The sequence below is a fragment of the Peromyscus eremicus genome, chromosome 11 (assembly GCF_949786415.1).
Source record: "Peromyscus eremicus chromosome 11, PerEre_H2_v1, whole genome shotgun sequence".
Taxonomy (NCBI): domain Eukaryota; kingdom Metazoa; phylum Chordata; class Mammalia; order Rodentia; family Cricetidae; genus Peromyscus; species Peromyscus eremicus.
In genome coordinates this window covers 29,931,266-30,003,354 of record NC_081427.1, presented here as the reverse complement: position 1 = coordinate 30,003,354, position 72,089 = coordinate 29,931,266, and the positions used below count along the sequence as shown (strand labels likewise).

General features: G+C 43.3%; 1 long non-coding RNA gene across 1 annotated transcript; it reads left to right on the top strand.

Moving 5' to 3' along the window:
* The first annotated feature begins 52,586 nt into the window (after positions 1 to 52,586).
* On the top strand, positions 52,587 to 63,616 carry LOC131921927 (uncharacterized). Its single transcript, XR_009382149.1, has 2 exons — positions 52,587 to 52,792; positions 63,165 to 63,616. It is a non-coding gene; the product is annotated as an uncharacterized LOC131921927 (long non-coding RNA).
* Positions 63,617 to 72,089: the final 8,473 nt, after the last annotated feature.

Genomic DNA, 72,089 nt, shown 5'->3' with positions numbered 1-72,089 from the left:
CTCAGTTATTCAGTAGCTGACTGCCCAGCTTTTGAATTATCCAAAACCTCCTTGGGTTGTTTTTTCTCACTCATTAGGATATCTCCCAAGAAGGTAAGCTTGTAAAATTCAACTTCAGCTTGTTCTGGAAGTTTGGTAGAACAGGCATTGGTAACTCTTGGGGTTTGGAGGGTGAGGGAAGACAAAAAATTAGTTTATTGTAAATTGTGATTCTTTTTAATTAAAAATGGATTCAGCTTATAACAAGCAATCAAATGATTCCCTAAAGCATCAAACAATCCCAACTCCAGTATTCAAAACACATTTTATCCTCACTGTGTCTTCCTCTTCCCCCCACTTTCTCCCTTTATCAAAATGTGTTTCTTCCCTTTCAAAACAGACATACTGACATCAGCCAAGTCCATGTCTCTTCCTCAGAACTGAGAAAGTACAAATGCTCATATGCCTTCTCTGAGACGATCTTCACGGGGAGGTCAGAACCCCAATTGATAAGGAAATTAAGCATCAGAGAAGCTAAGGCAGTAGTTCTCAATCTATGGGTCGTGACCCCTTAGGAGGCATCACATATCAGATATCCCGCATATCAGATGTTTACATTATGAGCCATAACACAGCTACAAGTGTGAAGTAGCAACGAAATAATTTTATGGTTGGTGGGGGGGGTCACCACAACATGAGGAACTGTATTAAAGGGTGGCAGCATTAGGGAGGTTGAGAACTGCTGAGGTAAGGAGTATGTTCAAGGTCACACACCTAGCTAATAAAGAGCAGACCAAATAGATATTCAAATGCAGGTTTCTGACCCAGATTGTCAGCTTCAGTGTAGCAGACTTGCTGTACCTAAAATGGAATATCCCTCAGTGTTGGTTGCTAGCTAACGGTGAGAGGCCAGCTGAGGCTTGTGTTGAGTGAGCGCTTTCTGTCATAAAAGCAGCTTGGCCTACAAACGATGGCCATTCTGTAGCCATCATCTTTGGTGGAGACTCAGGAGTAGACTCAGCAGTGTGGAACAGAGACAGAAAGGCCAACCTGATCCATAGCACCAGGCAGAGAGAAAGAAAGCTAACTGGGAGTGGTGTGGGCTTTTGAAATCTCAGAGCTCACCCTCAGTGATACACCTTCACCAACAAGGCTGTATCTTTTAATCTTTCCAAACAGTTCTACCAGCAGGGGACCAAGTGTTCAAATGTATGAGCCTATGGGGGCCATTCCCATACACACCACCATACTCTATACTGTCATCATCTTAGTAAATGGTTCTCTTTCCATCCAGGCAGACGAGTCAAAAGATAAGAGCATCCTTTTCCTCACAACTTCCTACAGCAATGCCACAGGCAAATCCTGCCAACGCATTCCTATATGTCAACTCATAGCCTAAATCTATGTGCTTTTCTTTATTTGCAACACTACAACTTTTGTCCAAAGCATCATAAATTATTTCCTAAAATGTTCCTGCAGGTCTCCCAGAGTCCATGTTTATCTCTAAAGCCATTCTTCACAGACCTGTGAGAGTTACCTTCTGAAAGCATGAGTAGTTGATCTGGGTGTAGTGACTCCATCTTTATAATCCCAGGACTCAGGAAGCAGAAGCAAGTGAGTTTGGATCCAGTCCTTCCTACATAACAACTTCCAGGCCAACCAGGGCTTTGTAGGGAGACCCAACAAATAAACAAAACAAAACCTAGAACAAATGTCAAAAAGCAGAAGCATGAGTAGCATCATGATTTCCCTCATCTTAAAACTGCTCAACAAACTAGATACATAGGACTCATGCCTGTAATCCCAACACTCAGAAGTCTACCGCAGGAGGATGATGAGTTGGAAGATAAGCTCTATCATTTAGCAAGATGCTGTCTCCAAAATGGCAACAACAACAACAACAAGAAAGTAACCTTCAATAACAACAAAAACCCAAAAGGTTGTTGTTAAATTTAGATTAAAACCTAATCTAATCTATTGTGTAGTCAGATCTATTGTGGAAAACCACTACATGGGCATAAATGAAAAACTCCTATGCTCTTGCAGCTTACAAATAATCGTGTCTCCAAATAAACTAGCGTCTCAAGGCTGACAGAGCAAGACTTCATCTTAGAGTCGAGCCCTAGGTGGCCCAGCTTCCTCAACATTCCTGAAGCAGAATGGTTGCTTCGTGTCACAGCTGTGCTTCCTCCTGACATGGTGACCATTGTGAATACCAGGAGGTAGAGTAGCAGGTGAGGCAGCTGGAAACCATACTCTTTTACGACCTAGTCTTGGACATCATGAAGTAGCATTTTCCCCAAACTCTGTGGACCAGAGCAGCCACAAGTTTCTCTTGTGTCTGGTGGTTTGAATGAGAATGTCCTCCATAGACTCTGGCACTTAAATTATTGTTTCCCAGTTGGTGGTGCTGTTTGGACCCGGTTGGTGCAGCCTTGTTGGAGGATGTATGCCACCAGATGCAGGTTTTGGGAGTTTAAAGACTTGTCCCATTTCATTTTTGCTATTTTTACTTCCTGTTTGCAGTTCAGGATGTGAGTTCTCACCTTCTGGTCTAGCTTCCATGCCTCTGCTCAGCCATCATACACTCTAACCCTTTGGAATCATAAGCCCAAATAGACTCTTTCTTCTATAAGTTGTTTTGTTCATGGAATTTTATGACAATAATAGAAAAGTAACTAGTACTAATATAGAGGCACATTATTTGAATATGTAGGGTGAAGTCTATGTGGTTCAGACCAATAATATCTGCTGCTTGGAAGGCAGAGTCAAGAAGATCTCAAGTCAAGAGACAGTCTAGGCTACTGAGTGAATTCAGGTCAACCTGGGCAACTAAGTGAGACCCTGTAACACCTGCCTTAAAATATAAAGTAAAGTGATGGCTGGGACTATAGCTTGATGATGGAGCACCTGCCCAACATGTGTGAGACTTTGTATCTAACCTCTAGTATTGCAAAAATATCAACAACAACAACAACAAAATGTATGGGATTGGACACAATGAGTATGACCACCTGTGGAACAGTCTGCCATTCCTGTAGTGAGTCTATGATTCTATATTGTATAGTCAAGTTTTGTTCTAGTAAATCTATTCATTGATCATTTTCCAGAGGTAGGTAGAAAATCCCATAGGGTGTGTCATTCCACGAAGATTCCTAGGTAGGTACCTCCCAAGCAGGTTTAAGAATCATTGATCTTGCCTGTCTCATTTTGAAGTTGATGAACCAAAACACAAAAGTAATGATCCCCGATATGATTAAAAAAAAGGAAATAATTTTATCACTAACCAATGATGTTGATTTATCTAGAAGATATTCTAAAGCAGGAGAAATTTGAAACTATTTCTAATGGGTAGAGGTAGAGTTGCTGGCTGTGGTGACATGTGAAGCAGGCTGTGAGAAAGTCTCACACACTTGGATTTCTCATGAAGAGTTATGGCAGGAGGTGGGGACTGGATAGAGTTAACATGAGCAAGAAGGACACAGAAAATGGAAAAGCATGAGATAGGCAGAGACTCTCAAGGTGCCAGTGATGGGACGTCTGTGTTCAGAATTACTCTTGTGTCAATCTCAAATGCAGGTTCCTGGGTCCCATCCCTTCTGAATCATAGTCTCTGGGGGTGGAGTCCCATAGTTTATCAGGCTTCCAGTGGGTTCCTGTTCACTCTAATATTTGAAGATTATCTAACAGCACAATAAAATTCTGGTTTATATAAGTTGTTAATCAAAAATGCAAAATTGACAGAAGGGTCCCAGTTATCTGTGTTATAGCCACTTAGACAAAACTCATCAAATAAGTGGAAAGGCCGTCTAACAATTAATGACAATGAGGCTGAATGTGTCTCTTAAAATAAGAGCACAATTTGACAGTGACTAATTATATCTCCAAGGCTTCGGGCTTTTTACTCTTAAAACACTATTCAGCAACATCTTAGAGCCCACTGTCATAATCTTCAGTATGGGACTCTTACCAAACAAAAGGTTGTTGTTTCACTTCAAATCATCCCTCTGCTGAGTACTTCCTATAATGTAACGGGAAGGGAGCACGTCTTTCTGTGAAATCCAGCTGATTTGCACATGTAAGAAAGAGTCAGAAGCACAGGTTTCCACAGAAGCTTAAAGATGAAAAGCCAGAGCACTGTTTGTGTTGGGGCCACTCAATCCCACATCCCATCTATGGTTTCCATTAATATCTTCTTTGCCTCGTCTCTGAAATTCTTCATCATCAATGGATCATTGTTCAGAACTCTCTTCCTCAGCTTCAGGCCATCTTTGACAGACAGTTCTATATTCTCCAACTCCCAACCAACACCCTTTGCTTCTGCCAGACCACTGAAGATTTAACTTCCTGATGCTGGGGGGCAGCCATTTCAGGATGTTAAGAGTCTAGCTACACCAACAAAACTCTCAGAATCTTCAGAGACTGGTAACACATCCTCATCTGCCTCACAGTCCCCAAAATGTTAGAGACTCCCAGAGCTTGCTGCTGACAGGTAACGGTCTCCATGGTAACAGCCATCCATCTGCCTATCACTTTCAGATATCAGTCTTCTCTCCCTGGGGAGTGCTGACGGCTGGTGTCTATATTATTAGGTCACACTGTGCTCTTATCCCAAGTATGTTAAACAAAGACTTTCTTTAGCTTTGTTTCTGAATGTGAAAGTGCTGCTATGTATTGGGGTGTCACGGCCAGCTCTCCCACCCCATCCTGTCCCCTATGCCCTACTGATTTTGGTGGGCTGCACATTGGCGGGCTATTAAACAACTTTAACACAATTGCACTTTGTTTGGCCCCTATCTATGTCTTTGGCTGTCTGAGAGCGGGTATTGTGCTAGGCTGGACTGTTTGATTGGAGAACCATTTAGACTTTGGGGAGCAGAATACTTAAATACGATGTTTCATGGAGTTGAAAATTCAAAGGCAACTAGAAAGCATCGTTCATGCACAGGCGAGCACACACACACACACACACACACACACACACACACACACAGAGGCAAAAAATTGGCATGGATAGGGAACTTGGTTCATTCTAAAGTGAGATTCAGCTCAGATCTTCATCTCAGCTTCATCGCATTGGAATTTTAACTTTGAAATGGAATCCAACCAGTAAACACTTCAGTATATAAAGAGGAGGAATCAGAAAAATGAAAATTCTTGGAAATACTCATGAGGGGCTTCTTAAAGTCCCAGCATCTTCTCTTCATAAAGGTTCTTTCTGGTTCTCTTCATGTGGTTTCCCCCACGGAAAGGTGCTTCTCTTTCTCAATGTTCTATGTGCCTATGGCAATTGGGGTTAAGATAGCACCTAAGAATGATGCCTCAGTGAAGCTCATTCTAGCAGGACAGAGAGGTCGGAGGAGCTCAGTCCTTGCTGGAGGCAGGGTGAGGCAATATCGTCTACTGAAATAAATACTTCCCTGGGAACTAGGAGATCACAGTTCTGAGCTTGGCTCTTCCATAGTCTAAAAGATCTGCAACCAGCCTTTTAATTCATCATCTAAATATCTTTTTTTCATAACTAAATAAGTTGGATTCAAGTACTCATTTGGGACTAAAGTCAGATTTTACTACCATTTTTATATCTAATATTTCGTTTTCATTTCCAATTCATCTTGTAGAGGAGACTAAATGTGTTTTCCTACCTCATGGGTACTACAGGAAATCGTTTTCTGATGAATTGAAAAATGTTTTCTCATTTCATTTTCGCTTGCTGTTAAGTCCGTGCTCCCCCTGCCCTGCTTCGCAGTGAGATGGTTTAACTACATGTCTGGTGGCTTCTTTTCATTTGGTCTCTTCCCCATATGCCATGTCTTCAAGCACTCTACAGAATTATTAGAAGGAATTGAATTGCAGAAGTTCAGGCCCAGAAGAGAGAAATGAGGTTAGGGACACAGAAGGAGCAACTGATATGGAATGGGGCTTCTCCTCCAACATTTTTGTGTATCTGCTGACATAAAATGAAGCTTGCCCTCCACTGTAGAATACTGTGGGATAAAACCCCCATCTGCTCATGCTTTGGATGTGATAAAAAAGACTTCTTCTCTTTGCTATCTGATACTCTTTGAGTTTAAACAACTAAGGCAAAAAAAAAAAAAAACCCAGAGTTTGAAGTTCTGCATTTTCGGATGGCTGCACTGAGCGTTAACAAAGAATTTAAGCTCAGAAACCTGGGTAGCATTTAAGTTTCTAAATATTAAACCAGAATGGTTCAGAGTAAAGCTGGTAGGTCAGGAAAATGAGTTTCTGTCAGAAAATCTCTTGCCTTACACCAGAGGTACACCAGCCATTGAAACCTTGCCTTTCAATTCAGTTAGTAATTATGACAGTGTTGGATACACCGTGAACAGATGTTAAGATAGCATGGTAAACTCTTGAACACAAGCTTACCTGTGATGCTCTGGATACCTTCCTCCCTTAGACACACATCTGGAGGAAGATGACAGTACTTCATCCAATGACTTATTCTCATTAGCTCTTAAAACCATTAATAAATATGTCATTGAGTTTTGTGTGGGAGAGTACAAGCTAGTGTTATTATATGTGTGTAAACAACTGATGTGCACATGTATGTGCATGTGTGTATCAACCTTGGGTATCATTTCTCAGACACCATCTATCTGCGTTTTCGTTGTTGTTGTTTCATTTTGTTTTTGATACAGAGTCTCTCATTTGTCTGGAGCTTCCTTATTAGGCTAGACTGGCTGGCCAGCCATCCCCAGGAATCCACCTGTCTCTGCCTTCCCAGGTGCTGGGATTGCAAGTGTGTACCACCCTACCCAGCTTTTTTACATTAGTTTTAGCAGCTAAACTCAGATTCTTTTGCTGGCAGAGTGAGCATTTTATAGACTGAGCTATCTCCCTTAAGTTATAATGCAATTATATGAAACTATCATCTTTATAACAATGTAAAACAGTTGACGGTGTGTTTGTGGTATATAGCTGTGTTAACATCTCCTTTTACAACACACTGAGCCCTTGTCGTCAAAAGAAAACACGTGTTACCTTCTCTGGCCATGAAGAACTGAATGCTCCGATGAGGTCCTAACCACTGGCGGATAGGATCAGAGGTGAATCCTTTGGAAGGTAAGGAGGTCATGAGATTGAGGTTCTCATGGGTGGGATTTGTGTCCTCAGGAGAAAAGTGAAGGGAAAGCTAGCTGGCTTCCTTTCTCTGCCCTCCAGCCTTCTAGGAAATAAGAAAATGGACTTCTAGAAACAAGGGAAAGGCCCCACAAAGAACCTAATTTTACTGTTATTTTGGTCATTGAATTGTGAATAAAAAAAAATTTCTATTACTTAAGCCATTTAGTTGATGGTAATTAGCTATAGTAACTGAACTCACTAAGATGATGATAACAAAGGCAACAGGAAATTGAAGTTCATTGGAAGAAATGGCATCATTTAACCCATAAAATCCTTTCATCTTTCTAAAGTCCTGCTATGTGTTAACCCTGTGGATGCCTTAAAATATATCATCCACTGTATGACCTTCAGCTGCCAGGAGAATCCTTCCTCATACAGTTGTTCTCAACAGGGCATGAGATTGTGACCATCTTCAAGGCCTCTTGCCCCATTCTCATGTAAGAACCTTGTCTCTTCACACCATGAATTCAAAGGCATACTCCATCTCCAAGTGCATACACATGTTACAGTCTTCATGGAAAGTACACATGTGGTCCTTCACGTGTGGAGCAGTGTGCTGGCTAATATTCCAAAAGAAGACTGTGGGCTTGACACACACTAGATGCTTAATGTGCATTTTCCATTTCTGATGGTGGTAAGAGTGGCACCTCAGACCCTCGTGTAGTTTCTTCATTAGTTACCTACTGTCATTTCCAGTGTGGCTGCTACTTGGCTCTATCTTTGCTGGCCACCTACACTTTAGAACCGTAGTTCTCAATCTTCCTAATACTGTGACCCTTTAATTATTTTTGTTGCTACTTCATAACTGTAATTTTGCTACTGTGGTGAATCATAACGTAAATATCTGACATGAGGGATAGCTTATACACAGCTCCTGTGAAATGGTCGTTAAAACCCTCAAAGGGGTCACAACTCACAGATTGAGAACCATTACTTCAGAGTAATCTGTGGCTCATCTTTAAAATGAACATTAAGTCTTTAATCTAGCACAATGCAAAATATTCTCCAATTTGTAAAACAGGGGTATCCAATGTCTATATGCAGTTAAAGTTTGTCAAAATGATCAAAGAACCATTTCACACATATTCTCTGCGCTATAATCTGGAAGTAGAATCCCAAGTATACTGACTGAAAATGAGATGGAGGGGAATAAATGGGAGGAGACTACCAGTTACACTTGCTATTAAAGTAAGTTCCATTCTTGTCTTTTTCATATGTTGTGGATTTTTGCATTGAATTAACAAAATGAAGCTATAGCAAACATCTTTCATTTACCCTTGGTCATGGGCCTACAGTGCTGGTAGGAGGTAGTAGAACCCCTAAGAGGTAGGACCTAGTGAGAGGAAGTTAGGTCCTTAAAGACATGTCCTTGAGTAGATCAGGATCCCAGCCCTGTAAGTATGAGTTGTGAGATCTCTCTCTCTCTCTCTCTCTCTCTCTCTCTCTCTCTCTCTCTCTCTCTCTCTCTCTCTCTCTCATCTGCTGTATACTACCATTATGATGTTCCCAACAAAACCTGGCATTTTGCTGTGGTGACTGAAAGCTAACCAACATAAACTTGAGGCTCACACCAATCCTGAGTCTGGGTATGCCTGACAATCAAACTTGTGTCAAAGTGAAGCAACTATGTTTTCTCTCTTCTTTCTTCTTTCCCCTTCAGTCTTCCTTCCCAGCATGCTTTTTGAACACTTGCTGTTTTAGCTTCTGTTTTAAAGGAATGTCCAGGGCTAAGCCTTTCCCTAAACCCCATTTCAAAATGTATCTCTCTTAGGCCCAGTAACTTACCTTCCAGGGAAGAGAACTCTATATTTATGATTTCCAGTCATTTATTGTACCCACTTTCTGAATTCAAATGCCTTGTGCATGGGCATTTCAATAAGGGCCTTTGGAATCACCACCCAAGGTGATGAGCAGGAATGGAATTTTAATGTGGTCACGGAGCAGATATTTGGGAGTTAGAATGATTCTAACTATAACTGGAGTAACAGCAAGGTAGACTGGATTGCCACCATGTCACTGAAAAAGAGCCACATCCCTCTCTTGTCCTCTCCATTGTTGCCTAGGTACCTTAGACATAGCTGACCTCTGACACGCACCACTTCCTACTCTCCATACCACAGAGTGATGCCATCCTGAGGCAACATAGTGATGCTGCTGCTCCAGAGCAAGGATCTAAGCTCCTTGTATTCTTATGACTCTAGAGCTTTTATCTTAGGGATGTTTTATTCAATAAGATGGGGTAGGTGATGCTTCAATAGCAAGTAGTCCTACATCTCAGTGACTTTTCAATAAGTATATTGAGTGAGTGTTCATGCTCCACAAGGTTTGATAGTTATTCTATTTTTTTTTTCTGTTGCTCTGATGAAAAGCAGCTAAGGGAAGAAATGGCATACAGTTCAGGTTACAGTCCATCACTGATGGGCAGTCAAGGCAGGAGGTCCAGCAGTTAATCACAGCACATCCAAGGCCAAGAACAAAGACAAACGTATCTTTACTTGCTTCCTAGCCAGCTAGCTTCCTCTACTCTCACAGAATTTCAGGGCCCAGCCCATGAAATCATGTTGTTCATAATGGGCTTGGTCTTCCTACAACAATGAACAATCCAGGCAGTCCCCTGACAGACACACCTACAGACCACCCAGATCTAGGTTATGGCAAGTCAACATTTAAAACTAACCACCCCAGTATTTGCACGTTGTCCATGCTCTGAGGCCCAGCAGAGGGGCACCCACTTTCTAGAACGTTTCTGGTTATTATAGTTGAGGGGAAAAATGCATGCAGAGAAGGTGGAATATGTGCATGGTCTCTTAAAGTTGAATCAGAAGCCACACATATCACATTCTCCAACAATGCACTGACAAAACTAAGTCCTATGGCCATACCTACCTACCGTTCAACCATGTTCCTGCAAGGGAAGAATGTAAGTATTTATGAAAAATCCATAAGGTTAATGCAGAGCATTGAACACTATGGTTTTAGTAAAACTCCAAACATGGAGCTTGGCATTTAGCAAAAGCCAGTATTAATATCTACGTTATTCTCATCATTATCGTCATTGAGTGATAACCTGAAATCACACAGCTAATAGGAAACAGACAAGAGAATGATACTTACTGCATCCAGAATCAGAACTCTTTTCTCCATCCTCCTTTTACTGCATAGGAAAGACATGAGCAACCTTAGCTATTATTATACCTCTGCCTTCAACTCCATGACCCCAGGGAGTTTTGTTTTGTTTTCCTGCTGGGTTACTCTGATGACTTACCCTTCAAACCAATCCAGGAGACACCTGTGGGTGTGTCTGTGAAGGCATTTCCAGAGAGGGTGGGGAGGAAAGACCCACTCAGAATGTGAGCAGGCTTATTCCGTGAACTGGGATCTTGGGCTGAACAGTAAGGCCAAAAGGAGAAGACAGGAACCGGACACTGGCGTTCCTCTCTTTCTGCATCTGGAACACAGATGCACTGTGACCAGCTCCCTCACACTTCTGCCACTGTGCCTTCCTGCCTGCATCCTTTCTTAAAACCTGAACCCCAGTAAACCCTTCCCCTTGAGGAACCTCAATTTGGTGGTTTTCTCACAACAATGAGATAAGTAACTAATGCAGTGAACTTCCAAATCAGGACTCAGCAAACTCTGCTGAAGGGCCAGTTAGCAAACATTGTAGGTTTTCTAGACCATAGGGTTCCTGTCCCAGCCACTCAACTGTAGCACAAAAGCAGCTACAAAGAAAACTTGAGCAACTGGGTACAGCTGTACCCATTACACATTCCCTTACAGAAACACAATGGCATGGGTCTGATGAGAGAGCCGACACCCATTCAACAGCATGTGCTGGGGAAAGACTGATTAATGGATAATCTGAGAAGTATCCAGCAAAGAATCTGGTGACTCAGTTTCCACTGTAAAAGCCTGCTTTCTAGGGCTATAGTGAGGACTAATCAGGCTGCTACAGGAGTGCCCAGCCCACAGCAAACCCTGCATTCCCCTCCCAGGGGTTTATTGTCTCCTCTCAGGGTCAACCAGGGTCCCTATTCTCTAGGGACTGATTTTTTTTCTGATCCACTGAGTCGAAGAAAGAACCCGGTATCAGAAAGTGATAAGCACTATAAAGGAAAGGAAAGCAGGAAGGAGGAGGTGGAGGGGGACAGGCTGAAGGAGAAAGCAAGCCGTGCAGATAAAGGGAGAGGAGGGCAAAGTCTCAGAGATGTGGCAGGAGGAAGGGTGGGTTGTCAGGACTAGTGGGAGATAAGTGGAGAGTCTGGGCGGGCGTGTGTGAAAGGCAGGTTAGGGCTCATCGAGAGTCGTCTGCATCTAATTCTGTATGAGAAGGAAAGATTTTGAACTTCGATTAGTTTTTATTTATGTACCACCATGCCTGTGTAGAGGTCAGAGGGGGCCTGTCCTCTCCTTCCACCATGGGGGTTCTGGGGATGGAACCCAGGATATCCGGTTTGGTGGCAAATATCCTTAACGACCGAGCTCTAGAATATCACCACTATTTAGAGCTGTTGGGATTGCCTCTCTCTCTCTCTCTCTCTCTCTCTCTCTCTCTCTCTCTCTCTCTCTCTCTCTCTGTTTTGCTTACCTTTTCTTCTCTACTCTTCTTTCTTCCTCCTCCCCACCCTCCCTCTCCTGCCTATAGTCCTCCCTATTCTGCTCCAACAGAGTCCCCCCACTCCTCTGCAGACCTTCCTTGAGCTGACACTTGGTTCTATCGGAGGCACCCAAATCTCAGGTTGTTCTCCAGCTCCAAGGGCCGGTTGGCCCAGCTCAGCTTTCCAGTAGGACTTAACCTAATTCCTCAGACACAGAGCATCAGACAGAGAAGGGCTTAGTGAGACTATGATGAGAATTACAGCGGAGGCCATCCAGACTATTTTGTTGTTATTTAATAAACAGGATGCTGAGGCGTGGTAAGACATATACCAGCTGTTCTGCATTGCTGTGGGTGTTGCAGAGAATACATGGATTTGGAATCACTTTCTGCCATGCTTTCCCCAGCCTGAGTTTATGAGTGACTGTGTGTGTGTGTGTATCCCAGGATTGGGATGATAATCAAGTCCTGATTACAGGGCTAATGGATGGTCATAAAGATTCCAAGCAGCTGGAAGATCGAAGAGTGATTTTTGCAGACACATTTTTAAGGTAACTTATTGTCCTGATTGCACAAATGTTATGCATGTGGATGGTGGTGGTTCTTTGGGTGCACAAATCATATAGAGAGGAAGAACGAGAGACGAGAAGAAGAACTAACGGGTTTGAGAGAGGAAGAAAGCAGATGTGGGAAGAGGAAGAATGCACACGTGACTGCCAAGTGTGCACAGTGTGGCCATCAACACTCAGGGTCTCTGTGTAAAGTGCAGATTAGTGCATCGTTTACCCTCAAATGCCGGAGGCCTGAAATTCTATTCTGCTCAGAAGAAAACCACTCAAACACCCCTAAAAAGGTCATTGACTGGGTTGATGCTGTACAGCATGGCTAGGAGGCTTACTCAGTGGGCTCAGCTGAAAGTTTGTCCAGTTGGTAACCACCCAGGCCACCCCTCCTTCAGCCAGGAAACCACCATCCACTGATTCCATGAACTTGGCTGTAAGTGGAAGCATTTTAAACAATTTACCAGCAGTGACTCTTTTGTGCTTCTCAGATTCGAATATGATACCAATCACCTGGGGGTAGGATTCAAATGCAGATTCTGACCCAGTGGATCAGGAGCAGGTCCTGAAATTCTGCATTTCTAAAGAGCTCCAATAATTTTTCACTTAACAGTAAGCCCAGACACTTTAGTTACATTAAATATCTATCTATTTTATTACCCTGGATGGCAACATGTATAATAACATTTTAATTTTTAAAGAAAGGTTTTCTGTAGCTTAGGCTGAGCTCACACTCTCTATGTAGCTGAGGATGACCTTGGGTGTCTGGTCCTCATAGATGCTGAGCGGACAGGGGAGCACCACCATACCTGCTTTACTTTGTAGTTCTGAGGAACGAACACAGGGTTTCCTCCTCGCCCTATGCAAGTTCTCTACCAACTGAGCCACATCCCCAACCCATGCTTCTTGACAAAAGGTGGGAATGATCTGAAGACCTCTGAATTTTATAAGAGAATTTAGTCTTAAGTTTTCTGGGTGAGTTCACCTGATTTGGAAAAGTGTCTGGAAAAAATTTAGCGTTGACTTATGGGTCCCGGTGCCTAAAACTCAAGTGGGTACTGAGGTCTTAGGTCTTCTAACTTGGAACCCCTGGTCTGAGCGAGCAGAAGGCCTGTTTATCACAATATTTGGGCTGAGTCGGGATTGGACGCAGCAGCTTGATAGCGCTTGTTGGCTTTGATCGCCATCTGGTGGCAAAACTGTTCATTAAAAAACTGTGTGTGTGTGTGTGTGTGTGTGTGTGTGTGTGTGTGTGTGTGTGTGTGTGTGTTATACACGTAAGTGTGTGGCTGTGTGCCCACATGTGCCTTTGCAGAGGCCAAAATGTTGGGTATCTTCTGTCCTCTGTGTTAGTGTTTTAAGAGAGGGTCTCACTGACCTGGAACTTGCCAGTTGAGTTAGACTGGCTGGCCAGCCCTCTCTGTGGGTCTGCCTATCTCTAGCCCACTACACTGAAGTTGCAGGTGCATGCAGACATGCCCAGCTCTTTCCATGGATGCTAGGTATTGGAGTTCATGTCCTCGTGCTTGCAGGACAATGACTCTGGCCTGTGGAGCCATCTCCCAGTCCTTCTTTTTTTCAACAAAGAAACAAGTATAGCTAACAAGTATAGCTTTCAACTATGCCTAATGCTATTATGTTATTCTAATTAAGAATGATTATGTTAAAGTATTTATTTATATAATGTGCAGGTTGGAATTCAAGATAAACTCAGTTCCCACTTTCTTCTGTAACTGCACATATAGATGATATAGATATAGATATAGATTATAGATATAGATCCCCCAAACCCTGGCTTAATTCAGTGCTCTTTTTTCAGGAAATAGCCTGTCCATCATCACTGGTGGTGTTGTTAGTGGCACTGGAGATCATGAATTCAGGATTATGCACATGCTAGGAAGCACTCTAGCCTGAGCTACATCTTCAGCCCTTAGCTTCTGAGTTAGGATCATGCTGTGTAGGCCAGGTTATTCCAGACCTTACTATATGGCCTAGGATGGTCTCACCTTCTAGTCACTCCTTCCCTGATTGCAGCTGTGCACTATCATACCACCTGTGGCCAGGTCACTTGATCTTAGATGACCCTGAACTCTGAATGTGTGAGATAACAATTACCCCCTTCAGAAGGTAGTAGTGCTAAGGTGCTTGGCCTCAAGGTCAAGTATGTTAGCCAGGATTCTTTAGAGAAACAAAACCCATAGAAATCGTTTTGTTTTGTTTTTTTGAGACAGGGTTTCTCTGTATAGCTTTGCGCGTTTCCTGGAACTCACGCTGTAGACCAGGCTGGCCTCGAACTCACAAAGATCCGCCTGGCTCTGCTTCCCGAGTGCTGGGACTAAAGGCATGCACCACCACCACCTGGCACTCATAGAAATCTTAAATCAGCTTATGCAATGTGGTCAAAGCAGTCCAACTTAACCGCCTCACACCATAGAAGCTGAGAACCCACTATTCTCTCTGTCGATGAGGCTGGATGCCTCTGCTGTCCCAGTCTGTAGCCACCACCCTGGAGGGTTCCTGGAGAGCTGCTGGTCCACAGTCCACATAGAAAAGCTGGTTCTAATATCAGCGAAGGAATCAACAGCAGCAAACAGTAGATTAGCACAGCAGCCCTAGGGAAAGTCAAGCCAGCAGAGGAGAAAGGATCTTCCTCTTTTATAATGAGCTAACCCACATTTGGGGTGGGGTTTCCCACATCTATAAAGCAATGAAGACAGTCCCCCACAGCCACCACAGGTCAGCCTGATATAGACAATTCCTGAACTGAGGATCCCTATGCAAGTTACTGGCTGTGACAAGTTGACATTTAATATCGACTATCGTACATGGGGTGGGGGAGGGAGTTCAACACCAAGAGGGGAAACATGGTAGCAATGTTATTTAGCTATAGTATGAAAATAATAACTAGCAGAAACACCCATGGCACTTTACTAGTTTCAAGTTAAGAATTACAAAGATGAGGTCCAGAAGTGAAGGTTACCCAGTAAGGAATCTAAGGTCGGGTCTAGACAAGTAGAAGTTTTCTAACTTTCAGCTACGAATTTTTCGAATTGTAGCTGTCTTCACTCTGCTTATTAGCCCAACAAACCAAAGAAAAATATACTGGCAGTCAGTTTTCACTAGATCCGATGCAGTAACAAGCATCCCCAGAGTCTCAGTGTGGTGCTCAACACAAAGGCTTGTTTCTTGTTCCTGTTACTCTGCCTTTGTAAGTTGTCTGAGCTGTGGCAAGTCCCATCAGCCACGGCAGTGCAGCATGAAGAGTCGTATGTTGGTGGGTGGAATCCGTTGCTTCTTTGTTGTTGTCTATGAAGTTATGAGTTGAGGTCAAGAGGAAACATTGCGGAGGTGAGAGACGAGCTAGCAGAGTGGCTTACGAGGAGGATGCAGGAGGACTGTTCATGTCCAGAGCCCATTTGAGTTCTTTAGCTGTGATCTAACGTGGACTTGGCTTAATCCACTGTGTGGTTCCCCTCAAGAACACTAAGCCTGCGTGGCTTCGGGTGTGAAGTTAGGGCAAGTTTGGGTTAAGGTCTTATTAGGCAAATATAACCATTGAAGAGAGGGATAAAAGCAAAAAAAAAAAAAAAAAAAAAAAAAAGGAGATAAGAATGTTCTTAGTTGTTTGGGTCAAAACTTAACCCCTTCAGAGCTGGGTGTGATGGCACAGGGTTATAATCCCAGCACTTTATAGACCGAGGCACAAGGATCATTAGTTCCAGGCCAGTCTCAGCCACATAGCAACTTTTTGGTGAGCTTAGGCTACATAGAACCCCTAAGCCTTTCTCAGTCTGGGGTGATCGGGTGAAGTCAGATTGCTCACCCCGACCTTCTTCACCACTATTCCACAGAAAAACAGAGGCTCAAAGTATAGAGAAGTGGCCTCAAGATTATATAAGGAGACGGTGCCTTGGAGACTGACCCCTTGAGAGAAGCAAGGAGTGTTCACCCTGTTACCTGGATACCCGTGCCTGCTTTCCCTGTGACTGCTTTTTCATCTCATTCATGGCCTCAGCCTCAAGAGGGCACCCATGCAGCCTGTTTGCCACATGGAAGGTTTTATGCAAGGATGCCGAGACATGGCTTTGAACTCCGTCCAGGTTCAGGAGCTCAGACTACGCTAAGATGTCCGACCAGTTCTTCACTCCTTCTTATAGTCGCATCCTTTATGATGTGACTTTCTATCTCTCATTTTTCTGATCCTTTACTTTGGCTTGGCCATGTGTCTTCTTTGCCAATGAACATAGAAGACATGACCAAAGCCTTGAACCATGCCTTTTGTCTTCTCTCAGAAAAGAATGCTGTACTGGCTAGTTTTATGTCAGCTTGACACAAGCTAGGGTCATCAGAGATGAGGGAACCTCAATGAAGAAATATTCTGTAAGGCAAGATCAGGCTGCAGGCAAGCCTGTAGGACATTTTCTTAATTAGCAATTGACGGGAAAGGGCCCATCCTACTGTGGGTGGTACCATCCCTGGGCTGGTGGTTCTGGGTTCTATAAGAAAATAGTTTGAGCATGCCATGGGGAGCAAGCCCGTAACAGCACCCTCGATGGCCTCTGCATCAGCTCCTGATCCAGGTCTCTACTGTGTTTGAGCTTCTATACCAACTTCCTTCAATGAACAGTGATATGAAAATGTAAGCCAAAGAAACCTTTTTCTCCCCAAGTTTCTTTGGTCATGGTTTTTTGCCACAGCAATAGCAACCCTAACTAAGACAAATGGGCTCCAAGAATCCCTCCTACTTACAAAGGGATTTTAAGAAAAAGGACTCATGGACTAGAACTAGTTTTCTTGGTAGAGCCCCGCCGGCTCAGCTTCAGTCAGCTAAAACTGACCCAAAACTCTGTAACCAAAATAAATGGCCATGCCACTGAGTTTGCAGCTGTTATTCTGTGGCAATCACATGCTACAAAGTTATAATACTCGTTTCTTTTCATTTAATTTGTTTTAAAGAGAGAGCATTGTAAGACATGTGGATAATTGATGAGTGCCACGAAAGCTTGGCTGAGGCACATCTCCATTTCCAACCCAAACCATGCTGGGTGATGAGAAGATTTTGCATGTAGATACAGTCTAACTCATGGGGAGAAGTGGAAGAAATTCATTCTTGACTAGAGTTTTGGCCTACTGTTTTCTATCATATCATAAAGCAAGATGAAAGGAAAAGAAGCAGAAAACCAAGAGAGGATGAGGAAGGAGAAGGAAAGGAGGGAGGGAAGAGGAGAAAGGAGACAAGGAAGCAAAGCGGGTGTTGAGAAAGTGCAGTGAGGAGGTGGAGAATGAGTCCCTGTCAGCAAGGAAAGGAGGGAGCTCACTAGGAAGTCCAGGGAGATGTAATGGGGAGACCAGTCTCTATCCATGGAACTCACAGCTCTCTCTCTCTCTCTCTCTCTCTCTCTCTCTCTCTCTCTCTCTCTCTCTCTCTCTCACACACACACACACACACACACACACACACACACACACACACACACGCTCCTTCCCCACTCCAGTCCCCTCCACCTGTTTTGAGAAACAAATGTCTGATACTGCTCATAATTTATACCACAGATTCTGGGCTACTGTGTTCACAAAGGTCACTCTATTATAGTCCCTGCCCTCTAGAATGTTATGGTGGAACTTGTTAATTATCACATGGGAGCTGTTAGTAGTTTTCTCATCACTAACATGGCCGATACTGCGGCTACTCAGATGAAAGGAAATGACATAGAACTCATAGAATGGGAGGCGGGGAAAGAGAAAAACGTTTGGGGAGATATGAGAGCCAGAATAGTCACCAAAAACAGGGCCTGCCGCTGTCCTTCAGCATCCTCCTTACCCTCCACCCCTGCCCCCAGCCTCTCCAGCTCTATAACTGGGATGGACTCGCTCTAAGCCTGGGGCTGGGCACTCAACCCAGAGTTTGCAGAGCTGGAGGGCTGACTAGTGACACTCTTCTTCCTAGCATGTCCGGACTTTGTGTACCTGATCTTGGTTGACCCAGCCAATCAATCATCCCACTGTCTTTTCCTTTTATTTTTCTGTCAAGAAATACCCCAAATCCTGAGGTAGAGCCATAGGCAAGATAATGTCCCCAGCTATCAGTAGTGAGCGTGAGAGGAGCAGACATCAAAGGCTGCTTTGAAGCCTTCTCCAGGTGCTTTCTCTTTAAGATAGCCCATTAAGGTCATCCAGACCCATGTTCTCCAAAGTAGTACAGCTCTGAGATGATGTCTCCTTCATTCACTTAATTTCCAATGTGAAGAGTAAAGGAAATGTGTTCACGTCAAGGGTAGGTGTTATCTACAGGCAAACCTAAGCACACGTGGGTGTTGTCTCAAATAAATCTAATGTAACCCCAAAATATTAGAACAATATTACTAATACGTCTTCTGTTTCTCGGCATGCTACATTCAAAACCTTCCAGATACTATGTGCCCGACTCTGGAAGTTCTTGGGACAAAGGGAGCCCATGCTGATAGCTCAAGCCTTTAACCTCTTCTTCTGTCTGACAAATTTCTTATCTGTTGCATGTTTTTGAGGTCATGCCTAGCTATCAGTGTCCTTGACTAAGGTAATGGCTTGCTTTGTGAGGCTCCTCTTCCTGACCTTCCCTCAACTCCTCTGCTAGTGAGGCTGCTGACCACTGAATATTATTAGTGCGCCACTGTCTAGCTCTTTGGTATTGGGAAACTGCAGCTGTCTCTCTGTCTCCATACCCTTGAAACAAGGCAGAACACAGTGCCTACTTCAAAGGTGACTTCAATAGTTCAGTGACAAATTAAATGTATGAAGTAATTCCCAAGGACAGTATTGTTCAGTGAGTATTGACTCCTGTTCATTCATGGAGCTAGAAAAACAAATCTGGTAATGATAACAATAACAGTAATAACTATCTTTGATTGAGGGCTCACTATAGAAGTATTTTGCCCACATTTAGGGAGGTAAGACAGGTGGTGACTAAGACAAGCCAAGTTTCTAGAGTCAAAAACAATCTAAGGGGGTGTGTGGATAAGACCAAATAAACAGACTTAATGTGTTAAACTTTGTATGAACATGTGATTTTTTAAAACTAGACAGGAAGAAATTACTTCCTACTGGCAGAATTCAGCAAATCAATAACAATGTGGCACAGGGAACTACATTTATGCCTGGACCTTACCAGTAGCCTTCAAATAACACCACATATAGATAGCCACAGAACAATGACTTTTTACCAAGTATAAGATGGGCTAGCTGGGGCTATATATGTAGGTGTTTGGAGACAAATACTGAATAGTGAGGGAATGAATCTCCCTCTAAATTATGGCGCATATGTTGCTATTAGTCTCCCAGCTTGAGTGTGGGGGTGGGGTGGAGTGTCTGCTTCCATAACAGCAGCAATTCCTGCCACATGGGGGAAAAGCCAAGTAGAAATCAGATGGAGAAATGTAATAACTCTAGCCCTGCCTGGGTTGCATTCAATTTGTGTCTGCAGCATTTCAGTTTTAAGCCACTAAACGTTGGTCAGAATCTCAGGAGAACAAGACAGTACAATTCCGAAAAGCAATCAAAAAGTGACTGCCAAGTTATTGGGAGGTTCCACAGCGCGTTTCTAAGCCAGTGCTAATCTAATAAATGTACATGCAATGAACTGTGAAATTGAGAACATGACTGTCCACATCTTCCAAGCCAAAGGGATAGAACAGCCATTTCTCCCTCAATTTCATATGAAAGGGGAATCACACGGATAATCTGTTATTTCATACCTTTACAAAAGATTTGCAAAAGTCTGCATTTCTCACACTGTGTGTTAGGACTGAGAAAAGACCGAGGGAACCACAATGCTTGGCTGGCCAGAACACCAGATCAGGTGAAAGAGAAGGAAGAATACAGGACTTGGGAACTTGAGGGTCAAGATTGGTAGCCTGAAGTTCTGTCTTTCAGTACTCAGGGAAGTTTTTTGGATTGTTAGTGTGAGTTTTACATGCCATAATATGTGTGAATACATTTCAGTAAATTAGAAGGCACCATTTAACACGGTAGGAAATGGAGTATGTAAATGTTTTCATATTATTTTAACAAATGTTCACTCACAAGATTTTTTTTTTTCAAACAGGTTTAATCATTTCTATTCCACAGCATAACAAGCAGTAGAACTATTGGAAACTTCAAACACTCTTTGTCCACAGGCCAACCATTTGGATCATTCATTCAAATCAGCTATTTGCCTAGAATCTTATAGTGCTGACCTAGTGGATATGAGGTTAAGATTCTGCGATTGTTACCAATATACTTAAAATCTAACCGAAGTTAGGTGGGCTAAACTAAGTGACTTTATGGGAAATGAGTTTAAATTTGTTAAATAAATGCAAATAATTGAGAGATTTCATCTGGATGGGAGATAAGACTTCACTTGGGAGAAGGTATTCTTCAAGGCATTCCAGCACTGAAGAGGGAGCCATCATTGTTCAGGAAATCGAGAAAATAGATACCAACCTAAATATTTCTAGCACAGAAGATTTAATTCAGGGAAGTAGTTACATCAATCCTAAATAGTTAAAGGAAGGAAAGGCAGGAAGTCAAACAAATCAGTCTGTCTGTTGGAGGGAGATCTTCCCATAGGTAAAGAAACGAAGAGAAGAAGGTGGTTTTGCCCAGAGGCAGGAGCTCATCTGTGGCACCACTGTACTAGGTTGCCATTGAGTTTTTTGAAACCACCAAAGTGTTATTGAAACCATCCTGGAAGCACAGACGAAGGGCTCCACAGCATGGGGACATTCTGGTGGGAAGTTCTGCATGACATTTAGTGGTTTGCTTAGGGGTTGAGGGCTGTGTGGCTAGTGTTATGACTACTGAGGGGACATTGAAATCCAGGCTTGGGACAAGGATAGGTCTTCCATGCTGCACCTGATGAGGGACATCAGAAGCATGTCCATTACCATCTACCAGGGAGATGTCATCAGTACCTAGGAGCAAACAAGCATCCTTCATCTGAACATCTAGTTTTTTGTTTTTTTTTCTAACGGATGGTCAGTATTCCCAGTGGCGTAAGCCAATCCAAAGTCATCTGGCAAGGGAGTCTGTGAATGGTGTTTAGAGTCACAGATCTTTTACACTTGGAAGAATGGGCACCCAAAACCAACAAATACATCAAAGGAAGGAAAGAAGCCAAAGAGAAAAAAAGTAGATTTTCAAGTCAGGCACTCATGTATTTGAAAACTTAGTCCCCAGCTAGTAGAACTGTTTGGGAAGGATTAGAAGGTATGGCCTTGTCAAAAGAGCTGTGTCACAGGGGGTGGGTTTTGAGGTTTCAAAAACCTATTGTAGTGGGGAAATTTCCTGTGTCCTACCTGGTCTGTGGTCAGGACACATCTCTCACCTGCAGTCCCGCAGCCTTTTATAAAATAAGCACATAGAGGCTTATATTAATTGCAAACTGTATGGCCATGGCCTATGGCTCAATTTTCTTGCTAGCTAGATCTTATAATTAACTCAGCCCATTTCTATTAATCTATATGTCGCCACATGTTCCATGGCTTTACCTGTGTGCCATTATATGCTGCTCTCTGGACAGTGGGATGGTGTCTTCTCTGCCTCTGCCTTTCTTCTTCCTGCCTCTCTCTTAGATTTTCTGCCTGCCTCTAAGCTGCCTTGCCATAGGCCAGAGTAGCTTATTTATTAACCAATGAGAACAACATATATTCACAGCATACAGAAAGACATCCCCCAGCAACCTATGTCATTATCGGTTAGTCCCCTTCTTCGCTCTCTCTCTGCCTCCTATCTGCTGATAAAGATGTAATCTCTCAGCTACCGCTGTAGCCCCATGGCTACTTGCCTGCTGCCATGCTCCCTTCCATGATAGTCATGGACTCACCTTCTGAAACTGCATGTCCCAGTAAACTCCTCCCTTGTAGCATGAATCTTAACAGGTCTTTTTAATAAAAACAAACCTGGAGCCAGGTATTGGGGTGAACACTGAAAGATGTGAGAAGCAGAACAAGCCACAGCTACCTCACCTTGCCAATTCTTTAGCTGATCCTGTTTCCTCAGACTGGATGCCTCTGAGTCCTTATCCAGAATAATCTCAGTTGAACTGCTGCTCAAAAGCCTAGAAGCTTAACCAGCTCTAGTTCTTGGTCCTCACACCTTAAATACCTTTCTGCCATCACTTCCTGGGATTAAAGGCTCTTGTTACCATGCCTGGCTGTTTCCAGTGTGACCTTGAACTCACAGAGATTCAGGCGGATCTCTGCTTCTGGAATGCTAGGATTAAAGGTGTGAGTGCCTCCATTTTCTGGCCTCTATGTCTGTCTAGTGGCTGTTCTGTTCTCTGACCCCAGATAAATTTATTAGAGTGCATGATATATTGGGTAACACAATACCACCACACTCCCTCTTTAAGTTGCCTTGGTCATGATGTCTCTTCACAGCAATGGAAAAGTGACTACAACCCTTAGTTAGATAAGCATCAGGATAGAAAGGTGCAGTTCCAGGCTTCTTACTGAAAAGATGCTAAACCTTTGAAGAACATTAGGGAAAGGGAAAGCTTGGAAATGCAAGCCCAGAAAATAGGAATAGAAAGGATGGACATTCAAACATACAGTCAAAGCTTTCACCATGGGAACAGGATGGTCGGCATGCCACAGGAATGGCATAGTCTCACACTTACTACCCGTGGACCCTAGCCAAAGGTACTTTGAATGACATCAACCTTCCCCTGTCTTTGTGGCTTAAAATCTGCAAAACTGTCATGAGCTGATCTCAAGACAGGTGTGTGCTCTCTTTTTCCAAGAAGTGTCGAACAGCCCCCACTTGGGTTTCTGCAGGGAGAATCAAATCCATGCCTCCCAATGGAAAGTTTCATCAAAAAGATGGCCTCTCCCTGCTGAGTTTTCCCTCCAATGTCAAAAATACTTGTTATATTTTAGCCTTTGGCGAAACATGTCTGACAGTGGTTTTATTTCATTATTCTCTATTTGTAGAACATGCCTGAGGCCATTGATTGGACAGAACACTTTGTGTAATTAGCCCCTTGGATCTTGCTGAACATTTTAACTTGGCTGCTGCTGAGCCTCACTAACACAGCTGACGGGCCTCAGATTCCAAGGGGGCACTGTTCTGAATTATAGAGCAATCATTCTACTTGAACACCCATCTCCCCCAATATTAATGATCTAGAAATAGTTATGTGCATACCTTAATGACAAGAGATCAAGATAGAGAATGAATTTAAACTCATATTGTCCCAGCATTCAGGAGGCATAGGTAGGAAGATCAGGACTCAGAGGCTAACTTCTGCTCCATAACAATATCTTGTCTCAAACAAAGAAACAGATAAACAAACAAACACAAAAGCATTGTACAGGCAGACATATACCTAGAGAATAGCATGATATTTTAAAATTAAAAGAGCACGATAAATTCATATCTCAATGATATCCACATGTTAGACAATTAATCTATACTCACAATCCAGATGTACAAAATTCTATTTGGGAAAGAATACAGAGAAGCTTGTTGGGAAATCAAGTCTATAGGTTCCATGTTCCTGCTATCTGAATGAAGAAGACCAGTGAGAACAGAGCTTTGCCCTTGGCTTCCAACAATGCACATGCTTCTGATTTCCCACTATTGTGCTAATCTCTTCAACCCTCACAATTCCTGTACAATATCTAAGTAGCAAAATACTCATCCAAAGGGCTGTTTTCTGCACTTCTTCCATGCTGGGTATGTTTCCATTTCTACTTACAGGAAATGTCATTTTGCAGGATTGGTGTGGGCGGGGGAGAGGTGTTCTGTTCTGTTTTGTTTTGAGACAGAATCTTACTAGGTAACTCTGGCTGGCCTGCCACTCAATCTGCAGCCCAAACTGGCCTCGAATTCATGGCAGTTCCTCTTCCTCAAACCACTAAGTACTGGGATTAGAGCTGTGCACTACCAAGCTTGTCTCAGTTTCATTTTGGTTTGGTTTGGTTTGGTTTTTCGAGACAGTGTTTCTCTGTGTAGTTTTGGTGCCTGTCCTGGATCTCGCTCTGTAGACCAGGCTGGCCTAGAATTCACAGAGATCCACCTGCCTCTGCCTCCTAAGTGCTGGGATTAAAGGCATGCGCCACCACCGCCCAGCTCAGTTTCTTTTTCTGCTAATAAAACAACTGGATAAGGAAAGGCTTACACTGGTTCACAGCTCCAGAGTGCAGGTCTGTCACAGAGACCAGAAATGGAGTCATGGCTCCCGGAGCCAGAGACAGCTGGCTACATTGTAACCACAGTCAAGAAGCAGAAAGCAAGGAGCACGAGCTGCTGCTCAGTTCCCAGTCTCCATTTAATACACTCCAAGATCCCATCCAGGGAATGGTGCTGCCCACAGTAGGCAGCTCTTCCCAGTTGATTAATATAATCAAGATATCATCTCCCGAGCATGCCCAGAAGCCAGTTTCCCAAACAATTCATGATTCTGACAAGTTGACAGTTATACTTTTTAATCACAATGCTTATGTCAAGTTTACTCAAGCTAAATAGAAGTGTATCTCCCAGGGAAGACAAATCACTAGCCTTTCCACCATAGAACGCGTTCAGTGTGATCAACCTGGACAGGTGTGGGGTTGCCACCTTCAGGGTTGACATTCATAGCCTCCATGACTGCTATGCTGACTGTAGTGATAAATCTTCATTGTCAACTTGATGGGATGGAGACACCCTATGATGTTAGTAAAGCACATCCCTGGGTATGACTGAGGGAGCTCACAGAGACCGTTGACTAAGGACAGAAAACTCATATTGAATATTGGCTTTATTATGCTATAGGCTAGAGGCCCAGATGGAATAATGGAAAGATGGAAAAGTGTTCCAGTACTGACATCCTCTCTCTCTTCTTCTTGGATGTCCCTGTGTGAACCACTCTGCTCACACTCTCCCTGCCAAGATGGACTGACACCTTCTAAACCATGTGCCTAAATAAATCTTTCCTTTATTTAAGTTATTTTTCTTGGGTATTTGTTACAGCAATGATAAAATGTGAGGAAAGGAAAGGGTAAAATGATATAATTATATTATAATCTCAAAAAAATAAAAGCGTTTCAAAGGTTGACTAATGACCTGGGGAGATGGCTTAGTGAGTGGGTAAAAATGCTCTGTGCAAACTTGAAAACCTAAGTTGAGATTCCCAGAACCCATATAATTCTGACACAGAGTGTAAGAATCTGCTATTGCATATTCCCCTAGGGAGACATGGACCAGCTGGAGGTCAGGTGGAACCTCTCAGCTTTCTAACACAAAGGGTCAGGGAACTTGACTTATGCATGGTAATTTGAGTTTCTGAGAGAGGTGGCCCTACAGCAAATCCAGCAGAAGACCACACAGGCCCTTAGAGTTTTAAGCAAAGCTACAGTCTTTTCACCAAATAAGTGCTCTCCAAGTCAGCTCAAAAGTGATTCTTGGCAGTCCAGCACAGATAGAATGTTCATCATATCCAAAATCTAGACATCTGTCTTTGGTACAAGGTGAAAGGGGTATGTCCATTTGCCTTACTTGGAAAACAAAGGCTGACATGCCCCAGACCACTGACCTCTCAATGGAATTTCAACATGGAAAGCCTGATAGTTGAAGAAATTTATTTTTATTCTCTTATCTAAGCTCTAGAATGCTTACTTATTTCTATTATCTAGGTGTTATAATCTTAACCCTGTGCATTGTTAAATGTGGGTTATAGGTATTAATGCTTGAGGAATAGAGGCTAACATTTGTTAAGTGACTAATATTTCTTTATACATACTGACCTATTTAATTATCATAGTAGCTCTATGAGATATGTACTATTATTACCCTCATTTTGGAAATCCAATATACCTGCACCTTTCAAATATGATCAATCAGTATGAAAATCTTCTTCCTGCTCTTACAGATGCTAAATTATGTTCGTTCTCTTGCTTTGTTTGTTTGTTTGCTTGTTTGTTTATACAGGGTGGGCATATTGTGGTAGAGTTTTCCAAACATCATCTTTGGGGTCTTCCTACCATGAAATATCATGTTCTATGGGTGACAAGATTCTCCTATCAAAATACTAATTTTAACTATACACCTAAAGGATTGTGAAATAACCAGGATATACTCACCAGGTTGTATTTGAGATTTGGGGCCAACTATCACCCACCCATGCCCCGTAAGCCCCAGTTCAAAGTATAAGAATTCATTAGCTTAGCGTCATTATCATAATGGTGGTTTTCCCCAGAATTCAGTTATTTTGAAGACCCTGCTAAATAATCTTTAGTTACTTTGGAAAGCTTGGAGGAGTTCTTGCACAGTTCTGCCTCAGACGCATTCAACTCATTCTAGGACAGCACATGGTTCTACTATCCCTCTCTGCCTCAGTAATGTGGCTTAGACACATGGCCACAGGTTATAAATCATAATTAAATTATTAAGTAGTTTATTAAATTGTCCTGGCTTCCTTAGATGATGAACAGTGATGAGGGAGCATCTTTCCTCTCCAAATTGCTTTGGTCACAGTGTTTCATCACAGCAATAGTAACCTTAATTAAAACAACATCATATCACATAAAGCATGTTATTAATTTTCAGGTTATAGGAGACGCCAGAACCTAAGAGTTTTAATTTAGTTGATTAAAAATGCTTGAGTCTGAGAATTTTTGCTTTGCCACCAAATTTCTACAGGACGAACTTTTCTGTATTAGTTTGTGTGTAAGAGCAATGTGCCAAACAGACTACTTCATTCAGCACTTAGCTCATGGAAGGGTCATCCATGGCCAAGTGCCTTTGGTTTCCTGTTTTGTTAGTACTGAAGAGACCTCCAAGACTGTGGTCTGAGTTCTTTAGATATAACTCATAATTCTTTAACCTTTTAAGGATCAAACAGAGAACAAACCCTTTCAAGATTCAAATCCTTTCTATTTGAAAGTAACATCATTACTCTACACCAAATAGGTAAATTGTGACTCACTGGGATATGCTATCCCCTCCGTGTTTATAAATGTAAATTCTTCTATCAATGAAATTATAGAATTATAAAATCCATAAAAATGAGCCCAGGTAGTTCTTATGCCAGTTAAACTAAGCTTTTCTATTCGCCATTGTCATAGCTGTCACTTCTATCCCTGCCAATAACTTCAACATGTTGGCTTTGCTGAAGTATGATCTGGGTCCAATATGGGCAGATGCCTTTCTGATGCGTAATTAACTTCCTGGGTGAAAGTTTGCACTCCTTCAGTCCACAAGGCCACTGATGTTTTCATGGGAAACAGGTTGAGAGGGAAGCAGGTGTTTTAATATTCTTGCTTTCTAGTCATGCATCTATACCATAAAATTATTTTTAGATCATCAATCTCTCACCCTGTGTGCTGGCTGGTCTTATGTCAACTTGATACAAGTTAGAATTATCTGAAAAGAGGGAACTTCAATTAAGAAAATTTCTCCATAAGATCCAGCTGTAAGGCATTTTCTTAGTTAGTGATTGATGGGGGAGGGCCCAGCCCATTGTGTGTAGGGCCACTCCTGGGCTGGTAGCCCTGGGTTCTGTAAGAAAGAAGGCTGAGCAAGCCATAGGGAGCAAGCCAGTAAGCAGCACCCCTCCATGGCCTCGGCATCAGCTCCTGCCTCTAGTTCCTGCCCTGCTTGAATTCTTGCCCTGACTTCCTTTGATGATGAAATGTGGAAATGTAAGTCAAATAACCCTTTCCTCCCCAACTTGCATTTTGGTCATGGTGTTTCATTGCAGCCATGGAAATCCTAACTAAGATACCCCTGAAAGTTAATTTTAGTTATACAAAGCAAATAGGATCCTAGTGGATCACTCACGACCCACAGAACTCTAGGATCAGTGGGTTTCAAACAAAAATCCTTATGAAGTAATTCCCATCACCAAGTCAACATACCCCACTCCTTGTTTCTGCTGAGTAAGTGCTTCTCCTTTTGGTTCCTGCTATGACCTTGAATTCACATTAGAAACATGGAGTAAGAGACATATTGTATTCCTAAGGAATTATTGCCGAATTCTGTCTCAGTGGGACCTAACTTCTAGTACTGCCCATGGCTCTCTTGCTCCTTTCTGCCTCGACAGCCATTTCAAAGGCCATACTTTTACATAGTCCTGAAACACTGTTCAGAGGTTAGAGGTCTTCCCGCCAATGGTATTTCCAAAGGCCACAGTGAAAGCCTTTCTGAGTCCTCTCTAGAAACTTGAAAATCAGATGCTGGTCAAGCATTCAGAATCTACACCAGCATCCCCATCTCTCAAGGTCCCCTAACTTCTTGGTCTATTTCATGCTAAGGAGTTTCTCTCATCCACTGTCTATCAGTAGCTTCAGCCTATAAGCCAAGCCAACAACTAGGATCAGTTTCTGATGCCTGATCTAAAGGTACTACTGTACTTATATTGATAGGTTCTGTCTAGGACAAAGTTATTCCATTTCCCCTTGGCCAAGAAACATGAAAATGTATTCTCATGTGAGTTTTAGATTTTTTTTGCAGATAAAACTATATAAATGTCACATTGATTCTGTCTTGCTATATTAGCTTGTACATAGATTTGTCTGCCTAGGTGAGCCCCAAGGGTATTGCTGGTTTGGGGAGGTAGGGGGTCTCACCATCTGCTGTTGGGTTTCTTGCTCCTACCTCTGTGAATGATTCCTCCAGTAGGATCTCTTGAATTCATCACTTTGGAATATTTTAGCTGACACCACATCACTTCATAATACAGAATATAAGGCAGATGTTTTGATGGCCTGTGTCTGGGTCATCTGTATCCACAAAAAGATCTGTGGCATGGGGAAAAGGACTGTGTGCCTCTTCAGTGTGAAGCCATACCTGCTCCACACCAAAACCCTCACCCAAGGATCTCTCCAAACAGAAAGGATGTTACAATCAGTAATTGTCATAGTTTGGATGACATTTCCCCTACAGGCTCATGTGTATGAACACTTGGTCCCCAGCTGGTGGTACTGTGCTGGGGACTTGTGGCATCCTTCAGAGTAGAAACTCAACCAGAGGCTGTGAATCTCTGTGGAGGAGATCTAAGGGTTACAGGCTGACTTCTATTCCAGCCTGGACTCTCAGCTTTCTGAATTCTTAGGTTATGTAACCACACATCTCATCATTTTATTTCTAGCACTAAATCTTTCCTTCCGTGATGGTCTGTTGGGCATTTTGGTACAGCAACAAGAAAAATTAACATAAAATAATAAAGAGAAAAAAGTAAAAGTATCCATTATGTTGTAGGATTATCAGGTAGTTCTTGAACATGAAGAGGATCTGTGTAAGGAGTAGAAGGAAATTAGTCTATAAAAGTAGGTGTGGGTTTTATTCATTGAAAAGAACTTTGTTCTTTTCACACGCCATTGTGTGACTTTTCCTGGAGAGATGTGAAAAAGCATTTTTTCACTCCAGATAGGGTACTGATGAAGACCAATAAAACAATTCAAGCCATCCGAACCAATCAGTTTACTGGGGACACTTACACTTACATGAGCATATAGGCAGCACAAAGGGGACTACATCACTGAAAAGCCCACCCAAGCTTTGGTGGCCATTCATGAAAACTGTGTCCCTGAAAGTCCCTGCACGACTTGCAAACACTTTGGCAGGCTGGAGATTCTCTTCTCTCTAGCAATGATTGCTCATCTAACCTTGACGTTGGGAAGGGCCTTGTGAATCTTTTGACTTTCTGAACTTCCCGGGCCTCTTGAGTTTCCTCAGCATCCTAGATTTTATGAGTATTCCATCTCACTCTAGGAGGGTGTACTGGCTGGTTTTGTGTGTCAACTTGACATAAGCTAGAGTCATCAGAGAGGAGGAAATGCCTCCATAAGATCCAGCTGTAAGGCATTTTATCAATTAGTGATTGCTGGTGGAGGGCCCAGCCCCCTGGTAGGTGGTGCCACCCCTGGGCTGGTGGTCCTGGGTTCTATAAGTAAGTAGGCTGAGCAAGCCAGAGGAAGCAAGCCAGCAAGCAGCACTCCTCCTTGGCCTCTGCAATAACTCCTCCCCCCTGGATCCTGCCCTGTTTGAGTTCCTGACTTCCTTCAGTGATGAACAGCAATGTGGAATTGTAAGCTGAATAAACCCTTTCCTCCTCAACTTGCTTTTGGTCATGATGTTTCATTGCAGCAATGGAAATCTTGACAGAGGGAATGTTTCAAGTCAAAGGAAATAGTTATACAACAGGCAGAAAAAAAGAACATCTATGTCATGGATTTGGACATGGATAGCCATTGAGAGTCTTGAGTGGAAAATGACATGTGGGGTGTGTGTGTGTGTGTGTGTGTGTGTGTGTGTGTGTGTGAGATACACCAGAGAGAAGAGTGAAAGTGATCACCAGGAGGAGACACTAATTTTCTGTTGTTTTGTAGCTTTATGAAAGTAAAGCCCTTTGGACTTGTTTAATATGAATAATGGCTGTCCAGAGCCTGTCAAATGATAAGCATATGATCCATACCTGTGATTGACAAATATTTATTAATTGTTACTGTTGATTAATGAATGATTATTTCCAGCTAAGACTTGAGTGTCCGTATTCATTCAGGTAATGCATAATGGAGCTGGGATTTGAACTCATGTCTCACTAGTCCTTGTTCACTGCACGGTGATGTGGTGGTGAAGATGGGTAGGGTAAAAAGGGGACAGATGTAAGAGTTGCTGGTGAATAACTAGGTCTGGGGACAGAAGAGAAGCATGTGGTAGTCTTGAAGATTCTGAGGTTTTGAGCTGGAATCACACAAACGGCCACCTCTGCCCTTGCTGTCTGGGGTCCTGAGGGATAACTGGATATAATTAGCTACACCAAGTCCTGGAGAGTCCAACCTGAGTCCCAGAGCAGGGGCAGCAGTGGAGAGGTGGATTAGCAAGAGCACCATATTAAGGCATCGAATTTGCTAGCAGATAGGCCAGTATGTTTTGAGTCAGACAACTGGTGTGTGTCGGGGGGGGGGGGGGGGGTAGCTTCTGCCCCCTTTAAACGACTATTAACACTCCTTCAATATTGCTTTTTTTTTAATTATCATTATTTCGGATAAGCCTTTCCAGAGAAACTTACAAGGAACCAGACACATTTACAATGTCTCTCTATTCACTGTTTTGGGTGACCTAGACTAAACTTCTAACACTGTCTTACCTGCTGGGAGGAGTTTCTCCCTGCCGAGTTTTAAACTCATGATATAAGAACACGAACTGAGCATGCTCAGGAGTGTGCCACCTCTACATGATGATGAGCCTTTTCTACATGAATTGTATGGGTATATAATGTGAACTATCAATATGACTCATTTAATATGTATTTCCCCAGTTTAAAAAGCCACCGTTTCCTCTAGAGAGACATGCTTTGTGAATCAGCTCAGGAGCTTTCCCTGCCTGTGCAGGCATGAACTCTTTGCTCTTTTTCATCTGTTCCTTGTGTTCCTCGGCTTTGTCCTCACCAGGGGCTGAACCCACCATGTTCAATCACACATTGAAACAGGGAGCATGGATGACAAAGTTACGCTAGTTCTGGATGTGGACATAGCCTGATTAATTTAGAAAGCATTTCAGCCTCACGTGAGTTATAAATGACCCCAAATGTGCTTCTGCATCTGTTTGAGATGATAGTTCTTGTGTATTTAGCACTGCGTGGCAATTTCCATGACAATAAACACGTAGACATGTCAGACAGCTGGACACACAGGGATAGATCAGCAAGCGGTCCTGGAAGTGGGTCTGCATTTCTAAGTCCTCACATCAGCAGTTCTTATAATTTCCACATTTGTATAAGTAGAATGTGCTGGCAGGGTGTGAAACATTGCACACACTCTCTCGTGGTGAACGATTTGCTGTTGCTGTGATTTATGTCCTGTATGTACCCAACTTCCTCTACTCCAGGAAGAGGATTCTAAACAGCACGTTAAGGTCTACAAAGGCGAGTGATTCTATCCAGGAGTGGAAACCCCACCAAACTCCAGGGCCCAAATCTCCCCAGGTCATCTACTCGCTACATGAGGCTTTGGCTGGGGAACCCTGTGGGGACAGCTTCCAGGGTTGGATCTGGAGCTGTGTTTTCTTCTCCCTTCCTGTCCCACTCCACAGGAAGAGGGAATAGTCAACATGTTGAGGGATCCTCATGTTCAGCACTCAAAATCCAAGCACCCCAGGCTCCTGAAGTGTTATTCCTTTGGCCAAGCCATGTTATAACTAAGTCAGAGATGGCCACCTTCGTCTTCCTACATCAGAGCAAAGAAAATGGCATCGCATTTATAGATAATTCAAAACGGCTGAATCTGAAGTATCTTCTTGCACGCAATGTCCAACAGTGGAAGAACATACCCTGATTAATTTAGAAAGCATTTTCATCCTAACTTAGTTATGGACGACCAGAATGTGACTCTGCATCTGTTTGAGATGATAGTTCTTTGGGAATCTAGCGCTGCATAGCAAATTCCGTGACAATAAACACATAGACTTGCTATTTGATCGTTGCGTAACTGTGGTTTTCCTCTGCTTGGTCCCGGAGGTGAAGAGCTGCCTGCACGCTTTCTGTCCCTCATCTCACCAAGAGGAGGTGAGGGGAAAACAACCGAATGCAAACCACAGCAAACCAGGGGGGAGAGAAATAGTTAATATGCCACCACGTGCCAACTGCCTGCGTGCCTGTCACTTTCTCTGAATTGTCTTTGCCTAGAGGGGTTCAGCTCAGTGTGCCCTGAGTGGCAATGCTCACGAATGACCAGCAGAGGACAGCCACGGCCTCCTAATACGCTGGGAAGGCTCTTCCTGCCATCCGTAAAATAAGAAGAAATGCAGCCTTGCTTGCATCTGTAACTTCAGCCGTTCCTCCCTACCACTGGAGAAGTCACTCCACAGTGGGAATAGCTCAGCTTGTGCTCTGGAGGACGACCTGGTTGAAGCTCAGCTCTGCCGTGTCCTAGCTGTGGCCTGGCGGCACTTAGTAGACCTCAAAGGGAGGTATTAATAACATCCACTTTATATATAGGCTTATTGTGAACGTGTAACAAATTAGTATACACTGTACCTTGGGAACAGAGCCCAGCACACTGATCTATTGTATGTGCTGTTGTGGCTACGGTATTACATCAGTCCTCTTTGTTTACGTTTCAGAGTCCCGGATGAAGTATCCAAGAAGGAAGCATCACAACTCAAGACACAACTCAAGAAGGAAGAAGTTAAGGCCTGGATGGATCGCAGACCAGGCCAGGAATCTCTTAAGATGGGCATTGATGTGGTAAGGAGGAAGGAAGACAGGGAAGTGTCTCTAAGGAAGGAGGAAGAAGCAGAAGCAGCCTTGAGTTAGTTCCTTTCTTCCCTGAAGTAGTCGGATAGACCTGAGCTTGGACCACTGAGGGGGTCAGCATGTGTCTGGCACAAGAAGAACCCCAGGTCAGCAGAGACCTGCTCTTCCCACTTACGTTCAAGCATGATGCTATTAGGATTAGCTGTAGTCAGGGGACGGGGGTTGCGGGGAGCATCCTGAACCATGCCACCTGGGCTCCTCACCTCTCAGTCTAGGGGAAGGACAGAAAGAGGACACGAGCTCTTGGTTACCACAGAGCCAGCACGGCAGTGGCTGAGACAGCAACTGGTACTCTGGCTCCGGAGCAAAGGCATGAATGTGGTAGAATGGAGTGGCGTCCAGCAGATGGGGTAGGGTGGGGTCCACAGCAGGAAGGGAAACTCTCTCCTAGAGATGCTTCAGAGACCTCTGGCTAGGAGTCTGAGGTAAGCTCTAGTAAGTTACTTATGGGCAGGAATCATATCTTATCTACCCTTGCATGATAGCATGGCACGTCCTTGCGTACCTGAAATACAAGTCAGTACACACTCCGTGTTGTGTTTCTCCTCTGACCCGGTAGCTGATGGCTGCCCATATTCTTGTGCTCTTATATGGTTATAGTAAGTGGAATGCTGCCCACCCTCCCCAGCACAGTCTGGCCTGTAGACAGGTAGTGTGAGGAAGAAGCACCACTTTAATCCATTGAGTGTTGGGGCTGTGTTGTTACTGCAGCATAACTCAATCTGTACCGTCTCACCTCTGTGTAGCCCTTTCCTACACTCAGTGTCCCTTGCCATATCTCTCAAGATACTCTGGCAAGGACTATGACAGGGATGCATCATCTCAGTGTCCAGGCAGTGAAACTGGGATTCCCCAAAGCTTAACTATTCGAGGTCCCAGATCAAAGTGACAGAGATGGTTTAAAAAAAAAAAAAGTGACAAAGTTGGGACTCGACTTCAAGCCCCAGGACTTCAAATCCTATGCTGTTCTTCCCACTTCCTCTCCCTAGCCTGGAATAACATCCAGTACCCATCTGCACTGAAATGATACCCTGAAGCTGGCATACCCAGCCATGGCCCGAAGCAGTGTCATGTTTGTCCCTGGAATGATAGACATGCAGGTAAAAATGAGTGCTCTCATAGGTACCAAGGTCAGTGAAAGATGATGTACTTGGTGTCTCATGGCCTGCCACTGCCTGAGACTCTCTCTTACTACAGTTCAGAAGCCAACATTAGGCACATGTCACATGTTTTTGCCCAGTGTTCAGGCTAAGGTCTCCATGACTCCAGTTCACCTATCTGTCACGCCCTATCTACCATGTCCCTAACCACAACCATCCTAACCTTGAGGAATTCTCCCCATCTTTACACCCCAAATCTCCTCCTGTCACATTTTCCTGGCCTCAAGCCTCAGTCACTTGGGACTGTGTTTTCCCATGTCAGCGAGGGATTCCAGCTAGCCCGTGGCAAGGCTAGAGTCTGCTCTTGACCCTGGATGCCATGCTTGAATTTTGACCTAGCTTTCTGCAGGTTGTGTGGGGCAGGGAGACTTCAGAGGGACTCACAGCTGGAGGACAGGGATCTCAGTGCTGATGACTTTGTTACACTGCCCATCATACCCTGCAACTGGCAGCCAGTTCCACCAGCCAAGGATGGCTTTCTGCATCTACCCATCCTCCACTGCCCACTTTGAAGGGATCAAAGAGCCCCGTGTGTTTTTCTAATCTCCCTAATCCTCGTCACTATTCCAGCGAGGACACAGGTATCATCACTGCCATTTTTCAGATGAAACGAAGGCCCAGACACTTTTAGTGACAGACCCAAGGTCACCCCCACCGGCTGGTGGCAGAGATGGGAATGGAACTCAGGCGCTGCCCTCCCAGGCCGTCAGCCCCCATTAGACCCTGCTGTCCCGCCAGACTCCCCCTGCCGTTTTAATTGAATATCAGGTTCTTCTTCACTTCCTGCCCGAAACACAGCAACAGCTGCCACTTGCCCTCCTGAGCCGGCTGGCTGTACTTCAGTGGTGGGTGAAGCTATGCTGGGATAGAAAGTGGGCGAAGCCTTTCAGGATAAAGGGGCCATCAACACGGAAGGTATAAAAGAGATGGCCTAACTGTACTGCTTTTCCTGACTTGCAAATGACATCATGGCCATGACGGGGACCAGGCTAAGAGGGAAAACGGCTTGGGGGGGGGTGAGTATGAGAGTTGAGAGGAGGTAACATGTGGGAGAGGGGGCGGGGGGGGGGGGGAGAAGGGAAGGCAAGATGTGCTTGCCATTTGGATAAAAACTTCCTGGTTAAGAAAAAGGGCCGTGGGGGACAATATTAGTAGTGTGAGCCCGAGATATGACATGGGTGGCCTAGGTTGAGATTCCTTCCTTAGGAAGAGTTATAGAGCAGAGGACAAAGATTATCTTCCTCCTATTTAGTCTATTGCTTAGCTCCTGTCACTGTGGCTCTAAAACTCTGGGGTACACAGAATTATCTGGGGGACCTGGTGAAAATAACGGTTCCCAAGCCTTCTCCTAGGAAGCTGGGGACCAGGACAAATAATGATTGACATGTAGGGCCCACACAGGAGAGGTGATGAGTGGCGGCCATCCAGGGTCAAGAATTTCTGTGCCTGTCCCCAAGCACACTACAGAAAGGCCCTTTCATGTGCAGAATCAACGGTATGGGCCCAGGAGGAGCAGCCTATGTGTACAGCATCTGGAGGTCCTGACTCTTTGGCTGCTTTTGTGGAAGGCAGCACCAGAGCACTTCCTGAGGCCCATCTGCAGTCTGAGTGGGGTTCCTCCTGAGGTTTCAGTGCCCGGAGGAGAAGGGACTCTCCCGTCCTTGGAAATCTGAGCAGTTTAGTCTAGGCCAGGAGGAAATTGAAAAACTTCCCAACCAAAACGTTGACTTCCCGAAGAGATAAAAAGAAGCCCAGGGCCATAAATCTGGGCCAGCACCCAGGACCTAGAGGTCAGGCCAGAGGCCAGAGGGGAGTCAGCACATCCAAGGGAGGAGAAGGCAAGGCACAGGCCCCTGGCTATCAGCTTCCCTCACTGTCAGACCCTGGGAGCCAATAGTCATACAGCAGATTCTCAGTGCTCAGGGCTGGAGTGTTTGTACCACCTACACACAGAGGCCTGGAGGAGTGTTCAACCCAGACTCCTGGGCCCACTGTCTGCCTCTCCTGCAAAGTGTCATTCTCCCTGGAAACTGGCTTAGGCAAGTTCACCTAAAAAGATTTCACATCATGAGAGAAGACAGTACAAGAACTGGTGGCTTGTGGGGACCCCAATGGAAGCAGGATGCCTAGTAGGAACTACGGTTGCCCACATGCACCCCATATTGTGCAAGTTTTTGAGGAGATGGCAATAATCACCTCCCAGGAACCTATCAAGTATTTGGGAAGTCCTGACTCTCCAGCAATCCTGAATTATTATGCCTCAGGACCCCTTCAGCTGCCATTGGAAGGGTTTCTCATTTTGCTGTGGTGGGTAACATTCCCTAGGCTTCCTCTTATCATTCACCTAAACTTAGGAAAACACATAGAAAGTATCCTGGACCTCGTGGCTATCACCTCAGCTACTCTGTTGAGGCAGGAGGATCACAGGTTCAAGATCTGTCTGAGCTACAGAGAATTCACAACTTGCCTGGTAACTTAGCGAGACACTGTCTTGAAATACAAAGCATCTGGGGATATTATTGCTCAGGGTGGAGCACTTGCCTAGGGTATGAAAGGCACCGGGTTCAGTCCCCAGCATGGCCTAAGGAGGGAAAATGTAGAGAGAAAATTCTTCCCTCGCTAAACCTTCTGCATTCCAATAGAGAGGAAGTAGGTTGGTAGGGCAGAAGCAATGTCTCTATTGCTATATGCCTGCATTTTAATCACTGTTCTCAGTGATGTAAATAGTTATCCAACGAAGAGGAGAAAGGCTGGAAACGTTTTAAATAGCTTGAACTCGAAGTTTGCTCTCATGCACATAGTGTAATGTTAGACAGGTCCTTTAACCTTCCCAGGCAGGCCTCAGAGTTTCTCCTGACATACAGTTGTTATTTCACCCAGTAAGCAAGTCAGGAATTTGATTGCCTCTGAAGAACCCTCAGGAGTCCCAAAGGCAGGAGAGGCCGAGCACTCTGTAAATGCATAATCACTCCCAGCACAATCAGACTCTGTCCAGAAGCCTGGGGAGTTTCAGAGACTGCAAATGTAGGTAAACAGAGGAGGGCCATCCTCACGACGAAGACTCCATCTTCTTCCGGAGCAGCCATCTCTTAGGTTCTTCTCATATTCTGAAATGCTACAACAAATGAAATCAGGGGCAGGTGGAGGACACATCACTTGCTCCGGGTCAGCCCAAATGAATCCTGTAACCTTAGGCAAGGGACCCGACCTGCCACTAGACTCTTGCTTTCATTGTGTTCTTGTTTAAGTTGTGGGAAAACAAACAAACAAAAATGTAAAACAATGTAAATGTTCCCCAATACTTTTAAGTGTATGGCATTGTTAACACTACACTTAACTACGTTGTACGACAGTCTTAGAATGTTCTCATCTTGCATGCTTGATACTCTGCCGCATAGATGGTGCATATTCACTTGCCCCATCCACCTCTCTGTTTCTGTGAATTTATTTTCATTACACACTTCTTCTCAGTTAAATAAAGCAATACTTGTCGTTTTGTGATGGCCTATTTTACTTAACGTTAACATCCTCAAGATTCATTCATTGATGTTTTAGCATTTGTTATAAGTGCTGTCTATTTTATTTCATTATTTTACATGCATTGGTGTCTTGCCTGCATGTATGTATGTCTGTGTGAGGGTGTGGATCCCCTGAACTGAAGTTACAGACAGTCGTGAGCTGCCGTGTGGGTACTGGGAATTGAACTCAGAACCTCTGGAAGAGTAGCCAGTGCTCTCAACTGCTGAACTGTCTCTCCAGCCCCTGGGTACCTTCTTTTTAAGGGCTGAATAACATTACACTATGTGGATGTAGCATGTTTTCTTTATGATCCATCATGCCTAGTAAGGGTCACATTGCAACACATCTGCACATGCAGACGTTTCTTTGAGACTGTGTTTTCTGTTCTTTTGGATGTATACCCAGACTGATTGCTGGACTGTGTGGTAGTCCTGTTCACAATGTTTTTGAGACATCTCTCTTGTTTCTCGTCATATTGCACCATTGTTGCAGTCCACAGATCTTGCCAGGGGTCCCAGTGACTGCACACACTCATCAGTACTTATGCTCTAGGTTTTGATAGCGGCTGAGTTAGTGAGTATAAGTTGAACTGTTGTTCAACTTGCATTTCCTGGATCACTGGTGCTCTTAAACATATTTTCATATGCTTTTTAGGACACTTGTGACTCTTCTTTTGGGTAAATGTCAATTCAAACTCTTGCTCATATTAATTGATTTATTGATTTTGTGTTAGTGACTTTATATATTTATATCTCTCTAAAGTCTGAATGTGAACCCTTTATTTAACATACAGTTTGTATTTTTACTCCTTTGACTATTTCCTTCTCTGTGTAGTTCTTGGATCCAACATTGTTTGGTTGCCCGTTTTTGCCTTTGTTACATATGCTTTTGACATCACATCTAAATGAGTGTTGCCAACTCCAATTTCCTCAGGTCTTCCCTTCTAGGAGTTTCCTTGTTCAAGCCCAACTCAGACCTTGAATTTGTTTCCAGTTAGTTTTTGCATATGGGATGAGAAGAGTCCATCTTCATTCTTTTTCACAGAGCTATCCAGTTTTCCTAACAACACAGCTCCATTGGTTCATGTCTATCTTTATGTATGTGCCATACAGTTTTAATTACTGGAAGTCAGTGATATATTTTTAAATCAACTAGTGTGGGGGCTACCACTTGCTATTTTCTCAAAACTGTTTCAGTTACTGAGATTCATTAAGATCCATATGAACCTTATTTTTTCTACTTCTGTAAAAATAAAATAGCCATTGGGATTTTATCAGGAACTGCATTGAATTTGTAGAATTCAATCACTTTAGCTCCTACGAGGATTTTAGCAATATTAAGTCTCAGTCTATAAACACAGGATGGCATGCATGTTGTGTCTTTTATTTATTTATTTATTTATTATTTATTTATTTATTTATTTATTTATTTATTTATTTATAGTTTTATTTGGAGACAGGGAGAGAGAAGGTGAGAGAGGGAGAGAGAGGGGGAGAGAGAGAGAAATAGAGAGAGAGAGAGAGACTGAGAGAGAGAGAGAGAGAGAGAGAGAGAGAGAGAGAGAGAGCGCAAATAGATGTCAGAGCAAAACTTTCAGAAGCCAGTTCCCTCCTTCTGTTACGTAGGTCCCAGGTATGAAACTCAGGTCTTCAGGCTTGACAGCAAGTACCTTTACCTGGTGAAGCGGCTCACTGGCCCTGTTTGTGTCTTTTTAAAAAAATGTTTATTGTCAATGTTTTGTGATTTTCAATGTACAAATCTTTATTCCCATTTGACTGAAGATATTTTATGTCTGATTCCTACTGGCACTCCTGTCAATGGGATTATTTTTCTTAGTTTTCATCTTAGTTTATTCACTGGTAGTATATAAAATTCAAGTAATGTTTTAGTGTTGATTTTGTGTTTAGTGACTTTGGCTGACTGTGTGTTAGTTCAAATAGCTGTTAGTGTACATAATCTTTAGGGTTCTCTGCATATGAGATCATCTTGTTTTATATGACTGAAGATAACTTTAACTTTACTTATCTTGTTCCAATGTGAATGCTTTTTAATTTTTCTTCTTCTTTTAAAAGTAGTGTTTTTATTAGTTCTTTAGCAATTTCATACAGTTTTTTATTGTATAGTCCTATCTCTCTCCCTCTTCCTAGTATGTCTACTATGTGTATGCCTAGTAGCTGTGGAGGTCAGAAGACACTGTCAGATCCCCTGGAACTGGAGCTACAGATGGTTGTGAACCACAGTGGTGCTGGGAACTGAACCTAGGTCCTCTGTAAGAGTAGCAAGTACTCTTAAACACCAATGTATCTCTCCAGCCCCCAACCCCTCCATGTTGTATGACTCACGTATGTAGTGTCTTCAGCAATAGGCTCTTATTGTCAAGTTCTGGATTAACCAAGAACAGTAGTAATAGGCTGTAATGTCTGGGGAGTCTATGAGACTCCATTGGCCAACAGCTCTTTGCAGTAAGAAATAAATCATGTGGTAGATTTATTTCCAGCTTTTCAATGAAACTCCACATGGACTTCCACAGTGGTTGTACCAGTGTGCACTCCCACTAGCAGGAAATGAGTACTTTCTTCCAAATCCTCACTAACATCTACTGTCATTTGTTTTGGCCACTCTGACTGGATAAGATAAATTTTCAAAGTAGTTTTAATTTACGTTTCCCTGGTGGTTAAGGGTATTGAACTTTTTTTCTTTTTTCTTTTTTTTTTTTAAATATTTCTCAGCCATTTGCATTTCATCTTTAGAGAACTCCTTCTTTGGTTACATGCTTCCTTGTTTGATTGGGTTGTTCGTGTTCTTGATGTTTTTGGTCTTTTGAGTTCCTTGAATATTCCGAATCCTAACCCTCGGTCAGATGTACAGCTGATAGTTTACTGTCCTATGGGCTGCCTCTTTATTTGACAGCACTGTTCTTTGTTATACTGAAGCTTTTTAGTTTTGTGAGGTCCCATTTATGAACTGTTGATCTTAATAACTGTGCAATGGAATCCTATTCAGAAAGAACTTTCCTGTTCAAGTATATCCATATTTTCTTCCTATCAGACTGTGATTGACAACACGAGTGTACACTGTAGGATAATATTCAGTTTGAGTACAATGTACTCCCCTGACACACAACTTAGAAAAATGAGGCCTAGTATTCTCAAGGCAGGTATTGGAATCAGATTCTTCTATCCAGTTGACCATGTGTACCACCTGATGGGGAGAGATCCCAACATGCACTGGAGGGAGAGCTTGTACACTAATCCTCCTCATATGGGCTAGGGAGTTGAGTCTCATTTTCTAGTGCTTAAAATTTCCTGAGCCTTATAGAGTAGTGTAAATCCCTGGTATTTTTAAAGTTGCAAGGTTCTGACATTTATTAGATACATGTCACAAGTAAGACCAAAGGAAACATGATCAAGGATGAGTTTGGAATTTCTTGATTTCTGCAACTATGGCTTGGAGCAGGTCACTTCTGTTTGCTACAGAAGTCTCCACAATGAAGAAACAAAGAACCTACTCTTTATTGGCAACTAAGTCAGCCCATTGGAGTCAGTGTCTGGAATAAATACATACTCCTAGGTGCAAATCTGCTACACTGATTTGTGTGAATTGCTACAGGTCATCCTTGAAGGATGCCACAGATACAGTCAGGTTGGGTTGCTATTGACTAGCATGTCCAATGTAAGGGAATCCCCACTGCAGAAATGACATTCTGTCAAAGCCTGGAATAAACATGGAAATTGTGCCTCTTCATCTGCCTTGATGTTCAAACTTTCCTCCTGCAAGGAAATACATATATGATCCCAAGAGCAAGGAGGACAGATAAAGGAAACAGTCCACTACTCCACTCTAGTTGACTGATTGCAGAGGTCACTGTACCTCTGCCAGGGTAAGAAGTTGGAGGTATGTAGTAGAAATCTCCTTTCACAGAAGCCAAGAGTGGGAAAAGATTTTATTTCCCAGTTTCACTTCATGTGAGATCAAATCACAAGTGAGTTTTCGGGTAAGGACACACCTTCTCAGAGAGGATACCCTCCTACCAGATCCCTACACTAAGGAACAGGCAACCAGATCCTCATATCTTTATCTATTTTCAAATTTTCTTTAATTAAAAAAGTGTGTGTGTGTGTGTGTGTGTGTGTGTGTGTGTGTGTGTCTACATATGTATCTACATGACATGAAGGCCAAAAGTTGATGCCATGTGTCTTCCTCTGTCACTCTTTATCTTCCTCTTCCTGTCCCTCCTACTCCTTTGCCTCCTCCTTCTTTTCTCCCTCTTCTTCTTTTTGAGACAGGATCATTCACTGAACCTAGAGTTCACTGATTAGCTAGACTGGCCAGCAGTGAGTACCTGGGATCCTCTGTCCCTGCCTCCTCTGTCCCACAGGTGTGTGCAACCATACCTGAGTTTTCACGTGGGTTCTGGGGACCCAAACTCATGTCTGTGCATCAAGCTCTTTACCCACTGAACCATCACCCCAGCTCCCCTTGGACCTTTTTAATTAGGGCAGTGTGATGGTTGGTTTTGATTGCCAACTTGACACAATGTAGAATCATCTGGAAAGGGAGCTCACTGAAGAACTATCTAGATTAAATTGGCTGCAGGCATGTCTGTGAGGGATTTTTCTTAACTGTGTTAACTGAGATGGGAAGACCCACCCTGAATATAGGTGGTGCTGTTTCATAGGCCCCGCATGGAATGAAAAGGAGAAGGCAGTCTGAGCATATATTAACTAATCCATCACTCTTTTGAGCCTAACTGTGGATATAATGTGACTAACTGATTAATGCTCCCTCTGCCTTGATTTCCTTCAATGATGAACTCTAACCTGGAAGTGTGAACTAAAAGAAATCCTTCCTCCCTTAAGTTGTTTTTGCTGGAATATTTTGTCACAGCATCAGGAAAGAAACCAAGGTACACTCAGTCTGTTCATGGGGGTCCTGCTCCCATTCCACAATTTGTTTGTGATAATTGTTGTAGCCATAAGTTGGGTCAGAAAATGACTAAGCTCCCTATTGAATTTTCTCACTCTCCCACCATTCTGCTCAGCTTCAAGAAGACCTTTCTGATATGAAGGATTCCTATGCAGACTTGAAGCTTCTTAGTCAAGATGTAGGACGCTCAGCTACTTCTCCAGCACCATGTCTGCCTACATGCCACTATCTTGTACCATGATGATAATGGGCTAAATCTCTGAAAATGTAAGCCACCCCAATTAAATGTTTTCCCTTTGTAAAAGTTGCCATGGTCATGGTGTCTTGTCACAGCAATAGAAACCTAACTAAGATAGCCTGCATTCCGGTCTTGGTGAAGGATGTGGGTACTGATTTGTAGTTGACTTTTTTTTTTTTAAACTCTTTTGGCTCTTTGGGGGCTAACCACCCAGCTCCCATATAAATACATAGAGGCTTATTCTTATAAATGCCCAGCTTTAGCATGGTTTATTTCTAACCAGCTTTTATTAGCTTAAATTATCCTGTCAATCTTTTGCCTCTAGGCTTTTATCTTTCTCTATTCTATATACCTTTTTTTACTTCTTACTCTGTGGCTTACTGTGTAGCTGGATGGCTGGCCCCTGGGTTCCCCTCTCCTCCTTTTCTCGCTCCTCGATCCTCTTCTCTCAGATTTCTCCTCCTATTTATTCTTTCTGCCTGCTAGTCTTGCCTATCCTTTCTCCTGCCTTGCTATTGGCCATTCAGGTGTTTTAGACAGGTAAAGTAGCACAGTTTCAGAGTTAAGCAAACGCATCATAAAAGAATGCAACATACTTTTACATCATTAAACAATATTCCACAGCATAAACGAATGTAACAGATCTTAAATTAATATTCCACAACATTGATTCTGTTGTTAGACTATCTCATGAATATGATTCTGGGTAAATCTTTCATGTAATGTACTGTTAGAGCACTTTTACTGATTGGGATAAAGATATTCTGAGCGAATAGGACCAACTTGTGTGGATGTTTGAAGGCCAGACTGCTGGTCACTGTCGGAGGGCATAAAATAGGTAGAGTGGGATCAGAGACTTGCCTCATTGTTGCTGAGTACCGAGAAAGTTAGAATTCTATCTACAACCAACATTTATCACAAGTGTCCATCAAGTACGAATAGTCAAAGACAGCCAGTAACTGACAAAGCTGATATTAAAACCTGTGGAGTTAAGAACTCGTTTGTTGTTGTTATTATTTGTTTGTTTGTGTCTGGAAACAACTTTACACCCAGGCATGAAAGGCATGTTGGCTTTTTTTATGCTGAGATAAAAATGAAAGACTATTACTATGATCTGGAACCACATGTTCCTTTCCAGCCCATCCTGGGGCAAACGGGGGAATGCTTGTGCTGTGAGTGGCAGGCTGTACTTGCTGTCTAGTTTCTACTCGCCAGACCTTACCTTTAGTAACAGTAGACATGGCAGAGGTGATCTTTATGATGTCAGCAGTGGTCCTTCAGCTGGCTTCATTTGATTATCTTGAATGCAATCACTCTAAAGTATGGGTGACATCCCGTGTCTACTGAGTCCCTCAGCCTGGCCTCTGTTGACTTCTTGTCTCCACTGATCTGTCCTCCTAGCTGGAATTTGGCCTAATTTTCCCTGAATCAAGGCACAGCTTAACAATGGGCCTACTACCTTACGGACAACCCAAGCCCTATACAGGTTAAGTCTCCCTATGGGTTGCTTTTTTTTTTTTTTTTTTGGTGTCTTTCAAGTTTTATTTTCTAGTAGATGCTTCTTTTGAAGGCCATACACTGTTAAAAGTCCTGTTTGTTCAGGATTCTGTGTCCCTGGGACTGACCTGCCGAACACTACATTCATTGCTGGGAATCATGCAGTGAATTCTGAGAATGTAGAACCCAGGTTGGAAGCTCAGAGGAGTGTATGGGATCAATTCAAGAACCTGAGGGAAATGGCTGCCAAGAGGTGAGCCTTCCATGTGGAGGACCTTAGAGTCCCAAGTAACCATGGTAACTAAAAAATATGAGGAAAACAAAAAGTAAGTGTTATACTCTAAATTGAGAAAAGTATTTCTACACAATAAAAATGTAATAGAAAGGTTAAACAGTCTGTGCTGGAAGCTGAGTATTAGGACAGGAAGATATAAAGTGGAGTCTAGGCCCTATGGAGTAACAGAGAAGAATAATATATAAATAGAATGGACTAAAACAGTACTGGGTAAAGATGACATCAGTTGTAGCCAAAGAGAAAATTTGTGAGTTGGAATCCTGTTCTGATGAAAGAGGCAGAGACAGAAGGAAGAGACATGGAAGGCAAGTTGAAAACTTTCTGCTATGGGATAGTCTTTCTGTATGCTGTGAATATATGTTGCTCTCATTGGTTAATAAATAAAGCTGCTTTGGCCTATGGTAATGCAGGATAAGAGCCAGGCAGGAAATCCAAGCAGAGAGACAGGGAGAAGAAGGGTAGAGTCAGGGGCTGACCTCCAGCTGCCCAAGGAGCAAGATGCCAGCAGACCAGTAATGCCACAGCCACTTGGCAATATATAGATTAATAGAAATGGGTTAATTTAAGAGTAATACCTATCTAGCAATAATTCTGAGTCATATACCAAATGGTTTGTAATTAATATAAGCCTCTGTATGTTTACTTGGGACCAAGAGGCTGCAGGATACAGGAAAACTTCTGACTACACCTTCTGATCTATGTCTACTCAGTTCAACAACAACAAAATAGGAAAATTTAACAGCTGAAGAAGGTTCTGCTCCCTGATTTGCAAAAGAAAGCACGTATTATGTTCAGGACAGAATTTAAACAACAACAAAAGCCTGGGTGTTTCATGGTGAAATTGAAGAACACTACAGGTGACATGAAAATTTTCAGCTGATCATGTGGGCATTGGAGCATCAGGACAAGGACCACCTTAAAATACACAAAAAGCTCCATCTTTGAAAATTAAGATTAAAGCAACTCTGAGTGTCTCCAAGGGTGAACCAGTGCTTGGGAGTGGAGGTCACAAATTTGGGGTGATTTTAAAGACTTTCCAATATCAACAGATCTCTAGCTTGCCTCATTTTCTATCACTAAAAGATTCTAAAGGACTCCAAAAAGAAAGGATATAAGATGAGGAAGCCCTGGATGGCTTGGGTCACAGGGATGTTCTGGGCTATTTGAGAAGTTCAGACGTTGAAAAAATGGACTCTGAATTGTCCAGGGAAATGCAGAGGAGAATGATGCCCAAAAGGAAACATGATCTTACCTGTAATGTCTTGTTTGGGTCTATCCCCATGCTTGCTACTTTTATTTATTTTTTTAAAAATATTTTTATTTTATAATTAATTTAATTTTACATATCAGCCAAGGATTCCCCTGTCCTCCTTCCTCCCACCCCCCAGCCTTCCCCCTCATTCCCACCTCCTTCAAGGCAAGGTCTCCCCTGGGGAGTCAGCCCAGCCTGGTACATTCATTTGAGGCAGGTCCACTCCTCTCCTCCCTACACCAAGGTTGAGCAAAGTGTCCCAGCATAGGCCCTAGGTTCCAGAAAGCCAGCTCATGCACCAAGGACAGGTCCCAGTCCCACTGCCTGGGGGCCTCCTAAACAGTTCAAGCTAATCAACTGTCTCACTTATCCAGAGGGCCTGGTCCAGTTCATGGGGGCTCCTCAGCTGTTGGTTCACAGTTTATGTGTTTCCACTAGTTTGGCTATTTGTCCCTGTGCTTTTTCCAGTCATGGTCTCAATATCTCTTGCTCATATAATCCCTCCTCTCTCTCGCCAATTGGGCTCCTGAAGTTCCACCTGGGGTTTGGTCCCAGCTGGATCAGGGACAGAGTGGGAGAACAAAGAAAGAGATACCATGATAAATGAAGACCCCATGGGAATAGGAAGAAGCAGAGTGCTAGAGAGGTCCCCAGAAATCCACAAAGATACCTCCACAATAGACTACTGGCAATGGTCAAGAGAGTGACCAAGCTGACCTGCTCTGGTGATCGGATGGCCAAACATCCTAACTGTCGTGATAGAACTCTCATCCAGTGACTGATGGAAACTTGCTACTTTTAAAATGAGTCATATGCCTTTCTTCTGATTCTGTTCCACAACTTCCCCTGGAGTCAGCAGCTTTCCCTTTCGTCGGCTTGTCCTTTTACTGTCTAGGTCTTGCAGTTGAGCCATTCACTGTTCTGAAAACTGCAGAGCCTCTTCGGAAAGAGACTGAACGTCTAGCAAAACAACCTACCAGCAGAGTCCACCCCTGAAGGGTTCCTTGGAGGCATGGGCTTCTGAGCCCTGACATCTTCTTTCCTGCTGTAGAGGGCAGAGCAACTCACATAATATCACAGGCTAGATTGATAGAATAGTTCAGCACATAGTTCTTTCATATATACCACCTTTCTTTACTGTTCTCAAAAATTTAAGTTAGTTATCGCCTCCAGAAAATCAGGATCAAGTTTACCTAAGTTGTCGAAGGACAAAATTATATTGAGCACAAATGAAGTGCCCAAGGCTCCAACTCAAGAGCTGGCTCTAATATTCAAGTCGCCTCTAGGAAGGTGAATCTATCTACTGGGCACTGCATTTCACCTGCCTGGGATTCTGTGTTGCTCTGAGGGGCTCTGCATGTCCTTAGAATTCCCCAGATAACACTCAAAGGGTTACTCCGTGAAACTATGGCTAGAGGCAGGTAAAGGATGGGCACCTAGCACTGATCATTGGCATTGATTAAGCAAAAAACCCACTGTTGACAGCCAAACAAGAATTAGTCTTGACTTTATATGGGCTCAGCTGACTAACAGTGGGCTGCAGGGTGATAGCAGTCAGTCAGTACTTCTCCCTCCCCGCTCCTCCCCCTGCTCACTCTCCTCTGACCTTCTTGCCATCTTTACCATTCCAAGTTCCATCTTGACATGAATGAGAAACTCTGCTCCTCTGCTCTTTCACTCCTTCAAGTCTCCTTTGATTGAGGTCTGGCCAGATGACTCCGTTTCACATCCTAGCCCTCCCAGTACTCCACTGACGTTCTCCACACCATTCCTTTTCATGGTGCTTAGAATCATCCGAGCATCAGATATTTCAGTTTCTTATTTGTGAGCTGTCTGTCTATCTCCCTCACTAGGATATATTATCCCTAGATTTTCGTGTGTGTGTGTGTGTGTGTGTGTGTGTGTGTGTGTGTGTGTGTGTTTATGTGTAGGTAAGTGTGCATATATGTGTGGGTAGGGAGGATGGAAGACAACCTCAGATATCATCCACAGGAACACCACCTACATACTTGGACATGGTGTCTCTCATCAGCATAGAGTTTACCGTTGTGCTAGACTGGCAAGCCAGCAAGCCCCAGGGATCCTCCTGTCTCCACCTCTCCAGCCTTCAGATTACAAGTCTCAGCCACCACCTCCAACATTTTTGCATGGCTTCCAGGAGAGAAATCAGGTCCTTGTGCTTCTAAGACAAGATGTTTACTGACTGAGCTATTCCTTTCACCCCTTTCTAGGATTTATAGGCTTTGTTTGCTTCAGGGTCTCCAGAAAGTGGTGCTTGCCTTGTAATGCTCAAGATGATGTATTTGATGAATGAATAAAGGAAAGCACTCTTTCATGAAAAGCATCCCTAGAGTCCTCCAGATTCAAGCAGCATGCAAGCTGCTTTTGGAATACAGGTTAGTACATAAGGATGGACTTTCTGAATATGGAATGCTAAAATTGAAATTCAGAAACCATTTCTCTTAAGCTATTACAACGTAGTGTTACCTAAGATCAAATGGATGTGTGTGTGTGTGTGTGTGTGTGTGTGTGTGTGTGTGTGTGTGTGTGTCTCGCACGGAGAGGGATCCGAAGCTTGAGGCAGATGCAGAGAGATAGCTACTTAGAGCACTAGTAGCTAACTGGGGCTGTTTGAGGCTATGTGAGGACAGATGGGAGGCTTTGCTGAGGCTGAGTTGAGATGGGGAGATCTGGAGCAGGAAGAGGAGAGAAAACCTACCCATCGACTGTGGACACTTGAGGACCTACTTTGAGTCCAAGTCCTACTAGCTCAGAAAACATCTCTAATAGAATCCCAAGGAGTTAGACATTGTGGGTAAGTACGTTGTAGCCAGCTCAGCGGACTAGGGCGGTCAGGGTGGAGGCTCTTTGGAGGAGGTAGTCCTGAAGCTGGCTTTTAAAGGTAGGTGAGGCTCACAGCCCCAGGAGGGAAGTGGACCGAACAGCTATTCCAACCTGTAGCAGTCATGTGGGACCTGCAGAAACCAGCCAGGGTGCCACACACACATAGCTGTGCCAGCAAATCTAAAAATACCCCCCTCCTCTCTATTTTTTACTTTACATCCTGATCTCTTACTTTTCTTCTTGCCCTACTCCTCATGTTCTTCCTCCTTCTTTGAGGATCCTTTCTGGCAACCCTTAGACCCCTTTCCTCACCACCCTGGGAAATCTCTGGCCAACAGGGAGGGCCAGAACCTTGTTGGGCTCCCTGCTATTCAGGTACAGGTTGGCAGCCTCTCCAAAGCCCCCCACCTTCCTGGGCTCAGTTCTTTCAAATGCCAATTAACAGGTGTCAGAAGCGCTGGTCCTGACCTCTGTCTACATAACAACCCAACTGTTTTGGCTCTCTACCCGCTAGCATAAATATCGTGGTGTTTGAGCCCTTGGGGCCTGTGGAGTTTACAAGTATGCTGTCAAGATCTCTTCATTGGACTGGCGCTTGAAGTCCTGCCAAGATGCGAGGGGACTCCTGCGCTTTCATGTGTTCCCAAGCACAGGCCGCCCTGGCTCCCGGAGGAGCCCTCTGGGGACCAAGTGTCGGTGTGAATCTCAAACAGCAAGCTGACATTCCGGTTGGGAGTGTGACAGTGCATGCCTGGGTGATGATGCCAGGGCGGCAGGTGACACGGGTCCACCACAGAGGGGGAGGGTAATCGGAGCGGCTTCCAGTTACATGTCCTCAAAGCTCTGAAGGATGGAATCGGGGTCTGGGGAACAGTTATAAAATGATGTTACAAAATCCGGATGTGCTGATCACGTTGAGACCACTGAGATGGAGCATTTAGGGCACAGATGATACCCCTGTTCCCAAAAATGGCACTGGACTTGGGTTAATCTGGGATTAATGACTTTGCAAGCCAGAGACACAGACCACAGTCAACTAGCAAACACACACACACACACACACACACACACACACACACACACATGCACACGTAGTAGTGTAAGTGCATACAGGGGAAGGGTGGGCACACATTCCACATGCCCTCGAAAGCTCTAGAGGAATGTCTCCTTCAGGGTACTTTCCCTCCCCCGGCCTCCTGTGTGGCTGTTCCCTTCTGGGTAAACATCTGAAAACAGAGAGGCTGCCAGGGAGGAGAAAGAAGAGGAGAGGGTGGAATGGGAAGGGGTGGGGCATGGCGACAGGAAGAGCTCAAGAGATTCTCAAGTTGGGTGACTACCAAGGTTGGCTTGTCCCAGAGGGCAGTTGGGCCCCAGCCTGGTGGGTGGTGGAGGAGCAGGCACCAGGCTGGCTCCCACCAGTGGGGGCAGCATCTCCCCACCTTTGCCAACCCCTTGGCCTCTACTCAGAGTCCAAGTCCAGGAAAACTTGTTGGGGTTGTGCGAAGTAATGTCCTCTCCAAAGAAAACAGTATGGGAGGGATTTGGACATAATTTTCCCTGGTCTGGATTAGAATCTGCCCAGGAAGTTAGAAAGAACTCACATTAAGAGGCCTGGTCAGAGGCTACCTAGACAAACTGCTCAGGGTGAGTGTAGTTCTATGAACCCTAACACAAAAGAATTGCTAGCCTGGTTCCCATAGTTCTCTTGCTATTTGTTATAGAAGTCCAGAATATTCTAGATTTTAGATGTGTGGGCATCTAAGACCTAGACCTAGAGGTAAGCACAAAGGAACAGAGTATCACACATTTTTGATGGCAAAGCATAGGCCCTTAGTCCCCAGTATTCCTTCTACTATGGTATTCCTTCTTCTCTCCATCTTGTCCATATCTTGTTGATTTACAGAGATGACAGTTTAGAGTAAAATGGGTCCTTGGGCATATTTCTTCCAGCCTGAGTTAGATTTATAAACTCCTTCATCAGCAAAGGAGACAGACCTTAATTCGCATGCTCTCTGACCCGATATAACTTTCTGAGTCTCTATATAGCGCCTACTCCATGCACTTCTGGGCACTGTCAACTTGGGGGCAAACACAGTCCACGCAGAGTTGAGCTGTCCTAAGAAATGCCCGGATGAACCTAACATGACTCCCAAAGATGGAGTCCTGCCCCTCAGATGTCAGGATTTAGAAGTCATGTGCCTCTACGTGAAAGCCAAGACGACTGTAGAGGTGACATGGGACATTTTCAAAGGGTGAAGTCAAGTCCTTCAAAAAGAAATCTTGATGAGTAGAAACAGAAAACAAACCATTTGCCCCAGATTGAGAAAGCCATTTATTTCCCTACTGTGTGATGGTGTGGGACTCTGTACACACAGAGATACTGAAGGCAATAGAGGTTCTAGAAAGTTCTTATGGGTCGTTGTGGGGTTTCTTTTTTGTACAGTTAATGGCCCTAAGGTGGCCAAAAGGGAGTGCCAGAGCCTCAAATCTTTGCCCTTTTTTGAGAGGACACACCGGGCAGACATCTCGCTGATCATAATCACTTTTATGTGTAACTGGACCTTCCTTCATCTGGTAGTTCGAGCTACGGAAGGGCGGTACAGATGAGAGCTGTGTCTGTAACTGACGAGATCTGCGCCTGGCATGCATTTGTGGGGAAATTAAAAATAAAATCAATCTCATGTGAAAAGTGTGTGGACTGGAATTAGCCGTCTCCTGACTGGTCACGCACTGAACTCGGCGATGAGCAGGACAGAAAGGTGAGACAGGGCAAGGCATCAGGCTGCGCCACCCGCCAGGCCAGGGAGCCTGTCATAATTTATAATGGATTATCTTAGGAAACAGATGAGGATGGCTTGTGTTCAGGAGCCAGGAAAGACTAGTTCAGAAAGGGTGGGGGCATGTCTCAAAACGAATGACCCATTGTTATTTATTCCACAAGATATTCAATGCCCCGACTAGGTCTGAATGAACCCGTAAGATCCTCTGCTGTGAACTTGGAGTTTGATGGTAGCCAATACCATCAGAACAGGTCAACGGCACCATTTCCTCTGCTGCTGCTGAGCTCACATCTACATCACTCACCATAAAGGCCCATTTCCAAATTTAAATGGAATTTTTATACTTTAAAAATTGAATTTCAAAGACTGGAGCTTGAGAGAGAGAGAGAGAGAGAGAGAGAGAGAGAGAGAGAGAGAGAGAGAGAGAGAGAGAGAGAGAGAGAGAGATAGGAGAGAGGAAAGAGAGAAAGAATGAGAAAGGAGGTGGGGAATTCTCCCTCCGTGGCTTCTCTTTCCTTCCAGTGTCGGCTTAGGGTTGTGTTATCAACTGATGCTACTCTGGAGCAGCTGCCTTTGCTGGTGTGGAGAGGACAGCGGGAGACGTTGGGAGTTGTGTTCTTCTCTGGTTAATGTGACTGGGAGTTACACTGTTTGCTTGCTCAGACATCCTTTGAGCGGCTACCGTTCTGCTGATGAGACAATTCAGAATCGGAGAGATTACAAGGATTTTCAAGGACTGCCCTCTAGTAAGTGGCCTTGCTGAGCTTTGAATAGGAATCCTGTGACTTTATCCTTGGGCCTAAAGACCCAGCCAAGGTCATGTCCAAATGTTGCCATCACTGGGCAGGAGCTAAGGTATCAGAATATCTGATTCAGGGACAGACTGTTTCAATCCTGAGCTCACCCTCCCTAATGCTCAAATCCAAGCTTTTTTTTTTTTTTCTTATACAATTATGAAAAAAAAAAAAGCACTTCAAACTTTCAAAGGTAATAGCAATTAAACAACTTGGTTCCCATTGTCAGCCTCATTTCCCTGCTTTTACTAGGAAATCTAATGGGATGTTTTACAAGGATGACAAAGACAGATAATGAAAGTCAAACTTGTGCACAGAGCTTCCTTGAAAGCTTCATAATTAATGGTTTGGCATTGTTCTCTAATAACAGTCACCTTTTTAATGCACTAAAAGAATGGCACAAACTCTGAAATATAATGAAAGCATTCCAGCCATGCTTTGTGTGAACACAGCCCGGAGTTCTCCGCTCAGGAGAGCAGCATTTCAAGACTGCACCAAGCAGGCCCAGAGGCAGCTGTTGGTGGGAGCATCGAGATGAGAAATTAACCCTCACATCTGTGTTTCAGAGGTGGCTTCTGTATGGGAAGGAAAAGTGGACATGAAGGCTAAGTATAAAAACACAGTTAATAAGAGATGAAGATGTATCTCGGCTGGTAGACTGCTTGTCTAGAATTCATGAGGTTCTGGGTTTGATCCCCAGCACTGCCTAAATCAGGCATATGGCTTAGGTCTGTATTATTAGCACTATGGAAGTAGAGGCAAGAGAATAAGATGTCCGAGGTCATCCTCCAGTATGGAGTAGTTTAGACCAGCCTTGGGTATATGAGATCAAGAGAGAGAGAGAGAGAGAGGAGAGAGAGAGAGAGAGAGAGAGAGAGAGAGAGAGAGAGAGATACAGGTAAGAGATCTCTATATGAAACAACTGTTTCCAACAATGAGGTGCATGTGTGCTTGTGTATATGTGTGTGTGTATGTGTATGTGTTAACATTACACATGTAAGATATTTTTAGTGTGCTCCTCAAGAATCCTGTGTAATGCAGGAAAGAGTAAACCATGGTGTTGGTAGATTTCGAACATAATGTGTACCCAAGGAGTGTTATTGGTGTCTAATGCATGGATTCAGTGACGGAAGAGAGAGGGAAAGGGATGAAGTTTAAACAGGCACCTTCATGTCCTCAGAGCTGTGCTCTACATGGTCTCCATCCTTTTAATCCTTGTCACAACCCTCTGAAGTATTATTCTCTTTTTAGAGATGAGGAAATTGAAGCGAAGGCAGGTTGGGTTACCTGCCAAGCCTTACATAAGCCGTAGGCAGCCTAAGATTCAAGTCCATGTGGGTTGGACTCCCAAGTCGAACTCCTTGTCCCCGGTTAGAACGTGACTACCCTGAGAAAAGTGGCCTAGGAAACTCTGTCAGTCACTCCCACTGTAGTAGAGCGACTTTATCCTGCTCGTTCCAAGATTTTTGGTTAAGAAGCCTGAAGATCGATATTGTACAAAGATGAAAGAGGGCAGAAGAGACAGGACAGTGACAGCAAAGACATGTGTCAGTCACTCCTCAGTTTTATCCAGGCCCCTGAGTATTTGGAGCAGTCTTAGAGCAAATAAGGTGTAGGTGTGTGTGTGTGTGTGTGTGTGTGTGTGTGTGTGTGTGTGTAATTTCTGAAAAGACAGAAAAGAATGGAAATGCTGCTGGCTCCTAAGATCAGGCTGAAAAGGGGAGAAAGAATGTTATTCTTCATTTGTCTCGCACAGTTCAGGGTATAAGAGCAGCTGACCTGAGGTGGTAGCCTGCATACTGGTCCTGAAGAGGCAGAGACCGTGGGCTGAGCAGATGGAACCAACTCCTTAAATCCGTTTGCTGGGTATGACACTCTTGACCCCCAGAGTGGTCCATATGGTCAGAGCAGAGTTTTATCACTGCTTCCAACTAGCCAGTTGTGTTCACTTCCGGTGTGCTATCCACCCTCTCAGGTGCTCGGCTTGTGAAATGAAACCCCCAAGCCTGCCTCATTGGATCCTTGCAGGAATTCCATAGGACAATGTGCAGCTAGCACCTGTAAGTGATACCCAATTACCATGTAGCCTGCTGAAACTTTTGATCAGGAGGCTCTAGGCCATCAATAGAGCCTTCAACTGCTCCACAGTATGAACTGAGGGGTGGTAAAGAACTCTCGACTCCTACGTCTCTCTCCACTCCAAAGCTATACTATTTCACTCTTTTGTGTTCAAGATATACTCTTGCACTAGCTGCTCAAGCATCCTGTATTAATTCCTTGGAGAGCTATATTGGTTATTTTTCTCACTGTTGACAGTGCCTGACAAAAGGCAGTTTGAAGGAGGAGAGGGTTTTTCTCGGCTCACAGTTGGAGGATACAGTACAAGATGATGGCAAAGTTGTAGCAGCAGGAGCCTGAGGCAGCTGGTCCCATTCCATCCACAACCAGGAAGCAGAGAGATGCTTGATGGTGTTTAGACTGCTTTTCCCTTTTAATTCAGTTCAGGATTCCAATTCATGGAAGGGTGCTGACCACATTCGGGTAGGGTCTTGCCTCCTCAGTTAAACACCCTCACAGACAAGCCCAGAATTGTGTCTCCTAGGTCATTCTCAAACCCCATCGGGTTAACAGTCAAGATTATCTACCACAAGAGGTCATACATTACATGGGTGCAGGGACTGTCTGGTGTTCCTGGGAACAATGCTGTTGTTCACACCTCACCCCAGAGCCAACGATTTAGAATCTAGAGGCAGAGTCTGGACAGTAAAGACAAGTTTTTAAGTGGTTCTACAGTAGCCCATGACTGGGAACCCCCAGATTAGTCTATCTTACGACTGGTAAATACCAGAAGCCCCAAGTTTACCATTGAATTTGGGACAATAATACTTCACCTACAAAACAGTTGCTGCTATTGTTATTGAAAAGAAAATATGGTGTAAATTCTGCTTTAGTGAGAGCCAGAGTTGAGGTGAGGTGAAAGGTCAGCCACTAAGCAGTGAGGTAAGATACAGTGAGCTGAGCGACCAGCAGCTAAGCAGTGATGTGAGGTGAGGGACTCAAAGCTAAGGGGTGCAAAGAGGAGGAAATATGTGCTAACAAGTTATCTTTGGAATATTCCAATGCTCGTGACTAATGGTGTTTCTGCAAAGACTGGTGGATCTCTTAGGAGACAGTCAGAGGCCAGACCAGGACTGAAAAAAAAAAAAGTGCTTCTTTAATTCTTTGGAAGTAATACAATGCAAAGGGTAGAAGTTTCAATTTACATATTTTTAAAACATCTTTCTGACAGGCAGTGTTTGAAAATTCCCATATGTGGGCTCTGAAGGTTGTTTGAAGATGTGGTTTCCAATCCCAGTGGTTTATTGGCTGTAGGATGTCAGAGGTAGCGGAATCCTTTTCCATATTGTATGTAAGGCCTCTACGAACTTTAGTTGCATAGCTAGAAAAGTGGGCATAACAGCACCACTCTCCAAGAAGAGTTAGAGAGTTTGCCACGACGTAGTAGGCAGCTGCTGCCTATCTGCTGTCCCTCCTCTGGAGATCAACAAGTTTCCAAAAGTGAAAAATCGGGGTAGTGACTCCTGTGTTCCAGAAAACTAGTCACAATAGGATCATTAGGGAGAGGTTAGGTGACTGTGTGGGTCCTCAAAATAGCAGGAAGGAGAAGGTTGAGCCCACAAGTTGGCTAGAAAGATGGGTGGCTAAGCCTGGAGACCAATGGACGGGAGTTCTGGAAGAAGGGCAATAATATTGGCCTTACCTCTTTTCTCAAAGGCTTGTTAGACATCTATGAAACCATTTAGTTCTGGTAGCATTTCGGTGCAAACTGTGTTCACTTTCTTATGTCCTTGGAGTAAACTTTCTATCCAAGTTTTGACAGAGTCCTGAGTTGTATTAGATACTTTGTATCTTCCTAGAATTCTCTTTCATTGTGCTTATGGGCTTTTAGCTATAGCTCTCGGAATCAAAACAGCATTAAAACGGTAGTTCTATAAAGTAAAACACATATTGTTAACACTTCACCGTTCTTAGAGCTGATATTATATATTGCCACTGTCTAGGTCAGTTTTTCCTCACTCTACACTTCTTCTACAGTCAACAGGCCTATTTGATCCACATATGGTATGTACTCCAAAATTCAAAACTGAAGTGTAAATTGTGCTTGGGATAGCCGCATCTTTTACAGAAATTAGAATAAAAAATAATGTCTGTCTAGATAGGCATCACTTCTGATGTGTCTTGTTTGTCCATTCCTGAACATTCAGATTCATCTCCCAGACCATTTTCTCCTAACACACTTGCTCGGTTCCCCTCTGAAGCACAGACTGGCTAATGACGAATTACCTTAGTTTTCTTCCTTCTTGGTTTGAGCTCATCCCTCGTTCTCAAAGGCTCTGGTCACCCAGTGGAGGTTTCTAACCTGACAGGTTGCTCCCGGAATTTTCTGGACATGGTGTCGTTGGCTTCTTGTCTCCGTGGCTTCAGGGTTGATGGCCGATGTCATTTGAAACATTATCCCCTGTTTATAAAGTATCATTTTCCTTTGGCTGTTAATATTTTCTCCTGACTTCCAGTTTTTAGGAACTTGGTAGATCTTGGCATGGTTTTCCTTCGATTAACTCTACGTGGGATTAACTGAGGGTGTTTTGTTTGTTGTTTTGTTTTTCTTTAAATTGTAGACTTTTTTTTTTTTTTTGACAAATCTGGGAACACTTTAAGCATCATTTCCCTAAGCAGGTTTTTGTTTGTTTTGGTTTTGTTTTTTTTGTTTGTTTGTTTGTTTGGGGCAGACCTATCCTCTCCCGATGTTTCTGAAACTCTAATTACAAATCAATTAAGCATTTAACATTTTCCCAACACATTCTTGATATCTTTCATTTTCTTCTGTAAGTTTTCCTTTTGGCTCTCAAGATTGTATCATTTCTATTGATCTCCCCTCAGGTTTACTGGGTTTTGCTTTGCTATCAGCATTTAATTCTGAATTCCACCCATCTGTGCTCTTCTTAAATTTGAAACACTGTGGTTTTAAATTTTAATGGTCTTTGCTTCTCTACCAAGATGCCCTACAACTGCTTTAATTTTAAACATCTTTATATCACTAGACATATTATAGCCACTGCTTTAAAGCTTTGTCTGCTAATTCCACTAGCTGAGACTCTCCCTGTCTCTTAGCAGCAGGTCATATTTTCCTCTTTCGTTAAACGCCAAGGCATTTGGCTTATGTATTGAATGCAATGTTAAGTCTTATGGACACCCTACATCCCATTATACAATCCCAAAACTGTTAATGTGTTTAGTTTAGCAACTATTTTCACTGGCTCCCAACTGCAAACTCTATTTCTCGGGGAGCATCTCAAATCTCAGATCCATTCTTCACACGTTAGACAGGACACTCAGAGTTTGTGCTTTGTATGCATAGTTCAGGGGTCAGCCAGAGAATTGAGGAGAGTTTATAGATGAGATTACTGGCTCTCTCAAAGAGCTCCTTATTTTCTCATGTCTGTGGCTTCTCTGAATTCTCCTGCTCTGTAACCAATGCATTCGAGGCTTTCCTTCGGAGCTTTTGCTACCCTATATGGGATAGAACAAAACTCGCCCTCAGAACAGCAAGGAAGGGAGCTCACCCCACATGTTTCCTTCTTCTAAATGTCAGTCCAGAATCTGCATTTCCAGTGCTTGGAGTAGCTGCATTTTTATTTTGTCTACAGTTTGCGCTTGGTCTGATAGGAGCTCACTTACTCATACCGTGAACAAGACTAGCCCAAACAGCTGTGTGTTAGCATTTGGAATGAAGAGATTTGCAGTCACTTTCTAGTCTTAAGTCACTGTGACCGGGAAGATATGACAAGAAGTGCTCAGGCACACAGAGTCAGCAGGGTCCTAACCATGCCTACTCACTGATCATGGTCGTACTGACCATGGACCGCTTTATCTGCGTCTTAAACCAACCTCCCAGCTTCGTTTTGGTTGATATTTGTATGCATCTTGTTCTAACCAGCAGACGTAAAGGGCTTGCTTGAAGACTGATGACAAGAATTGGAATAACTTGGCTTTTTTTTTTTTTTTACATCAAAGGGCAATAAGGATACGATCAATGAGACTGGCAGATGGCAATGTTTCTCCAAGATAGAGTCAATAGGCTGGAGCAGAAGCATCTCCAAATGGAATCATACCCATGGAGTTGGCGTTGATTTGACTCTTGCAGCAAAGGCCTCCTCCTGTGACAGAATTCTTCCTCCAATATAATGAAATATTGGCTTTTGTGGCCACTTATAAAACCTGGATATTGTTACATGGTAGCCATGAAATGACACAGTAATACTTTATTGACACGAATCCTGAGTGTTTCAACTCAAGAGATCTCTAAGTGGACAGTCACTATACCAGCTGTTCCCGATAACAGCAAACATATGGGCCCCCATCAGGCTCGTTTTAAGGAAGGTATGCTTCCTGGGTTCCAACCAAACTGGCTTACTCATTGTTTCTGGGGCATGCCTGTGGCTTCAGAGCACACTGTGAACAAAGCCCAGAAAAGAGTCCAAGACACGCTCTAGACTAGACTATTGGTAAAGCAGTTTGTCCAAGGGGCATGAGAAACCCCATTTCTCTAGGCAAATGGTGGATGAGTTGTGAGTTTCAGTCATCTATATATGTGTTTTGCCTCTAAGAATCTCCTTAGATCTAGTAATCCTTGTGTTTCCCTCAAATTTTATTGCCCATAAACCTTAACATAAAGCATACTTGAAAAATATTTCTTGATGAATGGGGGATACAGCCTAGTGGTAGAGCACTAGCGTAGCATGCATAAGGTCCTGGATTTGAACCCCAGTGCCAGGAAAAATGTTTTTAAAATTAAGTAAGGAATAAATATTTATTCTGGGCTCACATAACTTTTTCTGGTTTGCATTCTGGTTTGTTTAGTTCCATATTCCATATTTTTTTCTTCTTTCCATTATTCCATCTTCCTAACTTTTCATATTTATTTCATCTTCCAATTCATTTCCATCTCCTACATTCCTGTTGACAAAACAAACTAATATTTTAGTCTCAAACTTCATAGAGAAAGCAAAGTACGAGATGATGACCTATGTGATCTAGAACGAAACACAAAGTATGATTGTGGTGGCATGTGGTTTAGAACCCTGTGGTAGCAGTCAGAATAGGGCCCTTCAAGCTCTATATTCTAATTCCCAGAACACAGGAATGTGTTGTCTGATACAGCAAGAAGAAAATTATAAGTGTGATTAAGTTAAAGACCTTGAGATGGGGCATTACCTAGGACTGTTTAGATGATCACAATGTAACCCCAAGTGCCACGTCCATGCATGGCTCCAGGGACTTTGACCTGACTCAAACGAGGAGGGAAAGAAGAAAAGACAGACAAGTGGACAAAACTGGGATTGGATGGTCTGGGCTCTCTGCTGGAGAAACTGCAGCACCCCAGAAGCTCGGCATGTTTGTTATATAGAGTTGAACAGAGATGTGGGCTTATTGTTTGCAGCTGAACAGTGAGGCAGGGTTATTACAGACAGATCAACAAGGAGGCAGGGTTATTGTCTTAGTGGTGTGTTCATAGGCTTTTTCCCTATGAACACAGTGAATCATTCCTTTCAACAAGACGGCTTGGTACAACTAGGTAAGTTTTAGGGAAGAAACGTACCATCTAGGAACTATAACAAATTTCCATAAATTTGATTATTTTAACCTAAACAAATTCATCACCTCTTAGATCAACAAGGAGTCAGGGCTTATGATATGCAGCTGAGCAAGGAGGCAGCTTTAGCTAACCTCAGCAGGAGCAGTCTCTGTTGGGGAGCCATCTTCAGGCAAAAATACTAGGGGAAGAAAGCTATGGTGGACGTTTTCTGCACACACTATCAACATCTGCACACACTATCAACATGTGCACACACTATCAACATCTGCACACACTATCAACATCTGCACACACTATCAACATCTGCACACACTATCAACATCTGCACATAGACCAAAGGAAGCTTTGCCTTTTCCTCCTAGCCTCACCCTCAGGGAAAAGGTTTTGCCATTTTCTCCATGAGGCTCTGGGATCCTTGACATGGCCATGTCAACAGCACACATTCACTCAAGACTTTACTTACTCATGGCTTCCTCCACTCCCAAACACAGTATGATTTTTTTTTTTTAAAGAATGGAAGACAGAGATAAGATAGCATCTTGGAAGACAAGACAGGGTGATGTCAGGATAACTTCATGTGACAACAACTTGGCTGACCATTCCTGGCTTGAAATATTGAATTGGGATATGAGATCAGAAATATAAGCAATGCTAAGAACCTAGAAGGGAAGGAAGCATATTCTACATTAGAATTCCTAGAAGAAATACAGTCTGCCTTTGTCCTGACTCAGACTTCTGACCTGCAGGGCTAGGAGGTGATGAATTTGTTTAGTCTAAGTCATCAAATTTATGGAAATTTGTTATAACACCTAGATGTTACTTTTCTTCCTAAAACTTACCTAATTGTACCAAGCCGTCTTGTTGAAAGGCATGATTCACAAGGGAAAAAGTCTCTGAGTATACCACTAAGATTTTGGTGTATTTCCTCTTTGTTGTTCATATTACTGTACATATAAAATCCCCATGATGATACACAGCTAGTGCTGGATATCCCAAGAAGAAATTGCTTAAGTTAAAGCTTTCAAGTTTTCTAACAGGTAGGTAGGATACGTGGACAGATGGACAGCTGGATGGATAGGTAGTGAACAAACTGAACGTCATCTTTGTTTTAAAGGAGTATAATAAAACAAATTCACAATGTAAGTAATGCTTTAAGGAGCATTGTTGAAAGACAGGTTCTAAGTATCTAAGCATGGTGACAAAGAGACAGCGTTTGTTCTTTCATTTAGTTATGAACTGATGCTTCCATCAACTGTAATCGTAGAGTCCTAGTTACTTGTCCGCAAGGAACCATGAGGAACACTAAGAATAAATCATGTCAAAACAACTGTTTAATATGTTTTTACCTGGCATGGTGGGCGAGGGCAGAGCTACATAGTGTACTTTGATTTTAATAATGCATTTGACCTGCATTTTAGGGTGACATTCCTTTCACTGTGATTTGTGTATAAAACATTCAATCCTTGTTCATTCACGAGAACTGAGATTCGCTTTCTCCTCAAAAAGTCAAAATTCATGAAATATAAACCCATCTTATAGTAGAAGCAGAGTTAAGTAACTAGACAATGTGACAATGATTGATTTTTATTTCCTAAGGGGTTAGAGGGTATATAGGAAGCATAGAGTCAACTGATCAGTCTCAGACAAATCTTCAGATTTGGTCCATATGTCACAGTAGATCACTCCCTCTTCCCAGAAATGCTCTTGGTATTCATCTGGAACATTATAAAACAGTTGAGCTTTGGAAAGTCTGCACATCGTTAGTCAGCAGATGCATGGTACAGTAATCATCACATGAGCACAGCCTATCACAAACCAGCACTCCTGGAAAAGCCAAGCAGAGGGAGAGAGCCCCCAGTGATGGGATACATCCTCAGATATCCATCTGACCAGCAGCTAGCTTGTTTTAAAAATCTGGGTTCCACCAACTGGTATTCGTTGGTCAGGAGCAATTTCTCCCAATGCTGCTTCCATGACGCAAGCAGACAGACACTACTTTTGTTCCATTTCACCCCCACGCCCTGAAAAGTCACAAATGCCTTCTTGATGGGCTGGTTCCTGGCACTGTGCAGCCCCCACGGCTGACTTCCTTTCTGGCCAGCTGCCTCTGGTAAACATCGCCAGGGTGAGCAAGAGGATGTGTGGGTACAGAGCGTTGATATAGGGCTGTGATTATGATTGTGCTTTTGCTCATCACTGTCTCAAATTGCATATTGTATTGGGACACTTATTATTTTCTATCTGGGGAAGAGTTGATATGGCTTACCACCTCCGGACCCCTACTATTTTACCTTGGAGACTGGATAGGGAAAAAGACGTGAACTGGAGCCTTCTATGACTGGAAAATAGAGATTGGATTCTGGCCCAGTTGTACCCTCACCTTTCTCTCCTGTCTTTCCTTTAGACTTCAGCTCCAATTAGAAAATAGATGTGGCGTTTTATGTTGGTAGACAGCTTCCCAAAATATGGATTATGAAATGAAGGTTGGTTGCATAAGGGAGTAGGGGGAAAGAAATGATGGGTAGAGAAAAGGAAATGACAAGGGAGAGTGAGACTCAGGGGCTGTTTGCCAAATGCTCCTTAAACCTGATCCTGTAGAACTCTATGAATTGCATTATGAGTTATTGAATAAGCAGATCTGAACTTTCATTCTCTTTTGTCTCACAGGGAGATATCAACCCTCACACCTGATCTTCAGGCTTCTAGGAAAAAGGGCTTTCAATAGTGATCCTAGCAGCAAGAGCACACAAAAGCAAGCGGATGGCACACTAAAATGGTCACGTGGATCAGAAAGGATCTGAGCAACACAGTGGGTGCTATACTCCTGGGCAGAGAGACTGTTCCTTCAGAATGATCTGTGGCTGTCAATGCCTCTCCAAAACCTTTCAGCCTATGGTTCTGTGAGCATCATACTGAAAATCCACAGACTCAATCTATGCATGGAGCAACTTGTGTTGTGTACCTGAAATCTAATCCAGCACGACATGTTAAGGACTCACTGCAATCACTAGCATTTGATTTTGCTCCTTTCCCTGTATATCTCTTGGTCGTTAAAGTCAGTGTCCCACTTTATCTTCATCCATCCCTTAAATATAAGCCAATAAACACTCTGATCGAAACCTCCTTGATGCCACATACTGGCAACACCATGGCTTGAATTCTCACCAGAAACTTGAATTAACAGGAACTCATCTCTGTCCCATACTATTCATTTTTAAAGTTCAAGATCCTGAAGGCAGCAATATTGCCTCATAATTTTGTAGCCTTTCTTCTCTAGCATTCAGTGAACTGTTTTATAACCCACTGTAAAGCATACATAAACACTTACTTATGAGTGTGCAGTCAAACTGAATGTCTAACTACCACTTCATAATAATCTTAGTTATTTTTCTTATGCTCCCTATGGTAATTATTGATCATATCTAATCAGAAACATTATTTCATGGATAAGAGACAATTTGAAAATGATGTTACCCCTTCTTGTTGAGTTTCAAGTGACGTTGACATTACTAAAATTTGACAAGAATGACAAGCCCATTTGAACAGAGGTATGGACATGGCTTTAGACATGGATATAACTCCATATATAGTTATATATGCACATAAAAGTGCATTTATATGTACACGTACACCAGGCAGGCAAAAGGTGGAGAGAATAATGGAGGAAGTCAAGAGATGTCAATCTCCATATCAGGTCTGTCCCTATCTTGCCATGACAGGTTTGTGCGTCAGCCAAAGGAGTTACACTAGATGACCTCTAAAGTCCCATCAACACTGTAAGTTCTATTAGTTGTTTTCCTCCTTTGTGAAGAGCTAGACTCCAAGAAAACAAAAGAAACCTGTACTTCCTCACTATGCTCAATCAATAGATATTCACACTAAGGTTGTTTCCTGCATGCAACCCCAAATTTGGCTTATGCCTCACCCAGAGGGAGAAAAGTGTATGGAAGGATTATTAACAGATAAGAGGAAAGATAATGACAGAGATGTCATGGAAAATGGTCCATTTGTTCACTGAGGAGGTACAAAGGAGTGACTACATGTGAGGACCTGGGCAGGACATCTGGGGAGGCAGAATCTTTCATGTTATAGAGGTCAGAGATTCCTTTTCTCAGCATCATAGTCAGCCACGAGGAAAACTCTGGAGGTAATTTTGATTTTCAATGAAGTAGACCCTACCCTAAATGTCTTATCATCATCGGATTTTTTTTTCCATCCATAGTCTGAGAATCCAGCCTGTCTTTTGGTTGTTCTTTTCCAAGAGAAAGTGTTGTACTCAATGCAGCATTCGTGATATTTAGTTTGGGCTCAGTTATAAACTGTATGATCTTAGATGACACAGCCAACCTATAAAGCTGTCGCCTCTGCTCAGAGTATTGCAACACTGTTCTACTTCCAACTTTTATGAGGGCATTAATGTATTGGAGGCAAAAATACGTACATGACAGAGTAGGGATGTAGTTCAGTTAGTAGCGTGCTTGACTAGCATGCATAAAACCCTGGTTTTGATCTCCAACACTGTACAACACCATGATGATCAGGCATGGTGGAGCACTCCTGTAATCTGCACATCCAGTAGGTACTGACCAAGCAGTCAGAAATGCAAGGTCATTCTCAACCATACCGTGAACTGGAGTCCTACCTGGCTATATGAGACCATGTCTCAAAAAGTAAGAAAGGGGGAGCATGAAACTGTATAGTACTGTGATGGTCTGTTAACAACTGAACAGTAACAACTTGAGTCATGTACTTGAAGTTGTTTCTTCACCCTAAGAAAGAAATACATGAATTTGTTACCTTTTTTTTTCAAATTGTCAAATGGCTTTTTTCCAGTAGTACACAAGTTTGTGTTCTGAATTTTAAAGAGATAATCAGGCTACTTGTGCAGCAAATTGTTGTATAGATTTATATATCGTGCTTTTTATATATTAGACTTAGCTAACATGGATATGTACTTCCATGGAATAAGGAGGGGGCACAGACTCGGCTTATTTAAAAAGGACTAGTGAAAAGTTTTCTGAAATACCTCCCCTCTAGGTCACAACAGCGTGCTGTCCTGCAAAATGCTGATTCTAAAAAGGCTGGAGTAACTGCTTCCTAAATCAAACCTTAGTCTAAAAACGAAGAAAAGAAAGAAGTCTTGAATATCTGTCAGTTTTAATACTTGGGAAATCAAGGAAACAAATCACATTGCCAATAAAGGTGAAGAAGATATTTACAATGCCCTCAGCTCCACAGCATTCATGCACTCAGCACTCACTGGAATGTGCCAAGTGCTGTCCCGGGCTCCTGCTGCACGCCCCATCACTGGGAGACTGTACAACTGCTGACATCACAGAGCATAAAACACATTCAAGCAGGATAGGATCGAACTGAACAAAGCCATCTTTGAAAGACTACCTTTTGACATCAGGTTAGACAGTTCTTTCTGTTTGCCATCTGCTAACCTTTAGATTCTTTTCATTGTTGATAAGGCCAGTTGCCCTGTGAGCACCATTTTTCCTTCTGCCGTACATAAAGGGCATCTTTGTTTTCCTCCAAGTGAACTCAGCACAGGCCCACGGAACAGTGAAACACCCGGGATGGAAATGAGGTGTCTCTGTGACAGCAGACTCCTTCTGTGGCCCCCATTTATCAAAATCAATTGCCTGAGTCACCAGGGGATGAAGTCAATCATTGTTTTCCTCTGTTTCCCAGAGTCATACGCTGAGTCAGTGGGTGAACTGGGATTAGAACTCAGCCTTGTCCTCACGGGAGCAAGCAGTTCTACTATATTTATCTGGGGTCTCATGATTCTTAGTGCTTTTGCTCTGCCCTCTAATTTGCACTGTGCCTTCTGTAATATCTAAACGGGAAGTTGCCAGCTGAAATGGTCATTATCCGGGAAATCTATTTAAACATGTTTATAAGGTCAGATAAAGTGGGTGGTGGGTATGCCAGACAGAAAACAACAAAAGGCTTTGGCTTAGTTTAGCCAGTGAGACTAAAGTTAATGAATGAAGTATTTTAATGTGGAACTAGTCCACGGTAGGAAAAAGCACGCTAATCAAAGCCATAGCAAAATGCAGGAGTGAGCAGTCAAACTACTCAACCAACCAAGTGATTTCCATTTCCGAAGGTGGACTTGGACTTGACTTATGTGAACACAATGGGTTGTCTGTTTCAGGTAGTACAGTGGCAGAGCACCAAAGCAAGACTTTAGGAGTCCAAACAATCTACTTATCTGTATCTCATTCCTATCAGATAGACAAGCTGGCGTAATCTGGAAGGATGGCCAACATTAACCCAAACCCAGCAATAACACAGTGAATGTGATTGAACCAGAGGGAAATGAGAAAGTTAGGGGGAAAAAAACCCACAAGGCCGCTTGGAACCAACCTGGATTACTATTTGTGGAAGACCAGGAAGATGAGTTGCCAGTCCCACAGAAGCCACAGCTCAGGGTCTGAGTCAACCACTCCCTTACATGACCTCCAGATTCTGCCCAGCTGCTCTTAAGCATCAAAGAGGAAGGAGTCAGAAAAAAGCAATTGAATATTCAGTTTCTTTAAACACAGGCTTATGAGCGCTGGTGACTTACGGAGGCCAAGGGGTGCATAGTCTCTGAGAAATGCTTCCCACACACCGGCATGAGCTGGGATGCTAATTCATGAAGATGGAGCAATTAAGCAGATTTTATCCACTGAAAGAAACGTGGTTACTGTTGGGAAATCTGACCCACATGGGCAGAGAGTAATTAAATCATAGAGAAGGGATAGGAGTCCTTTTCTTATTATGAATGAAATTAATAAAATAGCCTCCTTTCTGTATAAAAATCATGCTTTTTCCCTAAATTCACTATTACTTCCTCTCTTATTTCTTCCCGGAGCTTGACTTGATTTGGGTAAGAATTGAATGCCATTTGTCTTTAGGTCCCTTTCCATCTACCACAATGCTCTGCCTTTTGCCTCCTACTTCTGAATCTTTCATTATCGCTTCTAATGAGAAGAAGGAAAACAAGAGAGAAAGGGAGTCAGAGGAACGAGGGAAGTAGAAAGAAGAGACTGCAGAGTGGTCACAGAAAGCAAAGGCAAGCATCGGAAGCGAGAGACTTTCCAGGGCAATGCTGAGCAGTACAGCAACCACCGGCCACATGTGGCTACAGACACTTGGAAGGTACCAGGTTGAACCTGGCCATGCAGTCTGTACAAAACACACAGCAGATGTACCAGAGGAAGAAAAAAAAATTGCAAAGTATCTCTTTCATAGTTTTATATCCATTACATGTTGAAATGATGATATCTTGGCTTATGTGAGGTTAAATAAAACTCGTTGTAAAAATTAATGACACCTGTGTCTTTCTTAAGATGGGTACAAGAAAAATTAGAATTCCGGATGTGGGTCACATGTTATTTCTATTACACAGTCTTCTTCTGCTGTTCCTCATCTCAGTAAGAAGTGGCAGGGTTGCATTTCACTCCTTCCACTGTTTGTACCACTCACAAACCCCTAACCTCCAGCTCTAAAGAAACAAGCCCCTAACATCAGTGTGGACCTTCCAACAGCAGCAGCAGTACCTGCAGATCCTTTTGGGGGCAGCTTGGACTGCTGGGAATCCAGGTGGCCCTGCAGGAACCATCAGGAAGGGCAGGTCCCCAACCTTGGACTGCTGGAAATCTAGGTGGCCCTGCAGGAACCGTCAGGAAGGATAGGTCCCCACCCAACTATCAAAGCTTCTCACTGAAGGACCACCCAGGCTCCTGGGCCCAGACCTCCCTTCTGACTGTCTCCACTCCAGCACCAAGGGCTCTACAGCTGCGGGAGTGCTTTCTCCCATACAACCCCTTACCATAGTGTTACCCCCCTCCAGCTTCCTTTGCAAAAACAGACTTTTCTTAATTGTAAGAATGTTTAGCATTGTTTGGGGAAAGCTAGGAAAGTCATTTACAAGTCAGGGAACCAGATCCATCAGAAGAAGGACAACAGTGGAGAGAAAAAAAAGGATGAACATTACCTGGGGAATTCCCACAGAAGCATGAGGTGGCTGCTCACCTCGTGTCCACAGTATAAAGAAGAGAGAGATGAGTGCTGGTGCTCAGCTCACTTCTCAACTCCCTCCCAATTTTATTTAGTCTGGGATCTCAGCTATTGTGATGGTGCTGTCTACGTTCAGGGTGGTTCTTCTTTCCTTGGCTAAATCTCATAGACTTCTATAGGGGTGTGTCTCCTAGAGGAAGATACATCTAGTCTAGTTGATAATGAAAATTAAAAGGTGGTGGCACATGCCTTTAATACCAGCACTTGGGAGGCAGAGGCAGGCCTCTGTGAGTTCGAGGCCAGCCTGGTCTACAGAGTGAGTTCCAGGATAGGCTCCAAAAGCTACATAGAGAAACCCTGTCTCAAAAACAAAAACAAAAATGAAACATCAAACACACTGAGTGATTTGATGCAGGTGGTCAGGGAACCAAACTTTGAAAAATACTGAACAGTAATTCATGCCTGCAACTGTAGGATGTAAAGTTCAGTCACAAATTATTGTTCATTGAGCACCTTGGAGAAGATTCCAAATGAAGAATTGTTTAATGTAGCACCAGTAGACCAAAGAAGAGATTCTTGTTCTTTGTGTGATACCAGTTGAGACTCAGGAGGGGCTTCGGAAAGAAAGGCTACTACACTCATGGCCCTACATCCAAAGGCCACAACAGGCCAGGCAAAGCCATATAGGAAGATACTAAGATGGTCATAGTGCAGAAGACAAGAGTAAGTAGAAGGCTAAGGTCTCAGGCTCTGAGCTGTTCAGGTCTCTGGCCATCTGGTACTAGGCCTCGGGATAATTAAGGAAATGGGCAGAGTTTTATCTCCATGGATGCAATGACTGGAGAGGAGGTCTGGATATAGTATAGATCGTGCATGGTGCATGAATTATGCACGAATATCAGAGGCAAGTACCCATGCAGTTCTTTGTTGGTACTAAGATTCAACTACCTGGAGGCTAGCGGACCCTTCCTAGCCAAAAAGGATTCTTTTTTAAAGTTAGCATTCTAATTATTAACCTAATGAGAATATATCATTCTAGTTTTTATATAACATTCATTATACAAATCAATATCAATCACTGTGATATATCCATGCATGCATTCATCAAGTCCAGCTATACTTCCATCCTTGCCTCATACAATCTGCTGGGGCTTGATGGAAACATGCTTATCATAATTGGAGTGTGTGTGTTGGAATGAGGACCGGGGGTGGGAGGTAATCCCTCAGAGCATCTACAATCCCCTGGTTCTCTGGACAGAGCAGAAGGTACATAATAAATAAGGGTCTGTTAATAAGTATTAATAATAATTAAAAAGTGTCCTCACTTTTAGGTGACATAGACTTCCTGAAAATTCAATGTGCCCAATTGAAAATCGACTACACTTGACAACACTTCCTATAGAGACAATAAGTCCTCTGAAATATGAGCAGAAATTTCTTTGATAGGTCTTAAGAGACATCAGGGTCCTGGACCAGTTGCCACTCGAGAAAGACACTAGAATTTGTTACTTGTAGCCAAAATATTTCCTGATATAGTTTTTGGGGTGATTTACCATGTTTTCCCATAAGTATCTTTGGTACCGTGGTTAGCAGTAAAGCACAGATGAATTTTCCTAGGAATTGGCTGGAGCAGATGGGAAGTTGGCTTGCATGTTCAATAAAAAGCAAAATAAGCTGTCTTCGTCTGTGAAATTCCTATGTGCCCATGAAGTGACTTATTATCCCAGGGTTATTTTGCTTATTTAAAACATTTGTTGCCAGAGATAAAATTGCTAATAAAAAAAAATCACATAAATTCTTATATAACTCCTGGCATTACAAATTAAGTGAATAGGAGAGATCAGGTGGCGGGGAGGGGTGAGTACTGGGAGAGACAGCTGGAATCAGGGGTTATCTCTGGGAAGAGCTAGAAACCTGCAATGGAAACTCCCAGGAATCTATGAGGGTGACCCTAGCTAAGACTCCTAGCAATAGGGAATATGGAGCCTGAACTGGCCATCTCCTGTAACCAGGCAAGACTTCCAGTGGAGGGACTGTGTCGCTAACCCAGCCACAAAACCTTCAACCTACAATTTGTCCTGCCTACAAGATGTGCTGTGGTAAAGATGGCACAGAAATTGTGGGAGTGACCAACCAATGCCTGGTCCAGCTTGAGCTCAATGATTTGAGAGGAAGGCCACACCTGACACTGCCTGGAAGGCCAGGACCCAGAAGCCGGGTAGCGCAGAGACCTAGGATAGAATCAAACAGGACCGGTGGGGGGAAAATCAATAGAATGATTCCTAATGATATTCTGCTATACTTGTAGACTAAAGCCTAGCATAATTATCATCAGGGAGGCTTCATCCAGCAACTGATGGGAGAAGATGCAGAGACCCACAGCCAAACATGAGGCAGAGCTCAAGGAATCCCACGGAAGAGGGGCAGGAAGGATTGTAGGAGCCAGAGGGGTCATGGGCACAAGGAAACCCACAGAATCAACTAACCTGGGCTTATAGGGGCTCAAAGAGACTCAACTGACAACCAGGGAGCCTACATGAGACTGACCTAGGCCCTCTACATATATGTTACAGTTGTATATCTTGGTCTTCTTGTGAGACTCCTAACAGCGGGAGCAGGGGCTGTCTCTGACTCTGTTGCCTGCTCTTGGGACCCTTTCTTCCTATCTCATTGCCTTGTCCAGCCTTAATAGAAGACGAGGTGCCTAGTCTCACTGCAACTTGATATACCATGGCTGGCTGATAACCACAGGAGGCCTTCCCTTTCTGAAGAGAAATGGAGGAGGAGGAATGGATGGGAGAGGGCCTGGGAGGAGAGAAGGAAGGGGAAACCAGTTGGGATATAAAAACAAAATGATAAATAAATAAATAAAAATTAAATGACCTATGCTTTAGAAAATACATGACATCTATCTTTATAAATTTATATATATATATATATATATATATATATTTATGTTATTATATTACATATGGAATAGGGAATATTTTCTTGTCAATTTAGGATTCCAATTGGGTTGCTGTAGTTGATTGTTTCAGGAAAAATCCCTTGCCAAATTAACTCTTATCAAGTTCCCAAGCCCAAAGGCTGTGCATAGCAGTTATATCAAAGGCACCATGCTCCATTTAGCCCATCGCTAGATTTACTTATAGCAATCTGGATAGTCAATTGCAGTTGATGAAGCCCACTCCTGTAAGTCAACCTCACCTGGACTCTTCATTAACATACCACCTGTTAAAGACTAACCTTCTGCTTCCTCATGGGCAGACAAGGTTGCTCTTCCCAGCAAAGCTGACAGCTAATTCCAAGGCAATTCTGAGAATGTGTCAAGAAATTCCAAGGAGCATTAAATTGCCCCAGACTCTGAAGAGGGTATGATCCCAAGCCTGACTAAAAGAAGCAGTAGAGTTTCTGCCTGACACAGACGTGTCTACAGCTCATCTCAGCAGCAAAGACGAATACATTCTACAGTAAAATCTTCACATGTAGGAAACTCAACCACTGGCTCTTTCCATAAACTATGTCTTCAAAGACCTGACACCAATTTTTCCTCTCCTAATTGCTATTATAAGGCAA